Consider the following 72089-nt stretch of genomic DNA (forward strand, 5'->3'; position numbering starts at 1 on the left):
TCCCTCAGCTTGGAAATGACAGCCAAACATTGTGTCCCCTTCTCAGTCGCACAGGCCATCCACCCTGGGAGGATGGATTCAGGATGCCCGGGGACCATTCTGAGGGCTGGCCAGCACATGGGCGCAGACGAGGCCCATGGCCCTCAACCAAATGGAAGCCACGGGAAGTCTGTGTCACCAAGGTCAGAAGCCATGCACTGAAACCTGGCCACAGGGGATGGGTCACAGGCAGGAGGAGGGTGGCACTGCCTGGATCGCAGAGCAGATCCAGGCCCCTCTCTGGGCGGTGTTCCATTCCCCCACCTATCCCCAGGCTAACCCGTGCCTTGCCAAGTGTGTGCACCAGCCTCCTGAGAGAGCAAGAATGGAACGTATGCAGAGGTCCTACCTCTGATGGCTTCCCTAGAAGTAGAAACCAGAACACCCTCGATGTGCAGACGGGGAGACTGGGGAGGCCCTGAGATCCACAGGGTGTGTGCGAGCTCACAGTCCTGGGCAGGAGCAGGAGCCCAGTCTGAACCCAGCTCTGTGCCCTCCCAGCGGGGACAACAGCAACACACAGGCCTCCCAGGGGCTGGTGGGAGGCTGTGTGGGCGTCCCTGTATGGACAGAGCATGTGGTGGAGGGTGAGCCTAGAGTAGCTGGGGGAGGGGTGCTCACAGGGAACTCTGGTGAAAGCAGGAAGTCCGGTAAGGTGCCCCAGGCAGTGAAGACCACACATCCCTGAGGACAGAGCCCAAAGGAATTGGAACCCACGTATCCAGGCAACCACATTCCAGAGAAAATCCCCCTGCCCAGCTCATTTCTGGGGACATCCTGAAGGATGCGACATGTTCTTGTGTTTTCTAATGAGGCGAGAGGATGCAGGCAGAGTAGAGCTCGCCCGCCAGACACGTCGCCTCACTGTGCAGGTCATGACAGGCTTCCCCGACGCCTCTGGCCCTTTGGCAAAAAGAATCAAAAGCTAACACCGAGGGCTCAGAGTCAGAGAGTCCCACAACTTCTGATAAACCGATGTCGCCCTAGGTCTCCTCCCCGTGTGTGTGTGTGTGTGTGTGTGTAAAGAGAGCTCATCGGTGGTAGAGACGGCCTGAGCAGGACCAGTCTGTTGAGCTGTCAGATGCCTGCTGGGCGGGTCATGCTCACACCCCAGATTAAGGCTGGCTAAGTGGGATCTGGTGTGAGGGCTGCACCCTTCTGACCAGGGTTCATCCTGAGACCCTTCAGGGACAGGTCAATGACCCAGGTGCGGGACTAACTCTCACAATAACCATTGACCCTGACCCTGACACTGACTATGAGCCTGACCCAAAGCCTACCCCTAGACCTGACTCTGACCCTGACCCTGACTCTGACCGAGATCCTGACCCGAACACTAACCCCAAAGCTTAGCCTGATGGTGACCCTGATCCGGACCCAGAACCTACACCAAACACGGATTTAACCCTAACCCCGGCTGCATCCCTAACTGCGACTCTGACCTTAACCCTAATCCTAACCCTAACCCTGACCTAACCCTGACGCTAACCCTAACCCTGAACCTGACTGTGAGCCTGACCCTAACCCTAACCCTAAAGGTGACCCTAACCCTGACCCTAACACGGACACTAAACCTAAACCTAATGCTGACCCTAACCCTAACACAAATCCCTACCCTAACCCGAACCCTAACCCTGACCCTATTGTTGTCTAACCCTAACCCTAACCCTAATCTAACCCTAGCCGTAAGCCCAAACTCAAAACTTCCCCTGAACCTAACCCTGACCCTGAACCGAAACTTGACCCTAAAATAAAGCCTGACCCTGAACCTAAAACTGACTGTGGCCCTGACCCTAACCCTGACTCTAACACTGACCTTGACTCTGATCTTAAACCTAACTCTGATCCAGACCGTGAGCCTTACCAGAACCCTAACCCTAAAGCTAAACCTGATCCTGACCCTAATCTTAACCCAGAAACTAAACGTAAAGCTAACCTTACACTAACCCTGAACCTAACCCTGACCCTGACCTTGAACCTAACACTGATCCTGACCATAATCCTAACCAAGACCCTGACCATTACTCTGAGACTAACCCTAACCCTCACGCTGACTGTGAGCTTGACCTTAACCTAAACAGGACCCTAAACTGACACTGACCCTGACCCTAACACGGGCCATGACATGAACCTATCGCTGACCCTAACCCTAACACTAACCCCTAAACCTAACCCTGACCCTGACCCAAATCCTGTCTAAACCTAACCCTCAACCTAACTTTAACCCTAACCCAAACCCCTAACTTTAACTCTATCCTTGACCCAATCCCTCACCCTGACCCTATCCTTAACCCTGAACTTTGCCTAACCCTAACCCTGACCTTAACTTTGAACCTAAACTTAACCCTGATCCTGACCCTAAACTGAACCCTGGACCTGACCTTAACCCTGACCCTGGCCCTGACCCTAATCCTAACCCTTACCCTAACCTTAACCATGGCCCTGACCCTGATCTTAACCCTGATCTTGGCCCTGACCCGAATCTTAAACCTGACCCTAACCCTAACCCTCGCCTTGACCCTGACCTTGACTCTGACCCAAACCCTGAACCTAACCCTAACCCTGACCCTGACTGTGAGCCTGACCCTAACCCTAACCCTCGCCTTGACCCTGACCTTGACTCTGACATAAACCCTGAACCTAACCCTAACCCTGACCCTGACTGTGAGCCTGACCCTAACCCTAACCCTAAAGGTAACCATACCCTTGACCCTAATACGGACTCTGAACCTAAACATAACGCTGACCCTAACCCTAACACAAACCCCTACCCTAACCCAAACCCTAACCCTGACCCTAACGCTGTCTAACTCTAAACCTAACACTAATTATAACCCTACATCTAACTCTAACCGTAACGCCAAACCAAAACTTCTTCTAAACCTAACCCTGACACTGAACCGAAACTTGACCCTAAATATATCCTGACCCTGACCCTAAACCTGACCATGGCCCTAACCTTCACCCTGACCCTGAGACTCACACTGACCCTAAACCTAACCCTGTCCCTAACAGTGACCCCGACCCTGACTGTAACACTAACCCTGGACCTGACAGTGATCCTGACCCTAACCCTAACCCTAAACGTAATCCTGACGCTAACACGGGCCCTGACCCGCGACCTAATGCTGACCCTAATCCAAACACTAATCCCTAACCCTAACCCTAACCCTGACCCTAATGCGGTCTAACCCTAACCATCAACCTAACTCTAACACTAACCCTAACCCCAAACTTTAACCCTAACACTGACCCTATCCCTGACCCTGACCATACCCTAAGCCTACCCTGAACTTTACCTAAATCGGACCCTGACCCTAACCTTGACTCTAAACAGAACACTGACCCTGACCCTAAATGGAACCCTGGCCCTGACCCTAACTCTGAACCTAACACTGACCCTGACTCTGACCGTAAACCTAACTCTGCCCCAGACAGTGAGCCTTACCAGAACTCTAACCCTAAAACTAACCCTGATCCTGACCCTAATCCCAACCCAGAACCTAAACATAAAGCTGACCATAACCTAACCCTGACCCTAACATTTACCCTGACCCTAACACTGAACCTGACCCTAATCCTAACCCAGACCCTGACCATTACTCTGACACTAACCCTAACCCTCACACTGAACATGAGCCTGAACCGAAACCTAAATCTGATTCTAACACTGACCCTAACCCTGACCCTGACCTTACACGGGCCATGACACGAAACCTAACGCTGACCCTAACCCTAACACTAACCCCTAACCTTAACCCTGACCCTTACCCAAACCCTGTTTAAACCTAACCCTCAACTTAACTCTAACCTAACCATAACACTAAACACTAACTTTAACCCTATCTTTGACCCAATCCCTCACCCTGACCCTATCCCTAACCCTGAACCTTGCCTAACCCTGACCCTGACCTTAACCTTGAACCTAATCCGAACCCTGACCCTGACACTAAGCGAACCCTGGCCTGACCTTAACACTGACCCTGGCCCTGACCCTAATCCTAACCCTGACTCTAACCCTAACCCTGGCCCTTACACTGACCTTAAACCTGACCCAGTCCCTGACCCTAATCATAACACTGACCCTAACCCTAAACCTGGCCCTGAACCTGACCTTGATTCTGACCCTAACCTGATCCTTACCCTAACTCAAACCCTAACACTGACCCTGACCATGACCCTGACCCTAACCCTAACTGTAACCCTCACCCTAACCCAAACCCCTAACCCAAACGCTAAACTTCGCTGTCCTCCTTCCCACCCACTGATTCAAGCCAGGGCTAAATTGAAGGACAATCTGGACCTCTGTCCCAGGGAACAACAAGGAATTCCAAACAGACGGAGAGAGAAGTTGAAGGGACCCACTGGTTTCCCTGCCCTGACTTGGCCTCCACTGATGTTTCCAAGTCCTCTGGCTCAGCCCGACATTAAGTGGGACCCTGGGAGGGATTGTGAATTCCAGGCCATCTGGGTGGGGGAACTCGATGACCTTTGCATCCTTAGAAGTCCAACCTGCCTGGCCATATACCCTGAGCCTTGCTTCCTAGGATAGGCACGGTTCCGGTGCTCAGCAGACTTTGGGGCCACAGAGCACCTGTCAGAGGTGAGGGAAAATGGGTGACCAGTTAGGGACAGTGCCATGGTCGCGTACATACACCACCACAAGGCTAGGTCAAAGTACAGGGGCTGTGTGCAGGTCTCTTGTGCACACCTGGCCCACATTGAAGGGAGGTCTTTGTGCCTGGTGCACCTTTCCTCCGCCTCCACCTACCCCTGGAGGAACGGCCAGGTTCAAGAATTTCCATATCCATCCCTCAGGGACAGTTGGGAACCTGTGGTCAAGAGAGGCAGTGACTGGCCCAGGACAAAAGACGGGTACAGAGTCCAAGGAGCAGAGCTTCCCTCCAGTCCTAGGCAATCCTTGACCCTCCCAAGTTGTTTGCTTGGAGGATGAGGGCTCCTCAGATCCATGGGGAGAGCTACCCATCCCCACCCATGTGGGGACATGACCTCGGGCATCCCCAGGAAGCTAGAGGCATATGTGTTTGAGCGTGTGCGCGCGCGCACACACACACACACACACACACACATACACACACACACACACACCCCGCTCTGCCCACCTAGGGGTCAGAGGTGGAGACATCCTGGGAAAATGGTGGGTAACAAGGGGGAAAGAAGAAAGAGGTTGAAGACAGCACGGCCATGGGTTCAGGGGCATCAGGACTCCTGGCCAGGACCGAGATCCAAAGCATGGGGAGGGGAGACAGGACGGGCTTATAGTCAAGGGGTCCCCAAGTGGCCCAGGGTCTTTGCCAGGGCACTGGGAGGGGACAGTGTCTGGGGCATGGTGTCCATCACTACCCTGGACTACTGGAAGTAGGAAGAGGTAACCCCCCAGTGTGGACAGGGCTACAACACCGAAGGCCTCTCCTTACTCTTCTGTCAATGGCGCCATAGAGACAGGGTGTCCCTAGTCTCCCACCGGCTTCTAGAAGAGCCTGTTGGCCTTGAATCTCTATCCCTGACACACTGTGCTCCCAGTCTAGGGAAAATGCTTTCTACTCCCTCGAGGTCCTTCTGAGCAGAAGACAGCCTGCAGGCTCGGGGGGCTGACATTGTGGGCTTGCAGAATGTGGCAGAGCACATGGCCCCAGGCCTGAGAACCAAGGTCAGGACCCTCCTTGTTGCAGCCTCAGGGTCCCCATTGAGAAGAGGTTCCAGAGTCAGTGCTCTACTCAGGGTGAGAAGGCCTTACTTAGCAAGGAAACAAGCACCAGCCCAGGAGAGGGAAACAGGGACAAGGGAGACTTTGGAGGTTTCTCCCATCAGCCCTGGAGCCCACAGATCCTGCTCCTGTGAGACACACAAAAACAGAGGCAGACACAGACGCAGACACAGAGACAAAGACAAAGACAGAGACAGACACTGAACCCAGGAGAGAGGGAACGCGCAGAAGTCCCAGACTTTCCTCCATCAGCTTGGAAATGACATCCAAACATTTTGTCCCCTTCTCAGTCGCACGGGCCATCCGCCCTGGGATGAAAGATTCGGGAATGCCCGGGGAAAACAGCTGCACCCAGGCCTCCCAGGTTCTGGAGGGAGGCTGTGTGGGGGTCAATGGATGGACAGGGCATCAGGTGGAGGGTGAGCCTTGAGCAGCTGGGACTGGGGCGACCTCAGGGAGCTCTGGTGGGAGCAGAAAGTCCGGTAAGGAGCACCCAGATAGTGGTGACCTCACATCCTTGATGACAGAGCCCAACGGAATTGGAACCCACCTATCCAGGCACCCACATTCCAGAGAACCCCCCCCCCCGCCCAGCTCATTTCTGGACACATCCTGAAGGATGCGACTTGTTCTTGTGCTGTCTACCAAAGCCCAGAGGATGCAGGCAGAGGAGAGCTCACCCGCCAGATACGATCCCTCACTGGGCAGGTCATGTCAGGCTTCTCCAAAGCCTCTGTCCCTTTGGCAAAAAGAATCAACAGGTGACACCATGGGCTTAGAGTCAGAGAGTCTCACACCTTCTGATCAACCCGTGTAACCCTAGGTCTCCTCTTCATGTGTGTGTGTGTGTGTGTGTGTGTTTCTGTGTGTGTGTAAAGAGAGCTCATCGGGGGTGGAGACGGCCCGAGCGGGAGCAGGCTGAAGAGGGGTCAGATGCCTGGTGCGCAGGTCATGTTCAAATCCAAGGATAAGGCTGGCTAGATGGGATTGGGTGTGAGGACTGCACCCTCTTCCTAGGGATTATCCTGAGACCTGCAGGGACGGGTCAATGTCCCAGGTGCGGGGCAAACTCTAAAACTAACCCCTAACTCTGACCCTGATGCTGAATGTGAGCCTGACCCAAAGCCTACCCCTCGCCCTGACCATGACCCTGACCTGACCCTGAGGGTGATACTGATCCAAAAAAACCCTAAAGCTAAGCCTGACGAAGACCCTGATCCGGACACTGAACCTAAAACTAACACTTACCTTACCCTAAACCTGACGCATCCCTAACCATGACCTTAACCGTAACCCTAACCCTAACCCTGACCCTGACCTAACCCTGACCCTGACCTAACCCTGACCCTAACATTAACCCTGACTGTGACTGTGAGACTGACCCTAACCATAGCCCTCACAGTGACTGTGAGCCTACCCTAACCCAAACACTAAAGGTAACCCTAACCCTGAACCTAATACGGACCCTGAACCTAACACTAATGCTGACCCTAACACTAACACTAACACTAACCCTGACCCTAACCCAAACCCTAACCCTGACCCTAACGAGTCTAACCCTAACCCTAACCATAACCCTACTTCTAACCCTAACCCTAACCCCTAACCCAAACCTTTCCCCTGAACCTAACCCTGAACCTGACCCTAACCCTAACCCTAACCCAAACCTAACCCTGATCCTGACCTGAATATTGCCCCTAAATAAAAACCTGACCCTGACCCTAAATCTGACCCTGGACCTGACCTTCACCCTGACCCTGACCCTGACCCTAAACCTAACACTCACCCTAACACTGACCCTGAACCTGACACTGACCCTAACACTAACCTTGACCCTGACTGTGAGCCAGACACTAAACCTAACCCTAAATGTAAACCTGACCCTGACCCTAACACGGGTCATGACCCGAAACCAAACGCTGGCCCTAACCCTGACACTAACCACTAACCCTAACCCTGACCCTGACCCAAACCCAATCTAAACCTAACCTTCAACCTAACTCTAATTCTTTTAACCCTATCCCTGACCCTATCCCTCATCCTGACCCTATCCCTAACCTTGAACTTTGCCTAACCCTCACCCTGACCCTAAGCTTGAACCTAAACCGAACACTGACCCTGACCCTAAACCACACCCTGGCCCTGTCCTTAACCCTGAAACTGGCCCTTTATCCAAAACCTAACCCTGACCTTAATCCTAACCCTGGCCCTGAGGGGTCGGTGCTGGGCCCCAAAGGGAGAAGCCCCCACGGGCTGTTGTGGGGTCAGGAGTCAAGACTTGTCTCGGAGCACCCAGAGTGTGGACTGCAGTTGGGGAGTCGTCCTGGGGAGGGTTCCTTCATGGCTGAGGCTTCTCCAGGAGGCCCTGGTCTGTGTTCTGTCTCTGCAAAGCCACCTGGAGAGGCAGGCCCGCGGGTGACCTTCTCTCTCACAGCTACTCCAGCGGAGGAGCTAGACCCACTCTCAACTTCAGCAACTCCGGAGGGGGACATGGTGTCTGGAGACACTTTGGCAAGAGACCGGGAGCCGACAGCTGCCCAGGCGCCTGCCCACAGAGATGCTGATGCTGTCCAGGGAGAGCTGGCTCCTGCTCCTGCCCCCACCCCTGCTCCTGCTGCTCCCCTTCCCCTTCCCTTGCCAGAGTGACTGCCACTTCCCCTGCCCCTCCCTGTGCTCCTGTTCTGGCCCTTGACCCAGATCGTCCCTTGGTCCCACATCTTCCCCGGCCCCTCCCTGTACCCTGTTCCTGCCCCAGACCCAGCTCCTGCCCTTGACCTCGCACCGGCCATCAGCCCTACACTTGCCCCAGCTCCTGCTCCTGCCCCTTCCCCTGCCCCTATCACTTCTCCTCTCCCTGACAGGACCACTGCCCCTGCACCCGTCCTGGCACTTGCCCCAGACCCAAGTCTTGCCCCTACCCCTGCACCTGCCCCAGATTCAGGTCCTACCCCTGTTACTGCCCTTGCCCTTGCCCTTGACCCTGCCCGTGCCCCTGCAAGGAAGGCCTCCCCTTCCCCTGCCTGTGCCCTTGTTCCTGCCCCAGGCTGAACTCCTGCCCTTTACCCTGCAACGGCCTTCACCCCTGCACTTGCCCCAGCTCCTGCTCCTGCTCCTGCCCCTTCCCCTACCCCTATCTCTTCTCCATTCCCTGACAGGGCCACTGCCCCTGCACCTGCCCCAGACACAGGTCCTACCCCCGTTCCTGCCCCTTCTCTTGCCCCTTCCCATGCCCCTGCCAGGATGGCCTCCCCTTCCCCTGCCTGTGCCCCTGTTCCTACCCCAGACCCAGTTCCTGCCCTTGACCCTGCACCAGTCTTCACCAATGCACTTTCCCCAGTTCCTGCTCCTGCCCCTTCCCCTGCCCCTGCATCTGTCCCTGCCCCTGTCCTTTCTCCTTTCCCTGCCAGGGCCACTGCCCCTGCACCTGCCCCAGACCCAGGTCCTACCCCTGCCCCTGCCAGGACGGCCTCCACTTCCCCTGCCTGCGCCCCTGTTCCTGCCCCAGACCCAGACCCTGCCCCTGTTTCTTCCCCTTCAACTGCCGCCATGCCTCCTCTTGCCCTGCCAGGACCTCTGCCCCTTTTCCTGCACCTGCCTAGGCCCCTGTTCCCGCCCCAGACCCAGTCCCTATCATTTGCTCCTACTCCTATCCCTGTCCTTGCCTGTGCTCCTGTTCCTGTCTCTGACCCAGCTCCTGCTCTGGATCCTGCACTGGCCATTACAGCTGACCCTGTCCCCGCCCCTAGCCCAACCTCTGCCCCTACACCTTCTCCTGCGGGGCCTCCAGTCCCACATCCAGAGCGCACAACTCTACGGGGAGATCTCCCCACAAAAATAATGTCAGTTCCATCCCCTGACCCCGACATCCTCCCAGAATGTTTCATCCCCTCCCCTTTTGTTCTTCCTCTCCTGTATGTAGTCAGCGTTCTAGTTGCCGTCCATCTCCTGTATGCTGTGTATTATTTATTTTAAATAAAAGTTCTTGTTTTCCCTTGAGCACATCATAAGCATGAAATACTTTCCTAATGTTGTGCCACCACACCACAGAACATCGTTGCAGGATACCTCTTGCCCAAACAAGACCCTGAGCCCAAGCCCTCCTGCCCCTTTGTTCCCCCAGCCTGGCCAATTGCAACCCCTAAGCTGATTTCTCTTTCTGTTCCTGCATGTGTTCTGGACGTTTTTGGAAGTGGAATCCCTCAAGAGGTGCCTTCGTGTCTGCACATATTTTCAAAGGGCTCTTGTTTGGGGTTTGGTTTTGGGTTTGGTTTGGTTTTGTTGTTTCTTCTTTCTGTTTGACATAGAATTTCCCTTATTGGATGTTGAGACGCCCAATGGATTACAGAGGAGATGTCATCCTAGGGACCCCTTTAGGGATTCTGGGCACAATCTCGGGGCCAACGCCCCTGTTCCTGCTGGGACACCATAGTCGGTCCCCAGACAAAACACGGCTGTTTCCTCCTGTGACCCATACAGAAGCCTGGTAAATGCAGAAAGCTGGAAAACACACTGCAGAGGGCAAAAGCTTTGCTCACAACCCTAGGCCAGAGAAAGGTTTCCCATGGGTCTGCTCCAACCCATGCTTCAAGTCACTGGGTCCCAGAGGGACAGAGAGAGGGACAAAGACTAAACACATGCAAGTTCAAGGGGGAGGAGAGGGACACAGGGAGTATGTGTCAGGAGATGCAGGAGCTCCCGGGGAAGGATACAGGCAAAGGAAACCCTGGGGAGGCAGTGTTGGTCACCCTCAGACTGGCAGGTGTCTGGTCTGGGGACCAGCAGCCCTGGGGAGAATGTGAGGAAGCAGAGGTCCGATGAAGGTCCCCTGGAGAGAAGGGAGACATGCACCCCTGTCTGGGCAACAGGGAGAAGCACCCATCCCAGGCCACAGGGGAACCTATCACCTAGCAGGGCTCAGCCTGGGACTCAGCCCCATAAACTCTGGCTCGGTTGGCCACAGATATGTTTTCTGTACTATTTGGCACAGCAGTGGTTGGGACAGGAGGGAATGGAACAGTGTTCTTGCACAAGGAGATGGATGGGATCCTCATCCTAGTCCTCATGACAGAATGTCCTGTAGCTACTATCTCAGTGCTGTCTGGGGCACAGGATCGGAGTAGGACCTACTGAGACCCCACTCCTGCCACCCTGCTCCTGGGGACATTCTTTAGAGTTTAAGGAGGAGATGGAGAAGATCCACAATGACAGAGGGCCAAGGAGAAGGAAGGTCAGCACAAGAAGGACAGATGGACCTGCCCTGAGCTACCATCCGGAGCCAAATCCTAACTGGAACCAGAACCCCAATACTAAGTCAAACCTGGGCAGAACCCGAACCCAAACACATATCCCTAAACCCCAAAATGAGCACGAACCTGAACCCTAAATCGAATCCTAACACTGAACCCTAAACCAAAACCTAATCATAACACTAATCCTAAACCAAACCCTAACACTAACCCCTGACCCTGACCCTGACCCTGACTGTGATCATGACCCGAAACCTAACCCTAAACCTAAGCATGATGCTGACCCTGATTCGGACCCTGAACGTAAACCTAATCCTGACCTTACCCTAACCCTGACTCATCCCTAACCGTGACCCTGACTCTGACCCAAATCCTTACCCTGACCCCTGACCTAACCCTGATACTAACCCTAACCCTACCGTGACTGTGAGCCTGACCTTAACCCTAACCCTAAAGGTAACTCTAACCCTGACCATAATATGGAGCCAGAACCTAAACCTAATGTTCACCCTAAACCTAACACTAACTCCTACCCTAACCCTGACCTTAACACTGTCTAATCCTAAACCTAAACATAACCCTACTTCTAACCCTAACCCTAAACCCAAACCCAAACCTTCCCCCTGAACCTAACCCTGACCCTGACCCTAAACCTTACCCTAACCCTGACCCAATCCTAAACCTGATCCTGACCTGAACTTTTACCCTAAACCAAAGCCTGACCCTGACCCTAAACTTGATCCTGGATCTGACCTTCACCCTGACCCTGAAGCTGACCCTGACCCTAACACTGAACCTGACCCTGACTGTGAACCTGACCCAAAGCCTAACCCTAAACATAACCCTGACGCTGACCCTAACATGTGCCCTGACCCGAAACCTAAAGCTGACTCTAACCCTAACACTTACCCCTAACCCTAACCCTGACCCTGACGCTAACCCGGTCTAACCCTAACCCTCAACCTAACTCTAACCCTAACCCTAAACCCAAACTTTAACCCTATCTCTGACCCTATACCAGAAAGTAAGCTTCTGTAAAACCAGAATGCTGCCTCCTGTCACATTTGTGTCTCAAACAGTCATATTTATGCACTATTTGACTAGAAAAAAGCACATGCATACACATACCGGTAAATACAGAAATGAGAGAACACTGCAGTCCTCACCTTAAATTCCTCCAGGGCCCCAGGAGCTCTGTCTGCTTCTTGGGAGGATTTTCCACGCTACAGCTGACCATTCCTGGTCTATACTGGCACTGTCACAAGTACAGCACAGCCTGGGGGCTTCACCCAGACACATGTCCCTCATAGTCGGCAGTGTCGGGAAGACTCAGTCTGTGGGGAAGCCACTTCATGCTTCAGCAGCCATCTTCTCACTGTGTCCTCAGTGAGGCAGAAGGAGAACAGGAGCCCCCAGAGGTGTCTTCTATAGGGCATTAATCCCAATTACGGTCTGCACCCTCATGACCTCACCTTCCCAAAGGGGGTTAAGATTTCAACATGAATTTTGAGAGGACAGAATTTATCCCCTGACATAAAATGCATGTCCTTCCTACCTGCAGATGCACTCACACAGTCCCAACAGTCCCAGAGTCTTAACCCACTCCAGCACCTGCTCTGAAGTCTAAGGCCGATGTCGAACCTGAGGTAGGATTCCTCCTGAAGCAGATTCCTCTCTGGCTGGGAACCTCTGAAGCCACAGAAGTTATGTGATTCCCTGACATGACAATGGGACACATTCCCACTCCAAAGTGGAGAAATAGTGAAGAAGAAAGGAGACAGGGATCCCAAGTAAGTCAAGCCATAAGGCAAACTTCACAAGATCTAAGGGTTAAGAATGATCTCTTCAGTACAGTGCCTGCCTCGCAAGCACAATGGGGTGGTAACACCATGGGATGGCCCATGGCAGCTCTCCAGGCCTGGGGTCCTGTGCCCATGGCGCTGGCCATCTCTGTCCTTTAAAACCTGACAGAGGTGTCTGGCACCCTGAGCCCATGCAGTGCACACTGGGCGGAGATGGCCCTGCAGCTAGCCTGCACCTTCTGGAGTGCAGGCCACTGCAGCGGGCACCACACAAGTCTCACCGAGCCACACCTGGGGCAGCACCGACTGAGGACCCCAGGCACATGACGCCCCCCTCCCACCATTGTGGCAGCGCTGTGCGTCTCTGAACTGCATCTTCCCTTGTCACGGAGAGCAGCTCCGGCATCTGTGGAGATGGCTGACCCTGCAGTCAGACCACACACCAGTGTTCTCTGTTTTTGCAACATGGATAAGCTGAGAATTTGCCAAATCTTTGAGTTCCACTTTCTTTTGAGTTCCACTATTCTTTTAATAATTTAACGTCTCTCTTCTCACATTGTTTAAAATTTATTTTTTATTTATTTTCAGCATAACAGTATCCATTATTTTTGCACTACAACCAGTGCTCCATGCAATCCGTGCCCTCTATAATACCCACTACCTGGTACCCCGACCTCCCACACCCCCGCCACTTCAAACCACTCAGATTGTTTTTCAAAGTCTATAGTCTCTCATGGTTCACCTCCCATTCCAATTTCCCACAACTCCCTTCTCCTCTCTAACTCCCCTTGTCCTCCATGCTATTTGTTATGCTCCACAAATAAGTGAAACCATATGATAATTGACTCTTTCTGTTTGACTTATTTCACGCAGCATAATCTCTTCCAGTCCCATCCATGTTGTTACAAAGGTTGGGTATATATCCTTTTTGATGGTGGCATAATACTCCATAATGTAATGGACACATCTTCCTTATCCATTTGTCCACTGAAAGACATATTGGTTCTTTCCACAGTTTGGTGAACATGGACATTGCTGGTATAAACATTGGGGTACAGATGGCCCTTCTTTTCGCTACATCTGTATCTTTGGGTTAAATACCCAGTAGTGCAATGACAGGGTCATAGGGAAGTTCTATTTTTAATTTCTTGAGGAATCTCCACACTGTTCTCCAAAGAGGCTGCACCAACTTGCATTCCTACGAACAGTGTAAGAGAGTTCCCCTTTCTCCACATACCATCCAACACATGTTTTTTCCTGTCTTGCTAATTTTGGCCATTCTAACTAATGTAAGGTGAATTCTCAATGTGGTTTTAATTTGAATCTCCCTGATGGCTAGTGATGACCTGACAGATTCCCTGGGGAATTCTACCAAACCTTCAAAGAAGAAATAACACATATTCTCCTGAAGCTGTTTCAAAAAATTGAAGCAGAAGGAAAACTTCCACACTCTTTCTATGAAGCCAGCATTACCCTGATCCCCAAACCAGGCAAAGACCCCACCAAAAAGGAGAATTTCAGACCAATATCACTGATGAATATGGATGCTGAGATTTTCAACAAGATCCTAGCTAATAGGATCCAACAGTACATTAAAAAGATTATCCACCATGACCAGGTAGGATTCATCCCTGGGCTACAAGGATGGTTCCACATTTGCAAATCCATCAATGTGATAGAACAAATCAATAAGAGAAGAGAGAAAAAACACATGGTACTCTCAATTGATGCAGAAAAAGCATTTGACAAAATCCAATATCTGTTCCTGATTAAAACACTTCAAAGTATAGGGATAGAGGGAACATTCCTGAACTTCATAAAATCTATCTATGAAAGACCCACAGCAAATATCATCCTCAATGGGAAAAAGCTTGCAGCCTTCCCATTGAAATCAGGAACACGACAAGGATGTCCACTCTCACCACTCTTGTTCAACATAGTATTAGAAGTCCTAGCAACAGCAATTAGACAACAAAGAGAAACAAAAGGCATCCAAATTGGCAATGAAGAAGTCAAAATCTCTTTCTTCACAGATGACATGATTTTTTATATGGAAAACCCAAAAGACATCACCCCCAAACTACTAGAACTCATATATCAGTTCAGCAATGTGGCAGGATACAAAGTCAATGTAGAGAAATCAGAGGCTTTCTTATACAATAACAATGAAATTACAGAAAGGAAAATTAGAGAATCGATTCCATTTACTACAACACCAAGAACCGTAAGATACCTGGGAATAAACCTAACCAAAGAGGTAAAGGATCTGTACTCAAGGTACTACAGAGCACTCAAGAAAGAAATCGAAGAAGACACAAAAAGATGGAAGACCATCCCATACTCTTGGATCGGAAGAATAAACATTGTTAAAATGTCTATACTGCCTAGAGCAATCTATACTTTTATTGCCATTCTGATCAATATTCCACTGGTATTTTTCAAAGAGCTGGAACAAATAATCCTAAAATTTGTATGGAACCAGAAGAGACCCTGAATTGCTAAGGGAATGTTGAAAAGCAAAAATAAAACTGGGGCCATCACATTACCTGATTTCAAGCTTTACTACAAAGCTGTGATCACCAAGACAGCATGGGACTGGCATAAAAACAGACACATCAACCAGTGGAACAGAGTAGAAAGCCCAGATATGGACCCTCAACTTTATGGTCAATTAAACTTCGACAAAACAGGAAAAATATACAGTGGAAAAAAGACAGTCTATTCCATAAATTGTGCTGGGAAAACTGGACAGCTATATGTAGAAGAATTAAACTCGACCATTCTCTTACACCATACACAAAGATCAACTTAAATGGATAAAAGACCTCAACGTGAGACAGGAATCCATCAGAATCCTAGAGGACAACATAGGCAGTTATCTCTTCGATATCAGCCACAACAACTTCTTTCAGGATATGTCTCCAAAGGCAAATGAAACAAAAGTGAAAATAAACTTTTGGGACTTCATCAATATCAAAAGCTTCTGCACAGCAAAGGAAATAGTCAAGAAAACAAAGAGGCAACCCACGGAATGGGAGAAGATATTTGCAAATGACAGTACAGACAAAAGGTTGATATCCAGGATCTACAAAGAACTCCTCAAACTCAATACACACAAACCAGACAATCATGTCAAAAAATGGGCAGAAGATATGAACAGACACTTCTCCAATGAAGACATACAAATGGCTAACAGACACATGAAAAAGTGTTCATCATCTCTTCTCACATTTTGCTATAAGCAGTCCGGAGCAGCCAAGGCGCACCTTCCACAGCTGGCTTGGGAATCACTTGAGCCAAGCATTGGATTTCCTCCCTTGGAAGCCTAACCCTAACCCTAAACTAACCCCAACCTAACCCCAACCGTCAGTAAACCACTAGGATAGGAGCCCACCTGAGCCTTGTTCTTTACCGCTTTGAGTCAAGGATGGCCCTTCCCCATGTCCCACGGAGGCCGTCAGGATGGCCTCACCCCCCGCATTTCCACCAACCGATTTACCCCCAATTCCCCTGGGTTAGAGCTCTGAAGCCCCCTCTGCCCCTTCCCGTCCCGCACGGAATCAGCCCGTCAGCGCAGCAGACCCTAACGCTAACCCTTTCCTGGCTCCTCCCAGCGCCTCCAGCCTCTGCCCAGCACTGGGTCCACTGCCACGGCCACATTTTCCAGGTGTCCGTCAAGGCGACACCCACTTCTGTGCTCCAGTTTTTGTCTCGTCCATGCATGGCTGGAACAAAGCCGCATGCGCGCACAGCTGGAAGCGCCCCCGCTTGCCGCCAGGTCGGATCCCGGCCCTGCAGTCCGCGCGCCTGCTCGGGAGCTCCGGGGCGCGGGACCGCCGCTCTCCGAACCCGCGGGGCCTCCCCGGGTTCTGTCTCGGTCTCTCCGCATCGCTGCACGCGAGGCCCCTGGAGAAGCTCCCCTGGCGCACCCCAGGCCCTGCACCTCGCACCATCTGGGCGGCCTGGCCACGCCGCGCTGCCCCGCGCCTCTGCGCCGCGGACCCTAGGCTGCAGGAGGACGGACCTTCCCATCGCGTCCCCTGTGCCCCGATGCCAGGCCCAGAAGCTCAGCGTTCGTGGAGCGAATACACGGAGCCATTCCAGGGTCAGCCGGAGGTCGGTCCCATTAGCTAGTCCGTGGGCCCCTGACAACGCCCAGAGAGACCTCCCCTCCCCTCCCCCTACTCTTTTCCAGAAGTGATTAAAGGGGACCTCACTTCATATAAAGTCAGGAGGACGGGGCGCCTGGGGGCTCAGTCCTTAAGGGTCTGTCTTCTGCTCAGGTCGAGTCCCAGTGTGCTCCCTGCTCAGGGGGAAGCCTGCCTCTCCCTCTGCCCTCCCCCCCTGGTTGTGTGCATTCTCGCTGTCTCTCTCAAAGAAATAAGTTAATTAATTAAATTTTTTAAAAAAATAAAGTCGGGAGGCCCTTACGGGGAAGCACAAGCCTTACCACTTCCCTCATAGCTCCCAGGAAGAGGGAAGGTTTCCTCTGAGCCCAGCACAGCAGCTGCCATCCCCGCTGCAAGGAGAAGCAAAGCCTGGAGCAGAGGGTTAGGGCTCCACACAGCCCCGCCTACCCCCTCTTCTCTAGAACAAAGCCTCCTCACCTTGGTTCTCCAGACTGGCCTGTGGTTCCAAACAGGTGCTGATCGCAGTTTCTCTGGTTCCTGAATAAACCCATTTTGTTGGTTAAAGTAAATATTTTTTTGTCTTTTAAGGTCAATATTTTCCTGGCTGTGAGTCATCCAGCTCTTCTTGAAAAGTGGAAGAGCTTGAAAAAGCTTGAAAAAGAAGAGCTTCAAAAAGCTTGAAGAATTTTCAAGAAAAAAAAAAAAAACAATTTTATCTTTCTTAGCTGTTTATTTGGTGGCCTTGCCCGAATAAGCAGTTAACAGTGTAACACTGTCTTAAATCACTAAAGTCTGTTTTTGCTGGCTCTGTGGTCTCTGTGGCAACCAACAAAGAATTTTATCCTTCGGAAAACATTTCTTGGGGCATCTGAGTTTCTCAGTCAGAAAGTCGTCCGCTTTTGGCTCAGGTCATGATCCCAGAATCGTGGAATCGAGTCCCTCATCAGGCTCCCTACTCAGAGGGGAGCCTGCCTCTCCCTCTGCCCCTCCCCCTGCTTGTGCTCTCTCTCTCTCTCTCAAATAAATAAATAAAATCTTAAAAAAAATCTTACTTGTTATGAATCAAATTTTCATCTGATGTTGCTTTGGGCTTTGCAGACTTGGACCTACTTACTGGGTTTCCTGACAGCACACCATTTTATAGATAAATGTGTTGTTAGGATAACCCAGGAGTAAACCCACCTGATCAGGCAAACTGACTTCCCTTCCACCCAAATGTGTCAGGTTGCATTTGAGAAAAGTGTGAGATGTTCTTATGTGTGTTCTGCTAAGATTCATAAATGCGCTGCTAGTACAACTCAATGTGAATCTTTTTGGTCATCTGCCAGTGACCGTACTATATTACCAAGTTTGTAGAATATATAGATTATAAAAAGAAACTCTGAAAAGAAGATAAGAGCTGACACTATACTTGTTCATTCATTACTGGAAAGTTGTATTGGCTCCTCTTCAGACTATGTGGAATAGAAACATTGCTCAAATTTATAAAATTATTATTCACAATTTAGAGTATTTTCTGTAAAAAAATAGTTATCCATCCAACAAATATTAGTTTGCAGGTGCTAGGGTATATCAGTGAACAAACATTTACCCTAATGAGATTTATGTCCTAGTGCAGAGATGGGAATGAGGCAGGAACAGCGGGGTTTTACAACTGTAACAGACTAGGAAGCATGTGACTTTTATCTTGGATACAAGGTGCATTGGAAGATGCTGAAAAGAATGTCAACAAATACAATTTTACCAACATAAATTCAAATTGTTACATAAGATTTTTATATGAAAAATTGATATAAAATTTAATAGACCTATTAATACCTATTTATATGTATATGTAAACATGCAAAATTTTAATATTTAACAAGTTTACTTATTTTATACTTCTATTGGTAAAAATGTCTAGACATACATAGAAATAGAGCAGTGGGCCTCTCATGCACGTCACCCACCTTTGGCAATTATCAGCATTTTGCCATATTTGTTTCACTAATCTTCATCTTTCTTTTTGCTGGAATAATTTCAAAGAAAACCCCAACATCATGTCATTTCATCTGCAAAAACGTCGAGTCTCATCTCAAATAAAAAAGACATTTTCTGGGGCTCCTGGGGGACTCAGCTGATTCAGTGTCTGACTTGATTTCAGCTCAGGTCCTGACCTCTGGGTCTTGGGGTCAAAGTTGAGCTGCACACTCAGGGGAGAGTCTGATTGTCCCTCTCCCTGCCCCTCCCCCCTGCTCTCTCTCTCTCCCTCGCTCTCGCTTTCTCAAATAAATAAATAAAATCTTAGAAAGAGAGACGTTTTCTTATTTGGCCGTGATGGCATTTTCACACCTATGAAAATTCACTACAGTTTCTTTGTATAAGTTTGTGCCTATTTCAAAACTAAACTTGCCATATTGTCTGAAAAAGAAAAATGTTCTTTCATGGTTGGTTTTATTCCCATCGGGACTCAGACATGGAGTACGCACTGTATTTTGTTCCTGTGTCTGCTAACCCTCTTCTTTACCACAGCCCTCTCTCTCCGCCCACCCTCTGTGGGAGTGGACGGATCCGTCCTGTCCCTGCCACGTCTGGTGGCTGAGACGTTTTCCCGCAATTGGTGAGTTCAGACTGTGCCTCCAGCCCCGTGGACTGCTGTTCCATTCATCCTTCTGCCATTTGTTTCCTGCACAGTAGAAGTTAGCTCTGTTTGACTAGAGGCAGGATCCTTTTTTAAAAAAAATATTTAAATAACTAAATATTTTTAAAAATAAACAAAAAGAATGGTACTTCTGATGGTGAATTTTGCACCAACTTCACTAGGCCTTTCTGTGAAGGCACATGTGAGATGTGATTAACATTTAAATAGTTAGACTTTGAGTAAAGCAGGTGACACTCTCTAGGGTGATGAAGGTCTTTGTGGAGATGAGCCTGACCTTCCTGGGAAAGAAAGATTTCTGAGAGAAGATGGCCTTCAGTCTCAAACTCTGGCATGAGTCTCCTGGGTCTCCAGCCTTTGGGAAAGAGGACACTAATCCACGTATGCGGATCTTGATGTCCAGAATAAAGGTACAAGAGATGTAGGTCGGTGTAGAAATAGATGATAGAAGTACAGGCACAGAAATCCTATTGGTTTTTCTTCTTGGGAGAATCCTGAAAAATACAGTACTTTTTAAGGGAGAATATTTCAACAAATATAGCTCCCCAACATATGAAAAGGGCAACATGAAACATCGAATTAATAAGAAATAAGGCGGAAATTTTTTTTAAAGATTTTATTTATTTATTTGACAGAGAGAAATCACAAGTAGATGGAGAGGCAGGCAGAGAGAGAGAGAGAGGGAAGCAGGCTCTCTGCTGAGCAGAGAGCCCGATGCGAGACTCGATCCCAGGACCCTGAGATCATGACCTGAGCCGAAGGCAGCGGCTTAACCCACTGAGCCACCCAGGCGCCCAAGGCGGAAAATATTGAGGTTATGCTTGTCTCTATTTTACTTCTTCTGTGTTCAGCCTGAACTTTGATGAATTTTGGAGGTGAGTGATTGTCCTTCGATGGAAAAGAGAGTCGACTGCTGAAGGCTCTGGTGTGTTTTCCCAGGGAGTTATTTATTTTGGAAATCATTTAATATTAATTATGTTCTAGCACATTAAAAAAACAAACACTCTTATTCCGGTTAAGGCTTCACTCAAACTCTACTTTTATGTGTTTTTGAACATGTAGCCCATTTCCGTTTTGTAAACTTGGCTGTCTTACCTCCTTCAAGATGCTGCATAAGTTATAACCCCCATAAATGTCCATGGTCATCGTTATCACCAGCATCACCACAACATATTCACTCTGAGTACATGCGGAGCTCCTCGCTCGGTAGAAAACACTTTCACTTCCCAAGTGAGTTTATGAACTACCATTTCTAATGAGTTTTTAAAACGGGACTCATTGCCCAGGCCACACTTAACAGTACCCTCAGCTGATGTGGCCAGTCTTCCCAAGAGCCAACCCTTTGCTTTCCCCAGAGGTCGCAGCTCCTCCTGCATTACTCACGGCCCTCTGGGCTGGGTACAGTGGAGCAGAACAGCTCCAACAAGATCCATGCATTAGGGAGAAAGCAAGGGCTGCAGAGCAATGAAGAAGGCAGCCCATCCCCAGCCCTTCCCAGCCCACAAGGGGCCTTCCCTTCACACACCCGAAATCACCATCTGTCACGCCAGTGCCTGTCACAACAATGGTCCGTCCAGTGCCTGCCTGGCAGCTGGGTGACCTTGGGAAAACCTCTTAACCTCCTCAAGTCCCGTTTATTATTCTGTAGAAGAGGGTTAGTGAGGCTCTCATGGATCTATGAGTACCCGAGTTCCCGAGTGTCAATGCGGCTGACTCCAAGAAAGAAAGCTTGACAAAGGCAGATGAATAGACAGACAGATGCATGGGCAAGACAGAGGGATGGGTGGACAAGTGCACAGATGAATGGCTGGATGGAGTGTATCCCTTGCCTTGCAGATTCCCATGCATTTCCATATACCTCACCCTCAGCACACCCTCGTGACATGGGCAGGGAACATGAAGTCCTCTTGAAAATAAGACAACCGTCCCAAGCCTCTGGCAGGAATGGAAGGGGCTGAGGGTTTTCACAGTAAAGTGGACTGTATCCTGCTTACCTCTCACCATGTCGCCAAGCTGAGGACATGTGTCTTGTGTCAGGTCAGTATTTCTTGCATGGATAATGTATGGACAATTTCTAAAGAAAAAAACTTCTATCTCACTATGTCAACCTAAATTATCTTTATCATGTAACTTAAAGGTTTGCCGATACTAACTTGGAACACAAGCCTGTTGAATACCAGTGAGATGCAGTCCCCAGGCCTCCGGGCTGCCTCGAGCTGCAGGGGAGGGTTCTGGAGATGAGCTGTTCAGCTCCGAGGTCCTTCCCTCCTTGCTCAGGACCAGGCCAGGACTACCAGGCCTTTGTAGGGGCTTCACTCTGTGTGTTCTCACTTCCTGCGAAAGTGGAGTGGCCACAGTCATAGGCTGGACGCCAGGACATGGCGTCTGTCGCAGACGGGCTTCTCTCAACGCGCTGGGTCATCACAAAAATGATGTCGTGATCTCAACTTCCCAGGAGAGAGGTACGGACAGGTGCAGGTAGTGTCTAACCCAAGAGTTACCCTGGCCCAGCCCAGCCCTCATGAGGGCAGAGCCCTGCGGCCCTCTGACTTTCCTCCCCTACAACTGTCCTCCCACCTGCCCCTTCTCATTCCTGGGGGGGGGTTCTTCCTTAAGTCTCCTCCTCCCACGCAGCCAGGCAAAGGGTGCACACAGGCCCTCCTCAGGGCATCAGCCATGCCATGCCCACTGGGGGCTCCCACCGAGGACCTGCCTGTGCCTGTTGGGATGTAGGTGTGGGGGAAGAGCTGAGCCTCACCAGAAAGGGCTGCTGAGTTCCTCTGGCTGGGCCAGCTTCAACCAGCAAGGCGCTTTGCACTTGTCCTCTCCCACTGCAGGCTGACATGTGGGGACGGCACCAGTAGTCCCTGGTCCTCAGCTTCGAGTGTCTGGACACCAGCTCTGTTTTTCTCTCCTGCGTGGCCCCACAGCTGCTTGTAGGTTTCCTCATGGACTCTCCACAGGACCCTCTTTGTAGAGACCACAGTGTTTTCTTGGGTCACAGTCCAGGGAACCCAGGGCCCAGACACCCTCCTCTCCTCTCACCAGCTGCTGGCGCGAGTGTCAGCCTTGGCAGGGAGAAAGGCCAGAGTTCACTGGCTCTCCTCACTTTGGGGGAGGAATATAAACCCTCAGCGGCCCAGCCCGATGAAGCCTGACTGAGGAGCACTCGAAGCAGCGTCCCAAAGGGGGGAGCTGAGGAATCACCTCTGGGCCCACCAGATAGGGGTGCATGCCCATCCTGGTGGCACGAAGGGCTAGAGCCCCTCAGCCATGGCTCCCTGTTCCAGTCCCTGCCGTCCACAGCCCAGGGTAACCCCGCTCAGGTGGGGATACTGGGCTGAAGGCCACAAATTCCACTCCCCCCAAAAAGCCCATGAAAGAGGAGGTCCACGCAGGGTCAGTGTGAGTAAAAGAAGGGCCCGAGTTTGCATGGGAGGGTCGGTCAACATTTTATCTGCTCTTCCTACTTAAATTGCTCCAAAGAGACTGGGCACAGCTGATGGACACAGAGACCTGTAGGCCAGGGAGCACAGCAGTTGCCCTGAGACACGAAGAGCATCCGAGGGCCATGGAATTCCAGGCAATAAGGCCGACAGCATTTGAGGCACAGTTGAGAGTGGGAGAGTGACACAAAGTTGGACTTGACGCGAGTGACCTCTAAGTCTCCTTCCAGGCTCTACACATTGAAGGAATCTCCAAGAGCCTCCTACTTAAAGGAAAACTGCACCAGGTACTTCCACGGGCAGACAACCCACTGGCTCTAACAGGTGGCAAGAGAGCCACACAATGTACCAGAGTGAGGTTGTCTATGGTCCCTGTCCTCTGCTGATAAACAGAGGCTCTGTGTCCCCCAGAGGTTGGTCTTCAGGTCCCCCTGCTTTGGCATCAATCATCTTCCACACTCAGGTGATGCTTGTGCTGCCCCTGGACCACCTCAGCTGCTTATTGGGGAGGGAGTTCCTGCCCCTGGTGCTGGCTGGGGGTGGGGGGCGACTCTTGTGGACGACTCAGCCCCACAGAGCTGAAAACCCCAGTGAGACATGGGCCCTCTCGTGCCCCATGCTGAGCAGGACTGTCCACACCCAGAGAACCTGTAGTGCACGGATCGGCCAGAATGAGGCCAACCCTCAGAGGGCTGCAGCTCAGGCCCAAGACAGGACTTGTGACCCCCCCAGCCAGCGTCGGCCCAAGGCAAGGCAGAGCCGAGATCCTTAACCGTGCAGAGAGCACCTGCTGGCTGGTGGTCCTGCAGCCTGGGGTCTCGTCTGCACTCACGCGGATGTACACGCATTAGCCAGCTCCCCGCAGGATGACAGGCTGCCGGCGCAGTTGGCAGCTGAGTTCCAGAGCAAGAAGCCCACACGCACGGTCTAAACCCCTGGGGCGCCATCTGCAGGTGCACAGAACAGGTTTGTAAAGAACTGGCCAAACGCATCTCGCAGGAGCTCCTCCTGTCACAACACTGAGACAGCTCTGCAGCCTCAAGGGTCTGATGCTCACAGCAGTCAGCTCGAGGAGGCAGAGGACTCAGGGAGGCAGGGAACCAGGACCAGTGGGCAGACAAGTATTCCTACACACAACCCTGCCCAAGCAAAGGCCAGCTGCTTGTCTGCTTAGCTTCAGAGCCAGAAGGGACTCCGGAGGAGAGCTGGGAATCAGAGCATTGGAAAGCTATTCACACTCTGACCAACAAAGGATGGAGCTTTTAACTTTTCGTCTGTAGCTGGAGACTTCAAGGGGCTGAGGTGGAAAAGGCACCAGGAGGATGGGTGCCCAGAGGCTGCCAGATGCCTCCACCCCAGGGCCTTTGCTGCTACCCTTTGCCTGTAGAGCTCTCTTTCCTCAGGACACCTGCTCAAAACACCTCTTCTAACACCCTCTGTGAACTACACCCAGACTGACAGCTTCTGTTGCTCTTGTGTGTGTGTATTTGCCTTTTTTTCCTTTTTTTAACATCTTAATTTTATTTTTTTTCAGTATTCCAGCAATCATTGTTGATGCACTACACCCAGTGTTCCATGCAATCCACGTCCTCCTTAATACCCACCACCAGGCTCACCCGTCCCCTGCAAAACCCTGTTTGCTTCTCAGAGTCCCCAGTTTTTTATGGTTTGTCTCCCCCTCCAATTTCCCACAACTCACTTTTCCTTTCCTTCTCCTAATGTTCTCCATGTAATTCCTTATGTTCCACAAATAAATGAAACCATATAACTGACTTTCTCTGCTTGATTTAATTCACTCAACATAAACTCTTCCAGTCCCATCCACGTTGCTACAAAAGTTGGGTATTCATCCTTTCTGATGGAGGCATACTACTCCATAGTGTATATGGACCACATCTTCCTTATCTATTCATCCATTGAAGGGCATCTTGGTTCTTTCCACAGTTTGCGAACTGTGGCCATTGCTGCTATGAACACTGGGGTACAGATGTCCCTTCTTTTCACTCCATCTGTATCTTTGGGGCAAATACCCAGTAGTGGAACTGAAGGGTCATAGGGAAGCTCTATTTTTATTTTCTTCAAAGTGGCTGCACCAATGTGCATTCCCACCAACCATGTAAGAAGATTCCCCTTTCTCCACATCCTCTCCAACACATGTTGTCTCCTGCCATGTTAATTTTGGCCATTCTAACTAGTATAAGATGGTATCTCCATGTGGTTTTGATTTGAATCCCCCTGATGACCAGTGATGATGAACACTTTTTCATGTGTCTGTTACCCATTTGTAGGCCTTCATTAGAGAAGTGTCTGTAAATGTCTTCTGCCCATTTTTTGACATGATTATTTGTTTTTTGGGTGTTGAGTTTGAGGAGTTCTTTATAGATTATGGATATCAGCCCTTTGTCTGTAGTGTCATTTGCCTAATCAAAGAGGTAAAGGATATGTACTCATGGAACACTCATGAGAGAAATTGAAGAAGACACAAAAAGATGAGAAAGTATTCCAAGCTCATGGATCAGAAGAATAAACATTGTTAAAATGTCTATACTGCCCAGAGCAATCTCCACTTTCAATGCCATCCCGATTAAAATTCCACCAGCATTTTTCAAATTGCTGGAACAAACAATCCTAAGATTTCTTTGGAACTAGAAAAGACCTTGAATTACTAGAAAATGTTGGGGAAAAAGCAATAACAACAAAGCTGGGGGCATCACGCTACCTGATGTCAAGCTTTACTACAAAGCTGTGATCACCAAGACACCATGGTACTGGCATAAAAACAGACACATAGACCAGTGGAACATAGTAGAGAGCCCAGATATGGACCCTTAACTCTATGGTCAATTAATCTTCGACAAAATAGGAAAAAATATACAGTGGGGAAAAAAAACAGTCTCTTCAATAAATGGTGCTGGGAAAATTGGTCAGCTATATGTAGAAGAATAAATTTGGCCATTTGCTTACACTGTATGCAAAGATAAGCTCAAAATGGATGAAAGACCTCAATGTGAGGTAGGAATCCATCAGAGTCCTAGAGGAGAACAGAGGCAGTAACCTCTTCACATCAACCACAGCAACTTCTTTCAAGACATGTCTCCAAAGGGAACGGAAACAAAAGTGAAAATGAACTTTTGGGACTTCGTCAAGATAAAAGCTTCTGCACAGCAAAGGAAACAGTCCATAAAACGAAGAGGCAACCCACGGAACAGGAGATGTTGCTCTTGATATAAGCATCCAGAACATTCTCTTCACAGCTCTACCATCACCCAACCTTCCGGGTTTGTTGATTTTCTTCTCCCAGAGTGCAGAAGTCCTCTTACTGTTGCTTTATTTTCTCAGTAGATATGGAAATCACAGTCATCTGATGAGAGTAGGGGCTTCGGGGAGGAAAGGTGTACAAGGTGACCACCATGCTCTGAGGCTTTGGACACCGCTGAGGGGTCCCAGCCTAACTGTGACAGAAGGACACAGAAACGTGTTTGGTGTGGGCTACCATGATACTAGACACATTTGAAAATCCAACTTTGTATAAAATGAGTATCTCTTCTAAGTCTTTTTTTAATTTCATTTTTAGAAATCAAATATTTAGAAATCAAATATTTCATCTATTATTGTCTAATTAAAACATATTATACCCAAACATGTGTTCCATCCTCATCTTTAGGCTCATAAATATTTACACACGTTCCCATTGAAGACAAAATGGTCATTTTAAATCTAGATAAGCAGTAACATTTTTAACCAAAGAAGGAGGGGTGTTTCATTTGGCTACTTTTCCAAGGCCTGTGAGGAGAGCTCCACAGGTTTTCCACATCACTGCCAGATGCACTGCAGAGAGACCCCGGCTGGATTCCCGATGTGCTGCAGAGAGAGAGAGAGAGAGCCCCAGCTGGACTCCAGATGTGCTGCAGAGTGAGTGAGTCCTGGCTGGACTCCAGATGTGCTGCAGAGAGAGGGTTCCCCTTCTGGACAGCAGATGTGCTACAGAAAGTGAGCCCCAGCTGGACTTTGATGTGCTGCAGAGAAAGTGAGCCCCAAGCTGGACTCTAGATGTGCTGCAGAGAGAGAGAGAGAGCCCTGGCTGGATTCCAGATGTGCTGCAGAATGAGTGAGTCCTGGCTGGATTCCAGATGTGCTACAGAGAAAAACCCTGGCTGGACTCCAGATGGGCTTCAGAGAGGGAGTCCCTTCTGGAATGAAGATGTGCTACAGAGAGAGAGCCCCAGGCTGGACTCCAGATGTCCTGGAGAGAGAGTGAGCCCCTGGCTGGACTCCAGATGTACCACAGAGGGTGAGCCCCAGGATGAGAAGGGATATCCAGGATTACAGAGCCCCCTTACATCCAGCCTGGGCTTCTGCCTGGCACAGAGCCTGCATAGTCTGTGCCCCTGGGAACAAGGGCTTCTGGTGAGCACTGCCCCTGCTCTAGCATCTTCAGTGAGATGGAGACCTTGAGTCATGGGACCAGCCAGAAAGACACTCTTTCCAAGTTTCCCCAGCACTTCAGACCCATTGCTCTCCATTTAGGTGCCGGATGTGTGGAGGGTCAGGTGGTGAGAGAGGGACTCCTGATTCCATATTGCCATGGCCAGCTCTCTGGTAAACCAGCTGAAAATATAGCTGCGCCCCTCCCTGCAAGGCATGGGGAAGGGGTCACTGCTCTGGAGCCGGACCCTCTAGGCTTCCCCACAGGACAGTCACACCCCAGCCTGACATCCCGGACGGCCTCTGTGGGGACAGGGACTGAGTTACGACCCAGGGCGGCAGCAGCTCCTGAACACGGCACAGATTCCGGGCAGGGAAGGGCAGCTGGCACTGGTGGCTCAGAGCACACACAGCCAGGCCCAGGCCCCTCACTCCTTGTGACAGCCCCACACATCCCCAAAGTCCCCTGCTCGGTTGCTGAGCCGCCAGTGCTGGAGTCCCCGTTTCTGCAGCTCAACAAGTCGTCATTCCCATGCAAGCCCAGTGGAAGGTGAGCGGGACAGCCGTAACATCAGAGAGACACAGTCACACTCCCAAGCTCCTCAGGTCTTACAGGCTCAGACAGCTTGGCCCGACCACCCACTGCCACCTCAGCCCCACACCTGGCATGCAGCCCACGGTCCCACTTACCGGCCCACCCTCCCTCCTGCCTCAACCACTGGAAGGGTCTCTCTCCACCCTCACAGAGCGCCCGTCCTGTGTATGCACCCTGCAAGCCTACACCACCTGTGTGTGGACACACTGGGGGAAGACCACCTGGGCACACGACCGTCCCCTGCTTGTCTGCCATGGTCCTACCCTCACCGCGCATCTGTGCTCGTGGGACCTGGATGGAAAGCTGGCCAGAGCCCCAGCCCTGCTTCCTCCATAGGACACTCAGGGCGCACAGCCCCTCGCCTCTGCCCCCACATTCCAGAAGGGCATCTGGGATCCTCCTGGGCTCACTGCCATAGCTGGCATCTAACCAGGTGTTGCCACAACCCTCCCTGGCCCAGATAAGTTACCGAACAGGACAAGAAAAACGCCAGAGGGAGGCAGCATCCCCACAGGGGCTGCTGTCAACCACTGAAGCTTCCCAGTGTGTCGAGCAAGTGAGTGGAATCACGTTACTGTGTGAAAAGTTGTCTCAAGGGGCACCTGGGGGGCTCAGTATGTGAAGCCTCTGCCTTCGGCTCAGGTCATGGTCCCATGGACCTGGGATTGAGTCCCACATTGGGCTCCCTGGCCCAGTGGGGAGCCTGCTTCCTCCCTCTGGCTGTCACTCCCCCTGCTTGTGCTTTCTCTGACAAATAAATAAATAAAATCTCTTTTTAAGAAATTTGTCTCAAGAAGCATTGACTTTCCCCTGGACAGTCGGAGTGGAAAGCCTCTAGAGCTCTATGAGACCATGGGACGCTAAAGCAGCTTCCAAGGCCAAGACCAAGTCTGTTCCTCCTAGTCATGCAGGGGTCAGAGGGCAGCTCAGGGGAGCCCAGCGCAGGGATGGGTGGGGCCCAGCCCTGACTTGCCCACCCAGGGCCCGCACACCATGCTCCACGGCCCAGGACTGCTGGGTCTCGGCCAGAGGGCTGACCACCCAAAGGCAGGCCAGCCACGTCAGCTCCTCCCGGGGCTGCTTGTGGGGCCCCCGCGGGAGAAATACACTCGCGGGTGGAAGCGGCCTATGCGCAACACCAGGTGGGGCTTGTCCTCCTCCAGACTCTGGAACCGCATGCTGAACCAGGCCATGAACCCGTGCAGCACGCAGGCTTTCCTGATCTCTAAGTGCAGCTCGCCTTTCAGCGTCTGATCAAGCGGATGGTAAGAAGGGGACACAGGTTTTGTAAGCATAGGACTGGGCCACGAGGGTCCCCCCGAGCAAGAACTAGCAACTGTCAGCCCGGGCCCTGCCCCACAAATCCCACCACCCTGCACTGCCCTCAGAACCATCTAGTTCAGCAACGGTGAACAGGACTTGCTGGTTTTGCTGAACACCTCCAACACCACGTAAAATTTCCTCCTCCTGAAACTACTAAAACTGGCATCATAAATCCAAATGCTGCAGATAATGACAAAAGGTTTCAAGCAATCTGGGCCTCATCCACCCAGACATGAGTGGAACCAAATTTCCTCTCAATTCTTTACATAAATGAAGTTCCAGGCCCGGTCTCTATTCTGCAAAACTACATGCAGAGTCAAGAGTTCAGTCTCCACGTTGTTCTGCCCATCGGAACCCCATAGGGGCTGCCCAGGACCCCCACAATCACTCGCTGCTCCTGCACCTACCCACACACCACCAAATGAGGTCCTGTGGCCACACGCACCACCTCGTGACAACAGGGGGAAGTAAAAGTAAGAATTAAGAATTCTGTCATCAACGGTAGTGAAAACAATTTTAATTCAGTCTTTGAAGAAACTGGATATGATGTATTAGAATCCAAAGATGCTGAAAATATTAAACATAAATCTGAAAAGAACGGATGATGTTGAAGAAGCCAGCAGTAAAGAAAATAACTTAAAAATATAAAATGCAAAACCAAACATAAAGAAGCAAAGACTCTGGGAAAATCAAAGCAAGGTTCATGATATCCGCAGAGAAGTCTCGGTGTGCGAGCGCCGCTGACAACATGAGAGGGAAGTGCGCATCTGGTCTCACCTCCCGGTCGGTGATCTGCACAGTCCTCATGTCCAGCTGTAATATGGTGCACGGCACCGAGAGACAGTCTTCTGATTTCAAAATGTGGTTATACTTGGGCTTCGAAAAAAAACTCCTTAATTGCTAAAGATCTAGGGAAAAAGTCAAAGATATTGCTCAGAGGCGTCAGACTGACATCTCGGGCTCTGACACACACACAAACGCACGACCACAGCACTCGTGGCATCTCCCCAGCATTCGAAGGAGTTCCAAGCCATGGCCTGTGGCACAAGGACACCAAGATGGGCTGGAGGTCCCCACAGGCGGCCTGGGGAGATCACAGTGCAAGCGCCTCCCACCTCCACCCTCTGTGCAGGGCCTAAGCTCCTGGAAACCAACCGTTCCCTCACAGGCAGCGCCCAGACTCATCCTACCGCCCTCCTCCTGTCACGTGGACAGAGACCATGGGAGTCCAGTGGGGCTCCCTCGCCTGACCCAAACTCATCCCGTGGACACGTCCTCTTACAGCACAAGAAGGGCGAGTACAGGACAGTAAGATATTCACAGTAAATAAGACACTCCTGTTCTAGGTGACTCTCTCTGACCCGCATCGGCCCGACTCTCAGGAGGGGTCCCCACACACAGGGGCTGAGCCCCCACACCATCCCTCCTCGTCACTGCGCCTGACCCCACTGTGGAACGTGGTGTTTGCCCAGTCGCAACGTACCATGGGAAATTGTTCAAAAACTGAGCACAGCACTAACTTCTAAAATAACAATTGAAAGTCAACATTTTAATGATGCCACGATATGGTCACGTTTTTAAAAATATTTTTCTGATACAAATAATTATGCACATATAAAGAATTTGGAAAATATAGAAAAGTCCAAAGAAAAACCTTGAGTCTCCCATGCCCTTGCCTCAGCACTCTGCTACAGTCATTTTCTCCCCTGGAGCTCTATTTGTGTGTTTTTATGCAAGCAGAAGCCATTCTGCATATGTGGTCCGTGTCCCCCCCGGTGTCACCATCTCGTAATCCATTGGATGGGTGTACAGCCATCCAGCCACGCTCTACAGGACCGTCTGTTCCTTGTGCTGTGTGTTTGGGAGCAGGCCGTGGCAGCACCAATGGGGAAGGGGGTGGATGTCCCCCGCACCCACAGCTCTGGACACACGGGCGCGTCTCCTCCACCTCACCTATAGCTCAGAGAGCACCAACTGCCATTTTAATGTGATCTTCGTCCATCCAATTGGCAAAAATGGCATTTAATTTGCATTTCAATCACTAATAATGCTGGGATTTCTTTCAAATATTTATTGGTGACTTTAGTTTTTGTGACTTGATTATTCCTATAAGCAAGGAATAAGGCTATAATTTCACTGGACACTCAGCTTTTCCTAACTGACTCTAGAGTCTGCCAGCTGGCACCTCCCTCCAAGCCGCGGCTGCCTTTTAAACCATGTTCAGCTGCCGACACACAGAGGCTGTCCGTTTGTACAGACTCAAGTCCATCAGTGCTTTTCTTCTTTCTGTTCACTTTCTTTCCATCCAAAACCTGACACATGGTCCCCCACTGATTCCGAGAGTTAATGCAGATGCTTTAACACAAAGCTCTTAAATCCATGTGAAATTAAATTTCAGTGCACAGTATTAGAGAAGGAAAGTAGTTTCAAGGGGCTCATCCGTGGCCCAGAACACTCTGCCGCCTGTGCCCTTCATGCCCCATGTCTCCCACACACACTGCGTGGGCCCATCCTGTGCCACTGCTCTGTCCTTTCCTTTCTCAGGAACACTCTGCCTTCATCACTGGGCCCCCAGCTTAGAACTCACACCTGGCCCTAACTGAATTATGGGCCAGCTCTGTCGGGGACCTCTCCTCCCCATCCTCTTTATGGTTTGGGTTGAGAGTGCAGTGGTCCAACATGTTAACTGGGGAAGGCGTCTTCCTGTGGCTTTATGGTCTCTTTTTCTGAGTTGCTTAATAAAGGCCAAAAGGGCCCAGAGACTCCCTTCTTCTGTACCCAGCAGACATCCATGCTCACTGGGCCCTCACGGCATACTTGAGATGTCCTGCAGTACTGAGCTGTGGGACCCCCTACTTCCCAGGGCTGATGCTGGTATCCCCAGACAACCAAGGCACACCAGCTTCCATCATCATCTTCTTATGAGCAGCAACAGTGAGAACATGAAGGCCTCATCAGCCAATCATTTTAGATTACAACCTAGTTCAGCAGTGCAAGTGCATCCCTGTCTACAACGAGGAAAGCGAGCACTGTGGGACGTTGCTTCCTCTGCAAACTGCCAAGGATGATTTCACAAATAACATTTTCTGATCCTTTAAAACTGAATAGCTCTTAGTAGGAGCACATATTTGAGTGTTAACAGACCATGTACCGATAAAGGCCTCATCTGTAACCGTGACCACATTTTCCCACTATATTTGAGCCTTGGTAACTCCCGTCACACCTGCTACCAGCATAAAGGCTTGAGGGTCGACCTGCCAAGTTCTCAGGCCTGGCGTGAATCCTCTTCAGTGCCATGGTGGGCTCCGCACTTGGGGTCTCCCCAGCCCGCGCAGCAGAACACGCTGGCACACAGCCCACTGCACTCACTTGAGGGCACTGAGGTTGAACACGTAGGCATTGTCCCAGAAGAGCACCTTGCTGTGGTAGTCCCGGTCGGAGCTGCAGGGCACCAGGTGCAGTGCGGCTGTGGTCGGCCAGATGACCCTGCCCTCCTTCAGCCACGCGTCCCAGGCATACAGGATCGACTGGATCATGAACTCAAACTGCACAGGAGGGAGACACAGAGGGGACATGGTAGCAGAGGCTGTGTCTGTAACAAGTTGTCTGGGGGGCTGACCTGTACCCACAGCAGCGGTGGTGCTGACCCTTGCCATGGCCTCGGCCAGAGTCCCACCAGCTCCCGTGAGACTGAGTCTACAGCCAGGCAGCCGCCATTCGGGAGACAGCTTCACCCTGTCCCCCACCACCCCACATCAGCTGCTACCCTGTTTCTAACAGCCCCAAAGGGTCACGGAGTTTTCACTGTCAGACTGTGTAAACTCGGCCTGGGGTATTGTCAGAATTTTCACAATCCTGTAAGTTCACTGAAATCACCTAGTAAAAACACGAGACATTAAAAGCAGGCACACCATGGAGGTTCACATGGTACTTAATTCGTTAAGAGCAGCCTAACAGTTCCCGTCACCCTCAGAGCTCCCCTGACAGACAGGAGCGATGCCTAGGCTGAGACAGCAGTGGCAGGAAGCCAGCATTTGTGTCAGAACCAGGGAGTGTGAAGAGTGTGCGGGGAGCGTGCGGGGAGCGAGTGGGGACTGTGCCAGTAGTGTGCTGCAAGTATGTGGGGAGCATGCGGGGAGCATGCAGGGAAGGCTAGAGGCACTTCATTCTGTAGCTGAAGGGAAGACACTAAGGGTTTTTTCTCAAATAATTTCAGGCAGTTTTCATTTCAGAAGTAGTGGATGTTCAGTATGGAAACATTCAGAAAAGTCAGAAAAGCACAAACCTAAACAAAATCATGAGTAAAGCCAGCACCAAAGGAACCACTGCTCACTTGGCACTTTATCCCAAGGACTTTTCTTCACATACACAGACATGCACGCAGGTGAAAACCATATACAGATAATTTTTAATTCTATTTTATTAAACTATCTATGGTAAATCAGTCAGTCTACTGATTTTAACATTGTATGGATCTGTGAATCCACAATTGGGACACAGAACAGCTGCATGACCCCAAAACCCTCCTCCCACCACCCCCAACCTCTGGAAACCACTCAGCGGCCTCCCCGCAGCTCTTTTGGAGAATGTCACACAAATGGAATCACACAGTACGTACTTTTGAGACTGGCTTCTTTCCATCATAATAACAACTTTTTTCTACACTAATAGGTTCTGTCCTGTGCTTTCCATCCTGTTCTATGTCTTTCCTTGTTACAGTATCACACTGATTCCGTTACCCTTACTGATGCCACCCAGCTTTCTGGGGTCTGTCCCTGGCATCCAAGTATCAGCCGCTCATCCTTTATCACCCAGCAGTAGCCCTGGTGCGGATGTACCCCAGACACGCATCCAGTCACCTGCTGGCAGACATTTGGGTTGTTTCCAGCTTTTTGGCAATTTTAACTGGAGCAGTGTAAGCACGTACAGGTTTCTGTGTGCGCACAGCCAGCGTTTCCGTGTAAGTACCCAGAACTGGATTCACCGGGTCACACAGCAAGTGCACTGGTACCTCCAGAGGACACTGCCCAGTGGCCCCAGAGCAGCTGCATCAGTCCGGAGAGCCTCGGCAGTCCACAGCACTCAGAATCACAGAAACTCCAGCCATCCCGGCAGGTGTGTGGTGGCACCGCTTACAGCCTCAGTCTGTGCTCCCCTGGTGACTGCTGTGCTTCCTGTCTTTTCACACACTCCCTTCTCAGCCATTTGTATACTCTGGAAAACGCTCTGTTCAAGTCTTTTGCACATTTTTCACCTAGGTTGTTTACTTTCTTCCTGCTGGAATTTGAGAGCTGTTTGTATATTCAGGACACATATTAAATATGGACTCTGAAAAACAGTCTGAGGGGTTTGAAGTGGCGGGGGCGTGGGAGGTTGGGGTACCAGGTGGTGGGTATTATAGAGGGCACAGCTTGCATGGAGCACTGGGTGTGGTGAAAAAATAATGAATACTGTTTTTCTGAAAATAAATAAATTGGGGGAAAATAAATAAATAAATAAAAATATGTGATTTGCAAATACTTTCTCCCACTATTACCATGTTTTTTTCATTTTCTTTTACAGAGCAGACATTTTTAATTCTGATAAAGTCTGGCCTATGCTCTTTTCCTTTAATGGATCATATTTAAGAATCAACCAAAAACTCTTTGCCTAACCCATGACAATTTTCTCCCAAGATTTCTTTTAGAGTTTTATAGTTTTACAGTCTATGCTATTAGATCTAGAATCAATTTTGAATTTTTTGGAAAAACATATGAGGCTTAAAAATGTTCTTTTTCTTTTTCTCTTTTCTTTTCTTTTTCACATGTGGATGGCCAACTAACTGTGCCAATATCTTCCAATGAAAAGACTATCTTTTCTCCATTAAAATGATCTTGCTCCCCTGTTAAAAGATCAGTTAACCATGTTTTTAAGGATCAATGTCTCTACTTTAGCCATCGACCTATATGTCTGTCCTATCACCAGTACCACACTGTTTTTACCACACAGATTTACACTAAGTTTTTTTTTCCAATTTATTTATTTTCAGAAAAACAGTATTCATTATTTTTCACCACACCCAGTGCTCCATGCAAGCTGTGCCCTCTATAATACCCACCAGTTTTAAAGTCAGTTTTAAAGTCAGTAATTATTCAAATTTTATTCTTCTTTTATTGTATCCACTGGGGTCCCTGGGGGGCTCAGTGGGTTGAGCATCTGCCTTTGGCTCAGGTCATGATCTCGGGGTCCTGGGATCAAGTCCCCCATTGCCTGCTTCTCCCTCTCTCCCTCCTCCTCCAACTCTCTCAACCTGTCCCTCCCCCTGCTTGGGCTCATCCGCTCTCTCTCCAATAAATACAATTTTAACAAAACCAAAAGACAACTGACAGAATGGGAGAAGATATTTGCAAACGACATGTCAAATAAAGGGCTAGTATCCAAAATCCATAAAGAGCTTAGCAAACTCAAAGAACAAATAATACAATCAATAAATGGGCAGAGGACATGAACAGACATTTCTGCAAAGAAGAGATGCACACAGCCAACAGACACATGAAAAAGTGCTCCACATCACTTGGCATCAGGGAAATACAAATCAAAACCACAATGAGATCCCACCTCACACCAGTCAGAATGGCTAAAATTAACAAGTCAGGAAATGACAGATGTTGGCAAGGATGCGGAGAAAAGGGAGCCTCCTGCACTGTTGGTGGGAATGCAAGCTGGTTCAGCCACTCTGGAAAACAGCATGGAGGTTCCTCAAAAAAGTTGAAAACATAGCTACCCTATGAACCAATGATTGCACTATTGGGTATTTACCCTAAAGATACAAACGTGGTGCTCCAAAGGGGCACATGCGCCTGAATGTTTATAGCAGCAATGTCCACGATAGCCAAGTTATGGAAAGAACCAATATGTCCATCAACAGATGAATGGATAAAAAGATGTGGTATAAACAGTGCAATACTATGCAGCCATCAAAAGAAATGAAATCTTTCCATTTGTGATGACGTGAATGGAACTAGAGTGTATTATGCTTAACAAAATAAGTCAATCGGAGAAAGACAAGTATCATATGATCTCTGTGATATGAGGAAGTGGAGATGCAACATAGGGGGTTTAGGGAGTAGGAAAAGAAAAAATTAAAGAAGATGGGACTGGGAGGGAGACAAACCATAAAAGACTCAATCTCAAAAAACAGACTGAGGGTTGCTGGGGGCAGTGGGGACAGGAGAGTGTGGTGGGGATATGGACAGTGGGGAGGGTATGTGCTATGATGAGTTCTGTGAAATGTGTAAACCTGGTGAGTCACAGACCTGTATCCCTGGGGATAAAAATACATTATATGTTTATTAAAAAATTTAAAAATTTAAATAAAAAATGTACCAACTATTCTAGTTTCTGTACTTTCCAAATAAAGTTTACAATGAGCTCATCTACACACACCAAACAACGCTGGTCTGACCCTGACTGGAACTGCGTTCTTTCTACAGACCAGTGTATGAACATCATTACCAATTTGTCTTCCAGTCCATGAACACTGTATCTCTCCATTTATTTGGGTTTTTTGTGACCTCTTTCATCAGCACCTTATAGATTTTGGCCTATAAAACTTGTATATGTCTTGCCTTTCTAAGTATTTCACATCTAGGGGCTACTGCAAAAGCTACTGTACACTGTTAGTGTATAAAAACCCTCAAACAAAAATTAGCCGCCTGAATCCAGCAGTACATTAGAAGGATCCTAATCCTCGATCAGGTGGAATTTACTTCTGGGATGCAAACACAGTTCAACATACAGCAAAACAGTAGATGTGATATACCACATTACCAAAATGAAGGATAAAAATACTATAGTCATTTAAATACGTGCAGAAAAAACATTTAATAAACTCCAACTATATTCCATGATCAAAATCCAAAAATCTACAAATTAGGAGAATATCCCACAACATAATAAAAGCCACATATGTCAAGCCTAGAGCTAGCACCATAATCGACAGTGAAAAGCAGAAAGCTTTCCTATAAGATCACATGAAAGTCAGGCATGTCCTCTCTCACCATTTTCATTCAACATAGTCCTGAAAGTCCTAGCCACAGCAATCAGGCAAAGAAAATAAATTTAATAAGCATCCAAAGCAGAAGGGAAGAAGTAAAACTGTCTCTATTTGCAGATGACGTATTATATATAGAAAATTCTAAAGATTCTACCAGAAAAACCATTAGAATAACAAATTCAATAAAGCTGCAGAATATGACATTAATATGCAAAAATCAGTTGTGCTTCTATACACTAACAATAAACTATGAGAAAGAGAAATTAAGAAAATAATCTCATGTACAGTTCCATCAAAAATAATAAAATACCTTGGGGTGCCCGGGTGGCTCAATGGGTTAAAGCCTCTGTCTTCCTCTCAAGTCATGATCCCAGGGTCCTGGGATCAGGCTCTGAGTCCCGAGCATCGGGCTCTCTGCTCAGCAAGGGGCCTGCTTCCCTCTCTCTCTCTCTGCCTACCTCTCTGCCTACTTGTGATCTCTCTCTGTCAAATGAATAAATAATATCTTTTAAAATAATAATAATTTCAAAATACCTCAAAATAAATTTAACCAAGGGGAGTAAAAAAGACAATGAAGAAAGAAATTAAAGAAGACACAAACAAACAGAAAGACATCCCCTGCTCATGGACAGGAAGAATCAGAATTTTTTACCTTTCTACACTCCTCAATCTACAGATTCAATTCAATCTCTATCGAAATCCTAATGGCATTTCTCACAGAAATAGGAAAAGCGGTCCAAAGACTCCAACTGAACACAGCAATCTTGAGAAAGAAGACTGAAGCCGGAGACATCACATTTCCTGGGTTCAAACTGTATTATAAAGCTGTCGTAATCAAAACAACATGGTACTGCCATAAAAACAGACACATAAGTCAACGGAACAGAACAGAGAGTCCGGAAATTACCCCATGCATATGTGATCAATTAATTTGCAACAAAGAACCCGGTAACAGACAATGTGGAGAGTAGAAAGTCTTCGAGATGGTGCTGCGAAAACCAGGTTGCTGCTCGCCCAAGAGTGAACAGGAGCACTGTCTTACAACACACACAAAAATCAACTCCAAATGGATTAGAGACTTGATTATAAAATTTAAAACCAAAAAATTCTTAGAAGCAAACACAGGGAATAAGCTCCCTGACGCTGACCATGCCAGTTGTTTTTTGGATGAGACACTAAAAACAAAGACAACAAAAGCAAAAATAAACAAGCGGGGCTACATCAAACTGAAAAGCTTCTGCACAGCAAAGGAAATCATCAACAACAAAAAGATAAAGTTTCACACAACAAGGCGTGAAAACCCAAAACATACAAGGAACTCATACAACCCAAGAGAAAAAAAAAAAACTATTTTAATTGGACAATGGGACTTGTTTTCCAAAGTCATATGAGGGGCAACGGACACATGAAAAGGTGCTCAGTGTCACTGAGCATCAGGAAATGCAAATCAAAACCACACTGAGGTGTGACATCATACCCCTTACATCAATTATCAAAAAGACAACAGGAGGAAGGACTGGGTGGTAAAGTCAGTTGAGCATCTGACTCCTAGTTTCGGTTCAGGTCATGATGTCAGGGTCGTGGGCCTGAGTCCCATGTCAGGCTCCGTGCTCAGCGGGGAGTCTGCATCTCTCTCTCTCCCCCTGCACCTCCCCCCTGTGCTCTCTCTCCCTTATTCTAAAATAAATAAATTAATCTTTAAAATAATACAACATATAGCAGATGCTGGCAAGAATATGCAGAAAAGGGCAGGCTCTCGAACCACTGGTGGGAACGTAAACTGGCACAGCCACTGTGGGAACCCGTGTGGAGGACCCTCAGGAAATCAAAACTATAAACACTATGAGACCCAGCAATCCCACTTCCGGATTATATCCAGAGGAAACAAAACCACTCTCTCAGAGAGGTGTCTGTGCTCCTGCGTTCACAATAAGCAAGACAGGACAACAGTATGGGGATGCACTGACAGATGAACGGATCAAAGAAAAAGTGGGAGATACATACCTGAGACCATGTGACACACACTCTAGACACAGACAAACACGACGGGGAACCCCTCAGCCCTGGGATGAAGGAAAGCCTGCCGTCTGCAGGAACACGGATGATGCTAGAGTGCCTTCAGCTACTGAAGTAAGCCACACAGAGACAGACTGACACTGCATCCTATCACTTACACGGGATATTCTAAAAATAATTTTTTTAACTGAACCCATAGAAACAGAAAGTAAAAAAGTGGTTATCAGGAGCTCAGGGGTGAGGAAAATAGGGAGACACTGGCAAAAAGCTATCAATTATAAAATGAGTGAGGTCTGGGTATATATTATATACACTGGTGACTACAGATGACAACACCATCACGGGGAGGTGACAGATGTGTTAACTCAATGGGGTAGTGGGGCAATGGGAAAGCTGTCGGTAATGTACTCAAACACCAAGTCATCAAACTGCACACTTTGCTATCTTACTATTTCCTAATTATACCTCAATGCAAGAGAAGATAGACAACAGATAAACAGATTACAGAAAAAGAAGTGAGCTTCAAAGAGAAATTAGAGAATCAATTCCATTTACTATAGCACCAAGAACCATAAGATACCTGGGAATAAACCTAACCAAATAGGTAAACCTAACCAAAGAGGCAAAGAGGTAAAGTACTCAAGGTACTACAGAACACTCATGAAAGAAATCAAAGAAGACACAAAAAGATGGAAGACCATTCCATGATCTTGAGTCGGAAGAATAAACATTGTTAAAATGTCTATACTGCCCAGAGCAATCTATACTTTTAATGCCATTCTGATCAAAATTCCACCAGTATTTTTCAAAGAGCTGGAGCAAATAATCCTAAAATTTGTATGGAATCAAAAGAGACCCTGAATTGCTAAAAAAAAATGTTGAAAAGCAAAAATAAAACTGGGGCCATCACGTTACCTGATTTCAAGCTTTACTACAAAGCTGTGAACACCAAGACAGCATGGGACTGGCATAAAAACAGACACATAGACCAGTGGAACAGAGTAAAGAGCCCAGATATGGACCCTTAACTCTATGGTCAAATAATCTTCGACAAAACAGGAAAAAATATACAGTGTAAAAAAGATAGTCTTTTCAATAAATGGTGCTGGGAAAACTGGACAGCTATATGTCCATTCTCTTCGACATATAGGGGTATGTTTTCGCATGCACCATCTCGAAGACTTTCTACTCTCCACATTGTCTGTTCTCGGGTTCTTTGTTGCAAATTAATTGATCACATATGCATGGGGTAATTTCCGGACTCTCTGTTCTGTTCCGTTGACTTATGTGTCTGTTTTTATGGCAGTACCATATTGTTTTGATTACGACAGCTTTATAATACAGTTTGAACCCAGGAAATGTGATGTCTCCGGCTTCAGTCTTCTTTCTCAAGATTGCTGTGTTCAGTTGGAGTCTTTGGACCGCTTCGACATCATAGGGGTATGATGTCACACCGTTCACAAAGATAAACTCAAAATGGATAAAAGACCCCAACGTGAGACAGGAATCCATCAGAATCCTAGAGGAGAACATAGGCAGTAATCTCTTCAATATCAGCCACAGCAAGTTCTTTCAAGTTATGTCTCCAAAGGCAAAGGAAACAAAAGCGAAAATAAACTTTTGGGACTTCATCAATATCAAAAGCTTCTGCACAAAAAAGGAAACAGTCATGAAAACAAAGAGGCCACCCACGGAATGGGAGAAGATATTTGCAAATGACAGTACAGAAAAAGGTTGATATCCAGGATCTATAAAGAACTCCTCAAACTCAATACACACAAAACAGATAATCATGTCAGAAAAGGGGCTGAAGACATGAACAGACACTTCTCCAATGAAGACCTACAAATGACTAACAGACACATGAAAAAATGTTCATCATCATTAGCCATCAGGGAGATTCAAATCAAAACCACACTGAGATACCACCTTGCACCAGTTAGAATGGCCAAAATTAGGAAGACAGGAAACTGTGTGTTGGAGAGGATATGGAGAAAGGGGAAACCTCTTACACTATTGGTGGGAAAGCAAGTTGGTGCAGCCTCTTTGGAAAACAGTGTGGAGATTCCTTAAGAATTTAAAAATAGAGTTTCCCTATGACCCTGCAATTGCACTCCTGGGTATTTACCCCAAAGATACAGAAGTAGCAAAAAGAAGGGCCTTCTGTACCCCAATGTCCATAGTAGCAATGGCCATGGTCACCACACTGTGGAAAGAACCAAGATGACCTTCAATGGACGAATGGATAAGGAAGATGTGGTCCATATACACTATGGAGTATTATGCCTCCATAAAAAAGGATGAATACCCAACTTTTGTAGTGACATGGACAGGACTGGAAGAGATTATGCTGAGTGAAATCAATCAGACAGAGAGAGTCAATTATCATATGGTTTCACTTACTGTGGAGGATAAGGAATAACACAGAAGACATGGGGAGATGGAGAGAAAGGAGTTGAGGAAAATTGGAGGGGGAGACGAACCATGAGAGACTGTGGACTCTGAGTGACAATCTGAAGGTTTTGGAGGGGAGGTGGGTGTGGGCTTGAGTGACCCTGGTGGTGGGGATTAAGGAGGGAACATCATGCATGGAGCACTGGGTATGGTGCATAAACAGTGAATTCTGGTACACTGAAAATAATTTTAAAAATTAAAAATTAAAAGAAAGTGAGCTTCAAGAGAGATTACAACTGAGAATTTTTAAAAAAAAATCTGTAAATGGTCTACAAAGTGAATATAACATCAATTTATGAAAATATGAATCTTGCTTACATTATCAAGGCATGTTCATGTCAGGTTCTAAACCAACACGCTTCTGGGCATTAAATTTACTCACCCTTAATTTATGCTCATTATCCCCTTTATTTATTTGCTTAAAAAACATAAAAAGAAAAAGAGTGTAAGAAAAAAACAGGAACAAAGAACAACAAATAGAACACAGTAACAATATGGTGTATAAATTAATCGACTATATTAACAAACACTTTGAATGCCCATGGTTTAAATATACCAATTAAAAGACAGAGATTATCAGAGTGGTTCAAAAACAAAGACCGAGGACATTGGGAGTGTATGTGCTCTGGTGAGTGATGTGACGTGTGTAAACCTTGCAATTCACAGACCTGTAGCCCTGGGGATAAATATTCATATGTTTATAAGACATATATGTTTTATATGTTTATAAAAATTAAAAATTAAAAAAAATCTAAGACTGAACTAGGTGCTGTCTCTAAGAAACTCCAAATACACTGACGGGGCACCCGCCTGGCTCAGTCAGAAGAGTGTGCAACTCTAGATCTCAGGGTCATGAGTTCAAGCCCCACATGGGGTATACAGATTACTGAAATATTTTTTAAGTTAATAATAAAATGAACAAATAGATATACTGATATTTAGAATTTAAAATAAATGGACGGAGACAGACATACGATGCTAACACTGATCCAAAAAAGCAGGAGTAACTTGTTAATTTCAGACAGAGCAGACTTCAGAGGAAGGAAGTTATCAGAGATAAAAAGTGGCATAACCTAATGACGAAGGGGTCAATTCTCCAACAAGACTTTATACACCCTAACAACAGAGCACCATGTGTGAGGGGAAAACAAAGAGAGCTGCAAGGAGAGAGAAGAAGCCGGTGGCCCTGTCCCAGAGAACAGATCCAACAGGCAGACATTCTGAAAGGACACGGTGAACTCACCACCACCATCTACCCCGGGATGTGCTGCACATCTACAAACCGCTTCATCCAAGGGCAGAATACACCACCTTCCCAGCCTCCAGGAGCACTCTCTGTAAGATACATTCTGTCCTTCTCAGGCTCCCACAGAGCACTCAGCAAGAGAGACACGTTCTGTCCTTCTTAGGCTCCCACAGAGCACTCAGCAAGAGAGACACATTCTCTCCTTCTCAGGCTCCCACAGAGCGCTCTCCATGTGACATGCTCTCTCCTGCCCAGGCACCCATGGAACATCTCCAAGAGACACGTTCTCTCCTTCTTGGGTCCCCACGGAGAGCTCTTCAAGAGACACACCTTCTGGGCCATAAAACACACCTTCACAAATGTAAAAGAAGAGAAATCATAAAATGTCTGCTCTCAGACCACAGTTTTAACAGAGTTAAACTTGAAATCAAGAACAGAAAGATAGCTGGATAATCAAACAACAGTGGATAAATGAAAAAGTATTTCTAAAAAAAAACAAATACAGGATCAAAGAAGAAATCTCTGTAGAAATTTTAAAAATATTTTGAATGTCGCCAAACCCTTTGTGCATTAACTGATAGAGTCATGTTTTATCTTGTAAACTGTTCATATGTTAATGTAGATTACACAGATTATTTTTTAATATGACAGATATAGAGAGACAGAGAGAGGGGGGACACAAGCAGGTGAGTGGGAGAGAGAGAAGCAGGCCTCCCACTGGGCAGGGAGCCCCATCCCAGGACCCTAGGATCATGACCCGAGCTGAAGCCAGATGCCCAACACCTGAGCCACTACCAGGCATCCCCCACAGATTCATCTTTAAATAGTGAACCAGCCTTCAATTCCAAAGATAACCTCTTCTCTGTTAGAATGTTATTCCTTTTTTTAATATTTTATTTATTTATTTGACAGAGAGAGATCACAGGTAAGCAGAGAGGCTGGCAGAGAGAGAGAGAGAGAGGGAAACAGGCTCCCTGCTGGGCAGAGAGCCCGATGTGGGACTCGATCCCAGGACCCTGAGATCATGACCTGAGCTGAAGGCAGCGGCTTAACCCACTGAGCCACCCAGGCGCCCCCAGAATGTTATTCCTTTTGTGTACTGCGGGGTTACACTTGCTAGTACTCCTGAGGACTTCTGCATTTATGAACAAGAGTTGCTGTGTTGGGTTTTTGGTTAGGATTTGGTATTCAGGTCATGCAGGTCTCACCAAGAGAGCTGGGAAGTCTGTCCTCTTCCATTTTCTGAAAGACACTCTTCAGATCTGGTGTTATTCTTTCCTAGAATGTGTTCATACATTTCACCAGTGAAATAATTTAGGGCTACAGATTTCTCTTCAGTAGGTCTTCAACTGTAAGTTCAATATCTTTACTAGTTATTTCATTATTTAGGTTAACTACTTCATAGTGGGTTAGTATGGAAGGTTGCAGTTTTCAGAAGAATGGATGTTTTCATCTAAATTTCTGAAGCTGTGTCTGGGGGGAGAGAGCCAGACGAAGAATAACAATGAACTCAAAACCAGCTCAGTGTACTTCAAACCCTGGTCTTCCTTCACAGCCTTCCTGCTCCTATATGTCGTTCCAAGTCCTGCAACAGCGTCTCCCTGAGCCCTGTCTTGGACCGAAAGCTGCATTACATGGGACAGACAGGGTGGGGTGTGCTTTACTCCATCTTACCAGGAACTAAAGCAAGGTCATGGCTACATATGATTTTCTTTTTTAATTTATGCATTGGAGAGACAGAGAGCCTGAGTGCACAAGGAACAGGGGAAGAGGAGGAGAGAGTCTCAGGCAGACTCCACGCTCAGCAGGGAGGCCAGTGCAGGGCTCGGTCTCGGAACCCTGAGATCACAACACGAGCCCAAACCGAGTCAGACACTTAACCGAGGGCACCAGTATGTATGATTTTTTAAAAACAAAACTGGATTCATGTTGTAGCTGCTTTTTTGTGCTTTTTTTTTTTTATTCCACCAACCTATGGCTTTTCTCTAAGATTATTACAAGTTGAAGGTGTACAGACCGGTGATTTGGTTTACATACATCATTAAACGATTACAACAGGGTTATCTATCACCTCCTACCGACACATTGAAAAGATAGAAAAACTTCACGTTGTGATAAAAACTCTTAGATCTCCTGGGATCGAGCCCTGCATCAGGCTCTCAGCTCAGCGGGGAGCCTGCTTCCCCCTCTCTCTCTGCCTCCTTCTCTGCCTACTTGCGATCTCTGTCAAATAAATAAATAAAATCTTAAAAATAGTTAAAAAAACAATCCTTAGATCTATAGCTGACCTTGGGACAAGCAAGGATTAAGACACTGACATCCCACACAGTCAAAAATCCACACAGAACCTTTGACTCCCCGAAAACTAGATTTCTAATAGGCTACACTGACCTGAGGCCTTAACAGGAGCATAAACAGTCAACAGGCATTTTACGTTATTTGTACTGTGTACTGCGTTCTGACAAAGTAAGCTAGAGAAAAGAAAATGTTAAAATCATAAAGCACTGTCCTATATTTATAAAAAAAAATCCCATGTATAACAGAGCCCACACAGTTCAAACCCATGTTGTTTGAGGTTCGACAGTCCTCTGGTAAGACTGTCTCATACATCTCACAGCAGTGTCACTGGGGTTGCCACACTGTATTTGATGGCCTCACTGTTCACCTGTGTGGTACCTGAAAGTCTGTACCTTTCAACCACAGTCCTCCAATTTTTTCTCACTTCACCCTACCTCCTTCCACTAACCACAAATTTGATCTCTTTTTCTAGGTGTCTGGTGGGTGAGTTTTGTGTTGCTGGTTTTAGATTCCACGTATAAATGAGACCATAAAATATGTCTCTGTCTGACTTACTTCACTTAGCATAATTCCTTCAAGGTCCGTCCACATCATGGATGGCAGGGTGTCGTGGTTCATGGCCATCCGGCACAAAATAGAAGACAGTACCCTGACAACCACCAGGTGGTTTCATTCAGCACAACAGCCATGGCTCTCCCCAAGATGTTCTGCTCACAACAGCACCTCCAGATCCAGTCCACACCCCTCCATGGAATCTGCACTTCCCTGGCACAATCCATGGCCATCCCACATGGCCCAGCACCCATCCACGGCCATCCTGCATGACCCAGCGGCCATCCACGGCCATCCCCCGTGGTCCGGTGCCCCTTACTAGCAGGCAGGTCCCCATCCACTTGGACAGCAGCACGTCCACCATCTCTGGCAGCACCACATCCGCCACCTTCTGCTTGAACACAGTGATGATGTCGGCAAAGCCATTCTGCATGGCCAGCTGGCCTGTGTGCTGGGCCATCTCACTGGCTTCCACTGCATACATCTGCATGTCACAGAAGGACCATCAGCAAGAGTCCCACCCACAGAGCAGGCTGGCATCCACTCTCCCTGGGCCCAAGGCTCCAGCCAAGCCAGAGGCAGCCTCAAAGAAAACAGCAACAGAAGGAAAGAGGTGTGCTGGATAGCAGGGACAGCTCTCCAACAGACGAACCCAGACAAGGGAGCTACCTCCCATCTTAACTCCACCTTCTGCCTAAAACAGATGGGGACTGCCGGAGGACAGAAGAGTCTGCATGCACACCAGGTACCCGTCGCAGAGGCCCTGTGGGTCAGACACTGTGACCCAGCTCCCATACACACAGCCACATAATCCAGAGTTTCCCACACAACCCTGAGAATGGTCGGACTTTAAGGGTACCAGCGGCTGAGACGGCTTCAAGCCCAGGTTGTCACTAGAAGGTCCTGAGTGTTACGTCTTTGTTCTGATAGCATCTTAATTCCAGTGATCACTGTCCTGCAGTTTCCCATATAAACTAGAATTTCACCCACCTGTGTCAGGGGCATTTCAGAGGCTTCAACTCTGGAGCCTCACACATGCTCTGCAGGGAAGAGGAGAAGGGACCCCAGCATGCATCATGGAGAGAGGTCTGTCCTGTCCCTGCCAGGTGGTCCTTGCTTGGTGCAGGGATAACACATGGATAACACATGGACAGGGATAACATAGGGATAATGCTTGTGACCTACACAAGCGGCCCAGACCCAGCACACAGACACGTGTTCCTCTAGCTGATAAGCATGTTACAAAAAACATCCGACCGCACGCAACTCCGATATTCTCTGCTCTATTCTACTCTACTCGGTGCTGCTGTTGACTAAGCAGGCCGAGGTCATGACAGCCGACAGGCTCAGCCCACAAGAACACATTGCCCACTTCACCAACATGATGCCTTTGCATGCGAACGACACGTCCCCAGACTCAGTTTGAAGCTACTGAAGGAGAGCTGTTTCTTACTCATGGCTTTAGGCTGCACATAGTGGGCACAAAAGAGGCTGATGATCCCCATTCTGCAGCTGACAACCAGAATCACTTTATTGTTCAGGGATTCTTTATTTTGCATGATAAATTGTGGTATTTAGTTGTCTGCGGCTGGTCTGCCAACATTTCCAAGTGAAGTTTCTAGAGGAAATACACATTAGGAATCACTGCCTATAATATGAACTGTGCTGAGCTCTGGTTTAAGAAGGAATATCAGAGTCTGAGCTAATAATCCCCTTGAGCCCACCACACATGCCTAAAAATACAAGCAACAACAACAACAACAACAACAAAAAAAACCACAAATCCCGAAGACCTAAATATGCTGGCGTATAAAAACACAACAGTGAAGAAATGAAATGGAATTTTCTGGAATCCTTTCAGTTCAGTGTGATGCTACCTACGGCTTCACCCTATACCTCCCCAAGAGCCGGATGAACAGACAGGCAGGTAGACCACTCAGGAAGTGGAGCAGACACTGCCCTCCTGACCACTGTTCCCACTGGAGACAGGAGGAACCACCAAATTCCCCACCAGTTACCACTTGGCCAAGTATCCACCAAGAGAGATGCCAGAGGAGGCACACTGGCCCCTCATGAAACTAGAGCTCTGGAGAGAGCTGACGAACCCACAAGGGTGAGCTCAAGGTCTCCAGCCATGTCCAGAGGGAGGAAAACACATGAAACCCAAGATAACATAACACCCCATGGGAATCACGCCAATCCCCAGAAAAAAAAAAAAAAAAAAGAAAGGCTCCTCCAAATGGTTCATGAAACCATGGGTGGAAGTCAGAGCCCAGAAGGGCTGCACTCACAACACTGGCCCCCACGCCCAACTTTTCAGGTCTCGAGCTGCAGAACACCCAGTGTAGATATAGTTTGGCTGGAAGGCAGACACTGAAGCTACCCAGACCTTGTCAGCACAGATAGGAAGTCTGCACAGGGCCTTCATGAGCCCATGAGTGTCACAAAGACACTCAGCACTGAGAAACAAAAGACTGAGGGTCAGAGGAGACACAATCAATATTCAGCCATCCCACCTGAATAGTCCACCTTGACAGAAAGTCAGAACTAGGTTGCTAAGGTGTACATATAAGCTGACAAAAATAAAAAGAAACATGAGCAAATTATATGAAAGTTTACCAAAAAAAAAAAGAAGAAATAGAAAAGGCCAACAAAATATAGAAGATGACCAATCTGACTTTAAAAATGGAAATCAAAATCAAGAAATACCATGTTTCACCTTTAAGATGAGAGATCTGTATTTCCTTTAGTGTGGTTGGGAAACGAGGATTCATGTACACTGGTGGTATACAATTGCCAATCTTTCTGGAGGGGAAACTGGCAAAACCCGCCAAAGTGAAAAAATACATACACGCTACAAATTTACCCAAGAGAAATTCTAGCAGAAGTTAAGCAAGATTTCTATAAGAGAAAACCCATTAGAGCACTGCTTGTCGTGGGGCAAAGCTGTTAATCAAGCAAACCACCAATAGGGCCTTTTTAAAATCAATAAGATACTCTTGATAGTCTGAAAGCTCTACAGATGCCTAAGTGCCTCAGTTAGGCATCTGCCTTCAGCTCGGATCATGATCCCAGGGTCCTGGGATCGAGTCCCACATCGGGCTCCCTGCTCCACAGGAGTCTGCTTCTTCCTCTGCCCACTGCTCCCCCTGCTTGTGCGCGCTCTCTCTTCCTGACAAATCAGTAAGTAAATAAAATCTTTCAGAAAAATAAGTCTGAAAGCTCTAATCGTATACATACATCAAGGGGTTTTCCTTCACTGTAACACGTTGAACCATGAAATGGGACACACCTACCAAGAACATACATGAGAAAGGGCCCTGCAGCTTGTGGGTTACACAGCGAACACTCCTGCAATGACAGCAGATGCCTGCCGGCACCCCACACCTTCCCAGCCGGCCCTGCAGCCAGGAAAGCCAATATCACCGAGCGCGGAGAGGGACGCCACAAGGGCTGGGCCGGCTCAGTGCTACCCACTACCAGTCCACCATGGCGGACTCTGAAAGGAAGCAGGTTTACTACCCCCGCAGGAGGAAGATCTTCTCTTGGCCTAGCAACAGTCCAGCCAAAGAGAAACTGCCGCAATTTGCCAATGAAAAGCCGCCGCTGCCCTCCAGAGGGCGTTCCTTCCACACAGCCCCATCCACTCCCCCTTCCTACCGAAAAGCCTCCTGGCCTTGGTTCTCCAGACCGGCCTGCAGTTCCCCACGGGGTGCTTGTCCTGCCCTGCGGTTCCTCCACTTCTCCCGAAGAAGCCCACTTTGTTGGTACGGCCGTTATTTTTAAGGCTTCTGCCACCAGACGCCTTGGCAACAGGAACCACCATCCTGACTCCCAGAGAATGAGCTCCCTGGTCGCTTCCCTTCATAAACATCTTCCGACACTGCTTTTTAACTTTACATAACTGAATCAAAAGTTATTCTTTCATGTCTTGCTTCTTTCACCCAACATCCTGTCTGTGATGTTTATTCAGCATGCATCAGTTTTTGTCTAGCTTTAAGATGTAAACAGGGTCTACCTAGACCATACAGTTATGGGTCTTTGTCCTAACTGGGGAAAAACTTTAAATAAACTAATAAGCTATTTATTTATTTAGAGTTATTATTGTTGGTTTATGTAACATTTTTGTATTTTATTTTTAAAATAAAATGCGTTACTTTATTTTAAATATTAAGAAAAGTTCATCATCTCATTGTTCAGATAACTTCTCTAAACCACCATGGGACACTCCAGCCCACCACATGATTTTGTAGGGTCTGCCAGCTAAGAATCGCTTTCACATTTTTTAATTGGTTAGGGTAAGGGTTTGCTCATTTCCTCATGGTCTTACAGCCACTCACGCACCACGATGGCAGAGCCGAGGAGCCACACGCCCTGCTGAGCCAAAGAAAACTTCTGTGCACCCTTTGCTAAGCCATGAAGAGGAGCAGCCCAGCTGAAGCTAACTCGAAAGCTGAGGCAGGGAACTGCCACCTCCATATCCCCAGCCGTACCAGCGTTCCATAGCTGCCAAAGTACTCCTCGTCCTGCCACGTGTCCTCAGGGTCACAATCCTCCAAGTGCTTCCTGAGGTGGTTTGCAAGTACATACCCACAGCAGCCCCTGTGCTCGCCCCACCACCAATCAGCAGTTGTCTGCCTCAGGATGAGAATTTTTTCTCCTCTCAAAAAGCTGAGCTGGATAAAAACATATAAAGAAGTCAAAATTCAAGAAAAACCTGTAGTTGGTATTTCAATAGTGGCTCAGTGATAAGCCCCCAACCATTGGGGCCCAAATCAGCTATTTTAAAAGACTCAATGGGTAATTACACAAACTCACAATTTCTGAAAATGATACCAACATTGAAAGACTTTAGTGGAATATCTACATGAAAGAAAGCACAGCATAACTGATATTTTTAAAGGAAAGATTAAAAATTTTTGATCAACTTAAGACAGAATTTCTCTATCGCCTCTTTGCTATAACTCGGCTATGTCGCAGCTGATTCACTTACTGGAGTAGAAAAAACTACATTCAAGTCAGTATCTTTTTTAAAGCTCTATTTATTTGAGAGAGAGAGAGTGGGAGTGGGAGGAAGGCCAGAGGGAGTGGGAGAGAGGACCTACATCAGACTCCCCACTGAGCACTGAGCATGGAGCCCAGTGCTGAACTTGACCTCACAACCCTGAGATCATGACCTGTGCTGAAATCAAAAGGCAGATGCTTATCCATCTGAGCCACCATCTTCAAGTCAGTATTTTTATTTTATAGCCTTAATGTTTATTAACTAGAATAGGTTCTAAATCAAGGTTTCTAAAAAGAAACTGCAACAGGTGCTTCCTTCCCCCATTCCTCACCCAGGTATCTTTCACCTAAGGCTTGGCATCAGAATCTGTTAGTGTGGGAAAAGAAGGATCACTCACAGGTCTCATTTGGCTCTAAACATCTGAATACTTCTTTCTTTAACTTTGGTATGACTTATTCAAAATTCTTATCTGATTCTGTCATCTAGCATGCCATTTAGCCAAATCCATAAAACATGAACCCAAGGTCCGAGGCCCCTGCCTGTAAGCAAGTGTGTAGGGTTACCTGCGTCTGATCAGTGCAGAATAGTCTGCAATGGCCATGAACTCTTCTGGCTGCACACCCTCCTGGAGCTGCTCCCGGTCACCACACTCCATGTGACCTTCTCCCTCCCGCTCAAAAGTAAGGGAAGAACAGAGGATGACTGTGGGGCTTCTCTCCGTGTCCATCCTAACAACCTGTAACCTTTGGTTATCAGGAAGGTTTCAAATGAAGAGCCACGTGACCATGGTTAATCACAAAAGTTGGGTCATCTTCACCAGCAGGATCGAGGGATCTCATTCTTACTCCACTTCTCCTTTTCGTCTCTAGTACAAAATTACTTGCATCCTAAGAAGTACATCAAATAAGTAAGAAAAAGGCACTTTTAGTGTCTACTTGGTGACTGATGCTTATCACCAGCAACTCCTTCTGAAAGTGGTGCCTGGCCCCAAGAGAAAGAAAACCTGCTTCTAGGCCTCATGCTCTCTGGACCTCTACAGACTGGAGGACAGAACTGGGCAGACTTCCAGAAGGTGCCAGGGGCCAGGCCCAACTCTCATGGTCTGACTTGGACAGCAAGTCTGCTCATATAGACTGCTCAGGACCCAAAAGGGGAGCCTGAGACCACACACTGCCCAGTCTCTACTTTCTGTCAGAAGAGGCTTGTCTGGAAGAAGTCCACTGGAGGTGGCAGAACCTCCAAGCCCGTGTTCCAGTTCAATGCAGCAACTCCATCCCAATATGTGCATTTTTAAAGAAGTTTCCTAAACATACACATAATTCATGTTCTTTGGAAAATATGTGAAGCACAAGTGTACACAGAGGAAAATTAAAACCATCTGTATTCTCACCCACTGGTGAGAAATAATGATGCTTAACAAGTTAACATTTATATTGTTTTCATGCTTTTTTTTTCCCCAAGATTTTCTTTATTTACTGTCAGAGAAAGATAGTACAAGCAGGAGGAGGGGCAGGCAGAGCATGAAGAGAGGAAGCAGCCTCCCCATCGAGCAAGGAGCCCAACACAGGACTCAGTCCCAGGAACCTGGAATCATGACCTGAGCCGAAGGCAAACACTTAATGGAGTCACCCAGGCATCCCTCAGGCTTTATTTTTAAGTTTTATTTATTTTGAGAGTGAGAAAGAGCACCCCTGGGTGGGAGAGGGGCCAGAGAGGGAGCGAGAGAATTTCAAACCAATTCCCTGCTGAGCACAAGCCTGACAGAGGGCTCGACCTCACGACCCTGAGGTCATCACCTGAGCCAAAACCAAGAGTTGGACGTTCAACTGACTGAGCCACCAAGGCATCCCCAGGCCCCCCTTTAAGTGTACACATAGCATGTGCATACAGAGTGTTTACTGGGATCATGAAATTCTGCCTTGTGATATGTGTCCCACTTATTAAATTATTTTTTATTAAGTTCTATTTGCCAACACGCTGTACATCATTACTTTTCTATGTAGCATCCAATGATTCATTAGTTGGGTGTAACACTCACTTATTATATTCCTAACATTTTTCCTCCTTGTTAAATTATTTCTAAATACCTCTTCCTAACATTTGGTAATATTCTGTGAATTATCATAACTAATTTAACTGATTTCCTAGTTTGGTACCCTTAAACAATTTCCAGTTTATACTTTTACAAATTATGTTAGGATGAACTTTTTTAAAAAAGATTTTTATTTACTTACTTGACAGAGGGAGATCACAAGTAGGCAGAGAGGCAGGCAGAGAGAGAGAGAGGGAAGCAGCTTCCCCACTGAGCAGAGAGCCCAATGTGGGACTCGATCCCAGGACCCTGAGATCATGACCTGAGCCAAAGACAGAGGCTTAAACCACGGACACACCCAGGCGCCCCAAAGATGAACTTTCTAAAAAATATCATTTTGTCTGTCATGACAATTTTCTCAAGATAAACTTCGGAGTGGGAAATGGCAGATTAAGATGCCATGTATTTACACGCATGCACACATGCACAGTTGTTCTTTTGACAAAGTTATTTGAGAAGGATGTGACACTCTTTTTTGCCTTTTTTACTAACATAATACCTTGTGAGAAACTTCCCAATTCTTAGAATCCTAACTTACAAATTTCAACAACTGTACAATATTCCGCAATAGGAATTATTCCGGATTCCTCAGTCATCCTTGACTAATGGACATTCTCCTGGTGTCCAGCTCTCTATCACGGTGTGGCCACAACATTCATACACATTTACTCTCGTGTGACATTTTATTTCTAGGAGACAGATGACCGAGGCTGGACCATAAACTTTTTATTCACGCATTTGCGAGACTCTTCCATACAGGGTGCGGCACCCACACTTCTCCAGCGAAGCGGACAGCACCCTCCAGCGACTACTCACAGCAATAGGCGCCATCGTGGTCTTTAATTTTTGCTGGAGCGACAGGTGTAGAGACGCCAGAAAAAGCAAATATGTGTGGAAACAAGACTATTTCTTATACTCCGTAAGAAAGACTTTTAATAGTATAAGGAGACACTAATTATTTATTGTGGGGTTTATGACAGATGTTACAAGAGCACAAACAGCACAAAACTAGGGGCAAGCAAGTAGAACTAATGTGGAGGTGTCTTATGCTGTGAAGCAGTCGGACACAAACAGCACTGGGGTGGGTTAAAGATGCGCATCACAGTTTCTTGGTAACCACTAAAATATTAGTAAAAGATACAGGTGCAAAACCAACAGAGGAGACAATGTGGCATTATTAGCAATAATTCTTTAATCCAAACAGAGGTAACACTGGAGAAAGGTACCAAAAAGTAAGGGAAAACAGCAAGATGGCCAACTCAACCACATCAGTCACCATGTTCAATGTTAACGGACTAAATACTCTAATTAAAGAGCAGAGATTACCGACAGGAAAGAAACGGACATTTCTACAGCATCTTACAACAGAAACATTTTAAATATAAGGTTTTCGATTCAAAATATAGGTGTATGTGCACCATGCAAGCTGGTACACCAATATTAATATAAGATAAACTAGATATAAGACCAAAAAAGTACTAGGTAAAAAGAGATTTCATAAAAATAAAAAAGTCAATTAGTTTAGAAAGTAATAACTATCCTGAATGTATTTGTCAAATAACAGATTCAAAATACGTGAAGCAAAAAGTGACAGATGCAAAAGGAAGTTAAAAAAAAAAAAGACAAACCCACAATCATAGTGGAAATTTCTTTAAAATTGTATTTATTTATTTTAGAGACAGAGAGAGCAGGTGTCTAAGGAAGTGCAGGGAGTGGCAGAGGGAGAGAAACAGAACCCAGAAGGGGAGGGGGGCACTTGACCCTACGACCCTGAGATCATGACCAGAGCCAAAACTGTGAGTCAGACACGTAACTCATGAGTGACCCGGCACAGCCATAGTGAGAATTTCTGAAGCTCAACCCGCTCGATAACTACACAACATGTGGGCAATAAAGCAGAAAGGACAAAAATGTTTGAACAATACTAGTAACACATTTGACCTTAATGATATTTATAGAAAACCACCAACTGCAGAAAACAGATTCTTTGTGGGTGTGTGTGGGGCGCTCACAACAGCCCACCTGACTAGGCCACAAAGCAGGCCTGAATAAATTTCCAAAGACTGAAATTGTATAGAGCATATTTTCTGACCAAACATAAGCAAACCAAAATTAAATAACAAAGAGATAAATAAAAATCCCTAAATCTCCTGAAATACCACACTTCTGAATAGCCCAGAAACTATCTGATATCCACTGTGACATATTACCAAGTATTTTAACTGATCAAAAATAAAAGTACAACATAGTTAAGTGTGTAAGGCAAGAAAACTGAGCGCGAGAGGAAAAGTCATAGCTTTGAACACATGTACTAGTGAAGAAATGTTCAAGTCAGTGTTTCAAATTTCCATCAAAGATGCTACAAGATATCGCGTTCACTCCTCCCGCAGAGAGACAGGACACGTAGTTAAGGAGAGCTCTTTTATTCTTGCATGCTAGCTTCTTACACTCCGGAGGATGCTTCTTCCCTGCTGGCCAGCGTGGGGCTTGCCCTGGGGCGCTCTCCGAGGACAGGGAGCCGGCGGCGAGGAGGAGGCGCAGCGGGGAGGCGGCCCGGTCCCCTTGGCTCAGGCACGGCGGCGGCGGCGGCGGTGGCGGCGGCGGCGGCAGCGGCGGTGGCTGCGGCTCCTTGCGCTTTTCTTTCTCCAGGCTGCTGTAGCCCCTGCTCATACTGCTGGTCCCATCGCATGTGGGCTGCCTTCCCCCCAGGCGCAGGCGGCCAGGCAGCATGTGCCGCGCCTGCCCGCCCCATGAGGTTTCCGGCACGCGGCCCCGAGCTGCCGGCGGGCTGTCCTGCTGCAGCTGTGGCCACCGCTCACTCACACCGGTCCTCCCGGCCCCTCCCAGTTATATAATCATGGTCAGCCAATCACAGCAGGTTACATGAGTTAGGCGCAGGGACACTGCACTAAAGCATAGAGGGCATGCAGAGATCACGCAGAGAGCATGCAGGCGCCCGGTCCAATGAGGATTGCTTCCTCATTTGGATGAAGCTTGTTCATTCTAAAGCCCGAGCGCACTGGCTCATCACCAGCCGCCATCCCGTCTGGCCTGCCTTGTGGGGTCCCGGACACCCTGACAACAAGAAGAGAAAATTAAACCCAAAGGGTGAAAGAAATAAAGATAAAAGCAGAAATCAATAAAACAGAAATCAGATGAACAAATGAAGTCAAAGACAAAACCAGTTCTTTGAAAAGATAAAACTGTTTAAACTCTAACCCTAACCCTAAACCTAACACTAACCCTAACCGTACACTAGTAAGACTGCCACAGGCCTGCACACAATGGTGACAGTCACACAGGGGCGATCCACCAAACGTGACAGTTACACGGGCAGGTGTGATCCATGAACATGACCGTCACACATGGGGGCACTCTGTGGGACATGACAGTCACATGGGGTGGGGAATGCTGTGAGATGTGAGGATCACGCAGGGAGCACACGAGAAAAGCGTCTCATAGGGCTAATTTAGCTCTACACACACATCAAGGGCAAACCCCCAAAGTAACACTGGGAAAAGGCAAGTTGCTGATGAATAAATAGGGATTGACTCGAGGGCCAAGCAGATTGATCCTCATGTGGGGTTTCTGGCCAGACTCCCAGGCATTTGTTCATTCGATGGGAAAGGCAGAATGCTGTGTTGTGGCTCCAGATTTCCCTATCAAGAGGGCTTGGGGACCAGTCGGTTGAGGATGGAATTGTAAACACAAGCTATGGTTCAATTCATTGCCAAGCAGAAGGCAGTTCCAATGTGCAGCGACTTATTCAATACATCCAGCACTGGAATAAGGGAGGAAGTCACATGTTTGCTCACACTAGAGTTTATGTGTATGATGACCAACCAATAGAGGGGTGGAGTCAAGAGGCCATGGAGGAGTTCACCTGCTGAGACCTGAGAACTGCCGCAAAAAGTAACATTTCCTTGTACTGGGCAGGTGAAGTCTGGTTTGTTTGCTCTAGGTTCCCCCATGTGGAAAGATTGTGAAGAAGAGCTCTCTGGCATGGATGCGGGAAAGCACACCTCCATTGACCATTGCAGCTGAGGAACATGGCAGGTTCATTCTGGTGGCTCTGGGGCAAAGTACCAAGGCCTTGAGTTGACATGGAATCTCATGCAGATGGGCCACAATGCTGGTTTGTTACCAAGGAGATCTTAGAATGTGCTGGTTGCTAAGGTGCCATGCAGGATTCTCCTACCCTGAGGGTTTGGCACGGGTCGAAGAGCACGGTATCCTCCTGGGGACAGGAGATGTTCTGTCATGTGGCTCAGGGACCACATGATGTGTCATAAATTGGTGTTCCAGAACAGGTCCCTGAGGACCTGAAAACCTAATCGGGTTCCATTGAGGGCCTAGGGGCATTTCAGGTTCAATCTTCTATCTCACGATCTTTGACTGGGCTATCTCCCTGGATGTAGGTGATCAGGGTGTTTCAGACTGCGCATTTGTGTCCAGAGTGGCCAGCAATAAGGGGTGGGCTCAGGGCCCTTGCAGGTTTCTCCTAATCTAGAGTTTTAGGGCAACTATGACTGGCAGTTTCCTTGGTGATGGCAGGGGCAGTCCTGTGGTGTGGATCCAGAGACCCCATCCTAGAGGCCTTGTGTGCCATATTTTTGTTAGAGAAGGCTGCAAACACAAATTCGGATTAGAGTGAGTGGTGAGGTGATCTCAGGCCCAATGCATAGACCTGGAGTGCAGCTCATTTGGAACTGTAATTAGGGTGACTGGAAGGCAGTAGAACAGGCTTTTCTCTCTGGATTGTGTGTCCAGGATGGCCTCGGAATGCAGGTGTGTTCTCATCGGTCCATGGGGGACTTTTCATCTCTATGGATCCTGGTGGCTCCCCATAGTTTTGTGGCTTTTTCGGAAAAGGGAAGAGTGCTGTTTTCCATCTTAGGGGTGCCCCAAAACAGCGATTCCTGAGACAGGCTCTGGGTCTTGGCACCTGGAAAATCCGACCAAGGGTTATTATTTGGGCCTAGGGGCTTACCAAGCATCCAATGCCAGTCCTGGAGGTACAACTGAGAGCTTTGTTTGAAAGCATGCTCAGGTGAGGGTCACTATGCCAGATTTTGCTCAGGGCGGCCCTCAAGTGTGGGCGTGGTCTCAATGGCCATGCAGTAGTTTACCACTCTGAATGTTGGACACCCTTCCCAACTTCCAGGAATCCTGCCATGGGGAAGGAGGATTTCTCTATTGTGATTCAGGTTCCCCCATTGGTAGGGATTCCAAGAAAGGTCTGGGGACAGTTCCCTGAGTACCAAGGATGGGTAGAGATGACGGGCCTGGTCCTTGGCCTGTCTCACATGCTGGATATGGGCCCCGATCTCTGGGTGGCTGACACGAGGCCAGGGCTCAGACTCTGTCAGACACAGCACTAGGGGCCAGGGCTGTCCAGAATTCGGGGTTCCCTTGAGGGCCGAGTGGATTGATCCTCATGTGGAGTTTTTGGGTAAACTCACCAGGCACTTCTTCTTTCTATGGGGAAGGCAGAATGCTGCGTTGTGGCTGCAGAATTCCCTATCATGAGGGCTTGTAGGGTGAGGATGGAATTGTAAACCCAAGCTATGGATAAATTCAGAGGCAAGCGAATGGCATTTCCAGTGTGCAGCGGCTGATTTGAATATCCAGCTCCAGAGTAAGGGCAGACGTCAGATGTTTGCTCATGGTGGTTTGTGTCTATGATGACTGACAAATGTAGGGGAGATGACAAGCTGCCATGGAGGATTTCCCACACTAGGGCTTGTGAGATGCTCCAAACAGCATGGTTTCCTTCAACCAGGCAGGGGCAGTCTGGTTTGTTTGCTCGAGAGTCCCCCATGTGGAAAGATTGGGTAGCAGAGCACTCCCACATGGATGCCTGGAAAGCACACCTCCATTGACAATTGCAGCTGAGGAACATGGCAGGTTCGTTCTGGAGGCTCTGGGGCGAACTACCAAGGCCTTGAGGTGACATGGAATCTCATGAAGATGGGTCACAATGCTGGCTTGTTGCCGGTGAGATCTTAGAATCTGCTGGTGGCTACGGGCCGAGTAGGATTCATCTACCCTGAGTGTTTGACACAGGTCCAAGAGCATGCCTTCCATCTGGGGCCAGGAGATGTTCTTTTGTGGGGCTAAGGGACCATATGTTGTATCATAAGTTGGTACTCCAGAACAGGACTCTGAGGACATATGCCTGAAAACATAATCTAGGGTTCCAATGAGGTCATAGGGGCATATCAAGTTCTTCTTCTGACTCAGGACCATTGACTTGACTTGGGTGTCTGCCTGGGTTCAGGTGACCAGGATGTTTCAGACTTCACATTTGTGTCCAGAGCGGCCTCCAATATTGGGGTCGACTCAGGGGCCTTGCAGGTTTCTCCTTATCTCAAGGGTTTGGGCAGCTATGATGGACACATTTCTTTAGGATGGCAGGCACAGTCCTGTGGTGTGGTTCCAGAGACCCCATCCTGGAGGACATATGATCCATGGTTTTGGGAGAGAAGTCTGCAAACACAAACTCGGGTTAAGGTTAACGGTGTGGTGATCGCAGGAACAATGTATAGACCTGGAGGGCAGCTCGTCAGGACCTGTAAATCAGTTGCCTCGAAGGCAGTAGCACAGGCTTTTTTATCTGGCTTGTGTCCAGGATGGCCACGGAATGCAGGTGTGGTCTCATGGATGCATGGGAGATTTTTCCTCTCAAGAATCCTGGTGGCTCCCTATACTATTGTGGCTTTCTCGGTGAAGGGAAGAGTGCTATTTTCCATCTTAGGGGTGCCCAAAACAGGGTTTCCAGAGACGCCCTGTGGTTCTGTGCACCTGAAAACTCCCACCAGGTGTTAGGATTTGGGCTTAGGAGCATACCAGGCCTGCAATGCTCGATCCTGGAGATGCAACTGAGAGCATTTGTTTGAAAGCATGCTCAGGTTGGGGGTCACAATGCCTGCTTGTGTCCAGGGCGGGCCTTATGAGTGGGCGGGGACTCCTTGGCCATTCATCTTTCTACCACACTGAGGTTTGGACACCGATCCCACCAGCCAGGATTCCTGCCATGGGGAAGGAGGATTTCTCTATTGTGCTTCAGGTTCCCCCATTGGCAGGGATTCCAGAAAAAGTCTGGGGTCAGATGCCTGAACCAAGAATGGGTAGAGATGACAGCCCTGGGCCATGGCCAGTCTCACATTCTGGAGATGGAGCCCGCCATCTGGGTCCTGACAAGAGGTCGGAGATGTGGTTCTGTCAGACATAGCAATAGTGGGCAGGGCAACGTACAAATCGGGGTTCCCTCGAGGGTCTAGTAGATTTATCCTCATGTAGGGTTTCTGGGCAGACTCACCAGGCCCTATTTATTACTAAGGGGAAGGCAGAATGCTGTGTTGTGGCTTCAGAATTCCCTATCAAGAGGGCTAACTGAACAGTAGGGTGAGGATGGAATTGTGAACCAAGCTACTTTTAAATTCAGTGCCAAGCAAAAGGCAATTCCAGTGTGTAGCAGCTGATTCAAATATCCAGCACTTGAGTAAGCGTGAATGTCAGTTGATTGCTCACGCTGGAGTTTGTGTCTATGATAACCAACAAATGGATGGGTGGCCTCAAGAGGCCATGGAGGATTAACCACTCTCGGGCTTGTGAGATACTCCATACAGCAAGGTTTCCTTTTAACATTCAGGGGAGTCTGTTTTTTTTCTCCAGGGTTCCCCATGTGTTAAGTTGGTATCAGAGCACCCCTGCTGGATGCCTGGAAAGTACACCTACATCGACCATGGCAGCTGAGGAACATGGAAGTTTCATTCTGGTGGCTCTGGGGCAAAGTACCAAGGCCTTGAGTTGTCATGGAGTCTCATGAAGATGGGTCACAAAGATGGTTTGTTGTCAGGGAGATCATAGAATGTTCTGGTTTCCATGGAGCCTTGCAGGATTCATCTACCCAGAGTATTTGACACAGGTCCAAGAGCAAGGCTTCCTTCTGGGGTCAGGAGATGTTCTGTTTTGTGGCTCAGGGATCATGTTGTATCATAAGTTGATATTTACAACAGCCCTCTGCGTACAGATACCTGAAAATATAATCTAGTGTTCCAATGAATCCTAGGGGCATGTCAGGTTCAATCTTCTGTCTCAGGACCATTGACTTGGCTATAAGCCTGGATGTAGGTGATAGGGTGTGTCAGACTGCGCATTTGCGTCCAGAGAGGACTCCAGTATCGGGGTGGGCTCTGGGGCCTTGCAGGTTTCTCCTAATCTAGAGGGTTTGTTCAATAGTGACAGGCACAGTATCCTTGGGGAAGACAGGTACACTCCCGTGGTGTGGCTCTAGATACCACAACCTGGAGGGCATGTGAGCCATGGTTTTGGGAGGGAAGTCTGCAAACACAAACTCGGGTTAGTGTTAGTGGCAAGGTGATCGCAGGTCCAATGTATAGCCATGGAGGGCAGTTCGTCAGGAACTGTTAATCAGGTGACTCAAAGGCGGTAGCACAGGCTTTTCTCTCTGGCTTGTGTGTCCAGGATGGCCTCGGAATGCAGGTGTGATCTCATGGGTCCATGGGATACTTTTCTTCTCTAAGGATCCTGGTGGCTTTCAATAGTTGGTGGCTTTCTCGGGGAAGGGAAGAATGTTTTTTTCCATGATAGTGGTGCCCCAAAATAGATTCCAGACAAGGTCTCTGGGTCTGGTCCCCTGGAAAATCCCACCAAGGGTTAGGATTTGGGCCTAGTGGCTTACCAGGTTTGCATGCAGGATCCTGGAGGTGAAACTGAGAGGGCTTGTTTGAAATCATGCTCAGGCTGAGGGTCACAAAGCCTGCTTGTGCCCAGGGTGACCCTCATGAGTGGGCGTGGTCTCCTTGTCTATGCAGCTGGCTCTCACCTTGAGGGTTGGACACCCATTTCAACAGCCAGAATCCTGCCATGGGGAAAGAGGAGTTCTCTATTGTGCTTCAGGTTCCAGCATTAACAGGGATTCCAGCAAAGTTCTGGGGACAGATGCCTGAATACCAAGGATGGGTAGAGATGATGGCCCAGGGCCATGGCTGATCTCTCATGCTGTATATGGGCCCCGTCCTCTGGGGACCATATACAGCATGAGACACAGCACTAGTGGCCATGGAAAACTATTAATCGGTGTTGCCTCATGGGCCGAGTAGATTGATCCTCATTTGCAGTTTCTGGGAAGACTTAACAGGTCCTTCTTGCTTCTATGTGGACAGCAGAATACTGCGTTGTGGCTCCAGAATTCCCTTTTAATAGATATTGCAGACCAGTAGGTGAGGATGGAATAGTAATACAAAGCTATGATTAAATTCAGTGTGTACGAAAGGCAGTTCCAGTGTGCAGCTGCTGTTTCGAATATCCAGCACCTGAGTAAGGGCGGATGTCAGATGTTTGCTCACGCTGGAGTTTGTGTCTATGATCACCCACAGATGGAGGTGTGGTGTCAAGAAACCATGGAAGATTTCCCATGCTGGGGCTTGTGAGATGCTCCAAATAGCCAAGTTTCTTTCTAATGGACAGGGGGAGTCTGGTTTGTTTTCTCTGGTTTCTCCATGTGGAAAGTTTGTGTAGCAGAGCACCCCACATGGATGCCTCAAAACACCCCTCCATTGACCATTGCAGCTGAGGAACATGGAAGGTTTGTTCTGGTGGCTCTGGGGCATTGTATCGAGGCCTTGAGTTGACATGGAGTCTCATGAAGATGGGTCACAATGCAGGTTTGTTACCAAGGAGATCATAGAATGTGCTGGTTGCTAAGGGACCATGCAGGGTTCAACTACCCTGAGGGTTTGGCACAGGTCCAAGAACACGGTTTCCTTCTCGGGGAGGAGATGTTCTGTTCTGTGGCTCAGGGACCGTATGTTGTATCATAAGTTGGTATTCCAGAACAGGCCTCTGAGGACAGATACCTGAAAAACTAATCTAGTGTGCCAATGAAGTCCTCGGGGCATGTCATATTCAATCTACTGACTCAGGACCATTGACCTGGGTGTCTACCTGGATGGAGCTGATCAGGGTGTTTCAGACTGTGCATTTGCGTCCAGAGCGGCCTCCATTATTGGGCTGGGCTCAGGGCCTTGCAGGTTTCTCCTAATCTAGAGGTAATGGGCAAAAGTAATGGGCACAGTTTCCTTTAGGATTGCAGGCACAGTCCTGTGTTGTGCCTTCAGATACCAGATCCTGGAGGTCATGTGAGCCATGGTGTTAGGAGGGAAGTCTGCAAACACAAACTCAGATTAGGTTTAATGGCGAGGTGATTGCAGGCCAAATGCATAAACCTGGAAGGCAGCTCATCAGGAACTGTAAATCGGATGAATCGAAGGTGGAAGCACACGATTTGTATCTGGATTGTATGTCCAGGATGGCCTCGGAATGCAGGTGTGGTCTCATGGGTCCATGGCAGATTTTTCCTCTCAAGGATCCTGGTGGCTCCTAATAGTTTAGTGGCTTTCTCAGAGAAGGGAAGAGTGCTGTTTTCCATCTTAAGTGTGCCCCAAATTAGGGATTCCAGAGACGGGCTCTGTGTTTGGGCCCCTGGAAAATCCCACCAAGGGTTAGGATTTGGGCCTAGGTGTATACCAGGACTGCAATGCAGGATCCTGGTGGTGCAACTGAGAGCGTTTGTTTGAAAGCATGCTCAGGCTGAAGGTCACAATGCCTGCTTGTGCCCAGGGCAGCCCTTATGAGTGGGCGTGGTCTCCATGGCCATGCAGCTGGCTCCAATGCTGAGGGTTGAAAACCCATCCCAACAGCCAGGATTCATGCCATGGTGAAGGAGGAGTTCTCCTTTGTACTTCAGGTTTCCCCATTGGCAGGGATTCCAGCAAAGTCTGGGGACAGATGCCTGAATACCAAGCATAGGAAGAGATGACAGACTTGGGCCATAGCCGTTCTCTCATGCTGGATATGGGCCCCGATCTCTGGGTGGCTGCCAATAGGTCTTGGCTCAGACTCTGTCAAAAACATCACTAGTGTACAGGGCAGCCTATAAATCGGGGTTCCCTCGAGCGCTGAGCACATCCATCCTCATGTGGAGTCTGGGCAGTCTCACCAGGCCCTTCTTCTTTCTATGGGGAAGGCAGAATGTTGCGTTGTAGCTCCAGAATTCCCTCTCAAGAGGGCTAGCTGACCAGGAGGTTGAGGATGGAATTTTAAACCCAAGATATGGTTAAACTCAGTCAACTGAAAGGCAGTTCCTGTCTATAGTGACTGAATCGAAAATCCAGCACCTAAGTAAGGGCGGATGTCAGATTTTGCTCATGCTGGAGTTTGTGTCTATGATTACTGACAAATGGAGGGGTGTCAAGAGGCCATGGAGGATTTCCCACGCTGGGGATGTGAGATGCTCCAAACAGCAACGTTTCCCTCTACCGGACAGGGGCATTCTGGTTTGTTGTCTCCAGGGTCCCCCATGTGGGAAGTTTGTGTAGCAGAGCACTCCCATATAGATGCCTGGTAACCACACCTCCACTGACCATTGCAGCTTAGGAACATGGCAGGTTCATTCTGGTGGCTATGGGGCGAAGGACCAAGGACTTATGAATCTCATGAACATGGGTAACAATGCTGGTTTGTTCCAGGGAGATATTAGAAACGCTGGTGGCTAAGTGGCCGTGCAGGATTCATCTACCCTGAGGGTTTGACACAGGTCCAAGAGCACGTATTCCATTTGTGTCAGGAGATGTTTCATTGTGGGACTCAGGGACCATATGTTGTATCATATTGGTATTCCAGAACAGGCGTCTCAGGCCAGATACCTGAAATGAGGTTGTAGGGGCATGACAGCTTGAATCTTCTGACTCAGGACCATCGACTCGGCATCTTCCTAGAAGAAGGTGATCAGGGTGTTTCAGACTCTGAATTTGGCTCCAGAATTCCCTATCAAGAGGGCTTGCAGACCAGTAGGGTGAGGATGGCATTTTAAACACAAGCTACGGTTCAATTCAGGGCCAAACGGAAGGCAGTTCCAGTGTGCAGTGCCTTATTCGAGATATCCAGAACCTGAGTAAGGGCGGATGTCAGATGTTTTCTCATGCTGGGCTTTGTTCCTATGATGACTGACAAATGGAGGGGTGGCGTCAAGAGGCCATGAAGGATTTCCCCCGATGAGGCTTGTGAGATGCTTCAAACAGTAAGGTGTCCTTCTACTGAACAGGTGGAGTCTGATTTGTTTGCTGCAGGTTCCCTCATGTGGAAAGTCTGGATAGCAGAACTCTTCGGCATGGATGCCTGGAAAAAACACATCCGTTGATCACTGCATTTGAAGAACATGGCAGGTTCGTTCTTGTGGCTCTGCAGCGAAGTATCAAGGCCATGAGTTGACATGGAGTCTCATAAAGATGTGTCACAATGCTGGTTTGTTACCAGGGAGATCTTAGAATGTTCTGGTGGCTAAGGGGTTGTGCAGGATTCATATACCCTGAGGGTTTGACAAAGGTCCTGAGCGTGGCTTTCCTCTGGGGAAAGGAGATGTTCTGTTGTGGGGCTCAGGGACCATATGTTGTATCATAAGTTGGTATTCCAGAAGAGGCCTCTGTGGACAGATGCCTGAAAAGCTAATCTAGGCTTCCAATGAGGTCCTAACTGCATGTCAGGTACAATCATATGACTAAGGACCATTGACTTGGGTGTCTGCCTGATGGAGATGATCAGGATGTTTTAGACTGCCCAATTGTGTCCAGAGTGGCTTCCAATATTGGGGTAGCCTCAGGGTCCTTGAAGGTTTATCCTAATCTGGAGGATTTGGGCAACTGTGACGGGCACAGTTTTCTTGGGGATGACAGGCACAGTCATGTGGTGTGACTCCAGAGACCCCATCCTGAAAGGCGTGTGAGCCATGGTTTTGGGAGAGAAGTGTGCAAATATAAACTCGGGTTAGGGTTAGTGGTGAGGTGATCGCAGGCCCAATGCATAGACCTGTAGTGCAGCACGTCAGGAACATTAAATCAGGTGACTCGAAGGCAGTAGCACAGGGTATTGTACCTGGATTTTGTATCCACGATGGCCTCAGAATTCAGATGTTGTTTCATGCATCCATGGGAGATTTTTTCTCTGAAGGAACCTGGCGGCTCTCAATAGTTTGGTTGCTTTCTAAGGGAAGCAAAGAGTGCTGTTTTCCATCTTAGGGGTGCCCCAAAACAGGGATTCCAGTGACGGACTCTGGGATGTGCGCATGAAAAATCCCACCAAGAATTAGTATTTGGGCCAAGGTGCGTACCAGTCATTCAATGCCGGATCCTGGAGTTGCAACTGAGAGTGTCTGTTTGAAAACATGCTCAGAGTAGGGTCACAATGCCTGTTTGTGTTTAGGGCGGCCCTCAGGATTAGGTGTGATCTCCTTGACCATGCAGCTGGTTCCCTTTCTGATGGTTTGACACCTATCCCAACAGTCAGGATTCCTGCCATATGGAACGAGTTCTCTATTGTGCTTCAGGTTCCTGCATTGGTAGGGATTTCAGCAAAGGTCTGGGGCAGTTGCCTGAATACCAAGGATGGGTAGAGATGACGGCCTTGGGCCATGGCTGGTCTCACATGCTGGATATGGATCCCGCACTCTGGGTCGCTGACATGAAGTCAGGGCTCAGGCACTGTCAGACACAGCACTAGTAGCCAGGGAAACGTATAAATCCTGGTTCCCTCGAGGGCTGAGTAGATTGATCTTCATGGGAAGTTTCTGGGCAGACTCACCAGGCCCTCCTTCATGCTTTCAAACAAGCCCTCTCAGTTACACCACCAGGATCCTGCATTGCCGTTCCGTTACACCCCTAGGCCCAAATCCTAACACTTGGTGGGTTTTCCAGGCTCCCAGACCCAGAGACCATCTCTGGAATCCCTGTATTGGGGTGCCCCTAAGATGGAAAAGTGCATTCTTCCCTTCCCTGAAAATGCCATCAAACTATGGGGAGCCGCCAGGATACTTAGAGAGGAAAAGTGTCCATGGTCCCATGAGAACACACCTGCATTCCGAGGCCATCCTGGACACACAATCCTGATAGAAAAGTCTGTGCTACCGCCTTCCTGTCACCTCAATTACAGCTCCTGACGAGCTGCCTTCCTGGTCTACGCATTAGGCCTGCGACCACTACGCCACTAAACCTAACCTGAATTTGTGTTTGCAGATTTCTCTCCAAAAATAATGGATCACATTCCCAACAGGATTGGGTCTCTGGAGCCACACTATAGGACTGTGCTGCTATCACCAAGGAAACTGTGCCCGTCACAGTTGCCTAAACCTTCCAGATTAGGAGAAACCTGCAAGGCCCTTGAGCCAACCCCAATATTGATGCCCACTCTGGATGCAAATGCACAGTCTGAAACAACCTGATCACCTACACCCAGGCAGATAGCCAAGTCAATGATCCTGAGTCAGAAAATTGAAGCTAACATGCCCCTAGGACTGTATTGTAACCCTAGATTAGGATTTTAGGCATCTGTTCTCAGGAGCCTGTTCTGGAATACCAAGTAAGGATATATCACGTTGTCCCTGGGCCACACAACAGAACATCTCCTGTCCCAGGAAGGAAACCGTGCTCTTTGACCTGTGCCAAACCCTCCGTGTAGGAGAATCCTGCATGGCAAATTAGCCACCAGCACATTCTAAGATCTCTCTCATAACAAACCAGCATTGTTACCAAACTGCAAGAAATTTCTCTCAACTCAAGGCCTGGGTACTTCATCCCAGAGCCAGCAGGACAAACCTGTCATGTTCTTAAGCTTCAAATGTCAATGGAGTTGTGCTTTTCAGGCGTCCAAGTGGGAGAGCTTTGCTACCCATACTTTCCACATGAGAGACCCTGGAGCAAACAAACCAGACTCCAACTCTATCCAGCATGTGAGGACGGCCATGGCACAAATCTGTCATCTCTATGCATCCTTGGTATTCAGGCATCTGTTTCCAGACCTTTGCTGGAATCCCTGCCAATGGGGGAACCTGAATCACAATAGAGAATTCCTACTTCCCCATGGCTGGAAACCTGGCTATTGGAATGGGTGTCCATCCCTCAGGGTGGGAGCCAGCACATGGATAATGAGACCACGTCCACTCCTGAGGGCCGCCCTGGGCACAAACGGTCATTGTGATGCTCAGCATGAGCATGCTTTCAAACAAGTCCTCTCAGTTGCACCACCAGGGTCCCGCATTGTAGGCCTGGTATACCCATAGGCCTAAATCCTAACCCTTAGTGGGATTTTCCAGGTGCCCAGACCCAGAGACCGTCTCTGGAATCCCTGTTTTGGGGCATCCCTTAGATAGATAATAGCACTCTTCCCATCCCAATAAGCCATCAAACTATTGGGAGTCGCCAGTATCCTTAGAGAGAAAAAATCTCCCATGGACCAATGAGACCACAGCTGCATTCCGAGGCCATCCTGGACACACAATCCAGATATAAAAGCCTGTGCTTCCGCCATCAAGTCACTCTAATTACTGTTCCTGACGAGTAGCACTTCAGGTCTGTGCATTGCCCTGCGATAACCTCGCCACTAACCCTGACCCACGTTTGTGCTTACAGACTTCTCTCCCAAGACCATGGCTCACATGCCCCCCAGGATGGGGTCTCTGGAGCCACACCACAGGACTGTGCCTGCCATCCTCATCGAAATTGTGCCTGTCACAGTTACCCTAACCCTCCAGAGTAGGTTGAAACATGAAAGGCCCCTGAGGCTACCCCAATATTGGAGGCAACTCTGGACACATGTACGCAGTCTGAAACACCCTGATCACCTACATCCAGGCAGACACCAAAGTCAAGTGTCCTGAGTCGGAAGATTGAACCTCTCATGTCCCTGGGACCTCATTGAAACTCTAGATTAGGTTGTCAGGCATCTGTCTTCAGAGACCTGTTCTGGATTACGAACTTGTGATACAACATGTGGTCCCTGAGCCACACAACACTACATCTCCTCTCCCTAGAAGGAAACCATGCTCTTTGACCTGTGTTAAACCTTTAGGGTAGGAGAATCCTGCATGGCACCTTAGCCACCAACACATTCTAAGATCTACCAGGTAACAAACCAGCATTGTGGCCCATCTGCAAGAGATTCCATGTAAACTCAAGACCTTTGGTACTTCACCCCAGAGCCACCCTAAAGAACTTCCCATGTTCCTCAGCTGCATTGGTAAATGGAGGTGTGCTTTACAGACATCCAAGCAGAAGAGCTCTGCTACCCATAATTTTCACATGGGGGACCCTGGAGCAAACAAATCAGACTCCACCTGTCCAGTAGAAAAAGCAACCTTGCTGTTTGGAGCATCTCACATGCATCAGCGTGAGGAACCCTCCATGGCCTCTTGATGCCACTCTTCCATTTCTCGGTCATCATAGACACAAACTCCAGTGTGAGCAAACATCTGACATCCACCTTACTCTGGTGGTGTACATTTCGTTTGTTGGCCATCTTAATACAAACTCCATCGTGAGCAGACATCTGACCCTCGCCCGTACATAGGCACTGGAGATCTCGAAACAACCGCTGCAAATTGGAACGGCCATGTGCTTGGCACTGAGATTAACCGTAGCTTGTGTTTTCAGCCCTCTGTTCTCACACTCCTCGCCTTCAAGCCCTCCATATAGGGAATTTGGGAGCCATAATGCAGCCTTCTGTCTACCAGAAATTAGAAGCGCTCTACGGATCTGCATGAAACCCCACATGAGGATCCACCTGCACGGCCCTCTATGGCACCCAAATATCATAGGCCACCCTGTGCACTAATGCTCTGTCTGACACAGCCCGAGCCCCAATCTCCTGGCAGCCACCCAGATAGCGGGTCCCATATTCAGCAGGTGTGACCTGCCTTGACCTGAGTCCTTCATCTCAAACCAACCTGGGTATTCACGTACCTGTCCCAGAACATAGCTCAAATTCCTGTGCATGGGGGAACCTGAAGCACAAAAGAACACTCCTACTTCCCCATGGAAGGAAAACAAAATGTTAAAATGGTGGTCCAACCCTCAGATTGGGATCCAGGTGCATGTTAACAAGAGACAACGCCCACTCATGATGGGCAGCTGGGCACAAACAGGCATTGTGACCCTCACCCTGAGATCCATTTCCAACAAGTCCCCGTGGGAGCTGGACCAGGGCCCCACAGAGCGGGCCTGTCATGCCCATAGGCCCAAATCCCAAGTCATTTTGGGGTTATCCAGGCACAAGAAACCCAGAAGCCATCTCTGGAATCCCTGTTTTGACAGGAAACCTGACACGGTAAACTGCGCTCTCTCCTTCCCCCAGTAAGACACCAAACTCTTGGGTGCTGGGCAAAATCCCTAGAGAAGTAGAATATCCCATGGACACATGAGGACACCCCACCATTCCAAGGCCATATTAGACACAATCCAGACAGAAAAGCCTTTCCTCCTTCCTCCCAGCAGCACAAATTTCAAATCCCATGGAGCTGCCCTCAGGGTCTGCAGATCGGGCCTGCCATCACCTCGCACCTAACTCTTACCCAATTTTGTGTCTGAAGACTTTGGTCCCAGAGCCTTTAAACACATGCCCTCCAGGATGGGGCCTCGAGAACCACAGCACATCACTGGGCCTGCTCTCTGGACAAACTCTGCCCTCTGAGTTGTACAAACCCTCCAGATTAGGAGAAACCTGCAAGGCCCCTGAGCCCACCCCAATTTCATAGGCCGCTCTGGAAAAAATGCAGTCTGACACAGTCTCAGCATGTACCTCCAGGAAGACACGCAGGTCAAAGGCCCTGAGTCCGAAGGTTGAACTTGACATGCCCCTACAACCTCATCAGAACCCTAGCCTAGGTATTCAGGCCTCTGTGCCCAGAGGCCTATTCTGGAAATTCAACATGTGATCCGACATGTCCCTGAGCCATACAAGAGAACCCCTCCTGCCCGAGAAGGAACCTGGCTCCTGGGAACTGGTCTAACCCTCAGGTAGGAGAATCCTGCATGGCCCTAGACCCACCACCACATTCTAAGGTCTCCCTGGACACCAAGCAGCATTGTGACTCGTTAGACTGAGAACATCCGTCAACTTAGATCACTTGGAACTTGGAAACAGAGCCAGCAGATCAAGCCTTCCATGTTCCTCGGCTGCAATGGTAATGCAAGGAAGGCTTCCAAGGCCTCCATTCAGAGAGCCCTGCTATCGAATCTTTCCATATGGGGGATCCTAGAACCCTCTAAGCGGACTTCCCCTGTCCCGCAGTAGGACACTTGCTGTTTGGAACAGTTCACAAGGTCCTGCTTGGGAAAACATCCAAGAAATCTTGAGGCTACCCCACAATTCGTTGACCATCAAGGATACAAACTCCAGCGTGAGCAGACATCTGACACTCACCCAGGTTCTAGAAATCTCGAAACAACTGCTGTACATTGGAACGGACATGTGCTCGGCACTGAGCTTAACCATAGCTTGTGTTTTCAGACTTCTGTCCTCACACTCCTCGCCTGCAAGCCCTCCATCTTGGGTATTCTGGAGCCACAGTAAAGCCATCTGCCTGATCACCAGAAAGAAGAAATGCCCTAAGGGTCTGCACAGAAACCCACATGAGGATTCAGTTGCATAGCTCTCAACAGCACTCCAATATCATAGGCCGCACTCTGCACAAATTCTCTGTCTAACACAGCTCGATCCTGACCTCCTGTCAGTCACCCAGACAGCGGGACCAATTTTCTGCAAGTGGGTCCTGCCTAGGCCCGAGGACCTCATCTCGAAGCAACCTGGTTATTCAGGTACCTGTCCCAGAACTTAGCTCAAATTCCTGCCCATGGGGGACACTGAAGCACAAAAAAGTACACCTCCTTCTCCATGGCAAGAAAAGTGAATTTTGAGATGGCTGTCCAACCCTTAGAGTGGGATCCAAGTGCATGGCCCATAAGACCATGCCCACTCAACATGGGCATCTGGATACAAGCAGGCAATATAACCCTCAGTCTGGGACCCATTTCCAACAAGCCACCTCAGGAGCTGTACCAGGAGAACACAGAGGGGGCCTCTCATGCCCCTAGGCCCAAATCCTAAGCCTTGTTGGGGTGATCCAGGCTCCTGGACCCAGAACCCATCTCTGGAATGCCTGTTTGGAC

General features: G+C 48.3%; 1 pseudogene; it reads right to left on the reverse strand.

Annotated features, from left to right (window-relative positions):
- Positions 1–29110: 29110 nt before the first annotated feature.
- LOC122903604 lies at positions 29111–51705 on the reverse strand (annotated as a pseudogene).
- Positions 51706–72089: the final 20384 nt, after the last annotated feature.

This window comes from Neovison vison, chromosome 3 (assembly GCF_020171115.1).
Source record: "Neovison vison isolate M4711 chromosome 3, ASM_NN_V1, whole genome shotgun sequence".
In the NCBI taxonomy this organism is placed as follows: Eukaryota; Metazoa; Chordata; class Mammalia; order Carnivora; family Mustelidae; genus Neogale; species Neogale vison.